The sequence below is a fragment of the Leucoraja erinacea genome, chromosome 13 (assembly GCF_028641065.1).
Source record: "Leucoraja erinacea ecotype New England chromosome 13, Leri_hhj_1, whole genome shotgun sequence".
In the NCBI taxonomy this organism is placed as follows: domain Eukaryota; kingdom Metazoa; phylum Chordata; class Chondrichthyes; order Rajiformes; family Rajidae; genus Leucoraja; species Leucoraja erinaceus.
In genome coordinates, this window is record NC_073389.1 from 40,585,150 (window position 1) to 40,657,238 (window position 72,089).

General features: G+C 41.7%; 2 protein-coding genes and 1 long non-coding RNA gene across 5 annotated transcripts in view; 2 read left to right on the forward strand and 1 right to left on the reverse strand.

Annotated features, from left to right (window-relative positions):
• Positions 1-1,593: 1,593 nt before the first annotated feature.
• Positions 1,594-32,406, forward strand: nit2 (nitrilase family, member 2). 3 transcript variants are annotated; one of them, XM_055645017.1, is made up of 10 exons: positions 1,594-1,764; positions 12,213-12,331; positions 14,252-14,372; positions 15,731-15,819; positions 19,354-19,447; positions 23,127-23,201; positions 25,641-25,719; positions 29,364-29,462; positions 30,236-30,291; positions 31,878-32,406. In XM_055645017.1, the coding sequence occupies exons 1-10, from the start codon at positions 1,734-1,736 to the stop codon at positions 31,976-31,978; spliced, it is 864 nt and encodes a 287-aa protein (XP_055500992.1). In that variant the 5' UTR covers positions 1,594-1,733; the 3' UTR covers positions 31,979-32,406. The 3 variants fall into 3 exon arrangements, with proteins under 3 accessions (XP_055500992.1, XP_055500991.1, XP_055500990.1); XM_055645016.1 differs by lacking the exon at positions 1,594-1,764 and adding an exon at positions 8,330-8,484; XM_055645015.1 differs by lacking the exon at positions 1,594-1,764 and adding an exon at positions 8,545-8,665.
• Positions 32,407-35,781: 3,375 nt separating this feature from the next.
• Positions 35,782-59,686, reverse strand: tomm70a (translocase of outer mitochondrial membrane 70 homolog A (S. cerevisiae)). The gene is made up of 12 exons (XM_055645020.1): positions 59,419-59,686; positions 54,134-54,307; positions 52,465-52,591; positions 50,548-50,657; positions 49,123-49,277; positions 46,432-46,639; positions 45,289-45,423; positions 44,764-44,871; positions 43,509-43,625; positions 42,079-42,176; positions 40,355-40,477; positions 35,782-36,513 (listed from the first exon to the last, which is right to left on the reverse strand). The coding sequence occupies exons 1-12, from the start codon at positions 59,638-59,640 to the stop codon at positions 36,360-36,362; spliced, it is 1,731 nt and encodes a 576-aa protein (XP_055500995.1). The 5' UTR covers positions 59,641-59,686; the 3' UTR covers positions 35,782-36,359.
• A 119-nt stretch (positions 59,687-59,805) lies between these two features.
• Positions 59,806-72,089, forward strand: part of LOC129702921 (uncharacterized) — a 15,050-nt gene continuing 2,766 nt past the window's right edge. The window contains exons 1-2 of the long non-coding RNA XR_008724477.1: positions 59,806-60,403; positions 70,426-70,534. This is a non-coding gene — a long non-coding RNA (uncharacterized LOC129702921). The remainder of the gene's footprint in view (positions 60,404-70,425; positions 70,535-72,089) is intronic.

Consider the following 72,089-nt stretch of genomic DNA (forward strand, 5'->3'; position numbering starts at 1 on the left):
AGCGAGTGACTCGTCAGCCCGGAAAACACTCACCAGCCCCTGCTCCCCATCCGCATCTGCCCCCGCCGCTGCTTCTGCTTCTATCCCTCCCTCCGCCCCGGCTCTCCAACACCCGCGGCCCATGCAAATGATATTAGTTTTGAAATTCTCATTGATCACAGAATTTCTCATGAAAGCGTGAGAAATTCTGTGAGAGCGTGAGAATTTGGCGAAATGCGTGAGTCTCACGCTCAATGCATGAGAGTTGCCAGCTCCGAATCAGTCATGCAACACCTGTCCCTATACTTCCTTCCTTGACTCCATCCAAGGACCCCAACAGTCCTTTCAGGTGAGGCAGAGGTTCACCTGCACCTCCTCCAAACCTCATCTATTGTATCCAATGTTGCAAGTGTTGATTCCAATACTCCTGCGAGACCAGGCACAGGCTCAGTGATTGTTTCGCTGAACACCTCTGCTCAGTCCAATTAGATGAACTCCTGGTTGCTAAACACTTTAACATCCCCTCCCATTCCCATACTGACATTTCTGTCCTGGGCATCCTCCACCGTCAGAGTGAAGCTCAACGTAATTTGGAGGACGGCACCTCATATTTCACTTGGGCAGCTTACACCCCACAGGCATGAATATTAACCTCTAATTTCAAGTAACCCTTGCTTTTCCTTTCGCTCCATCCCTTCCGCATCCTAGTTCTCCAACTAGTTTGACTGTCCTCCTGACTACATTTTACTTTGTCTGCCTCGTTGTTGAAGCTTCCCCTAGCTAACAATGGTCTATTTTTACATTTTGTTTGACCTTTGTCCCCTTTGATCTCTTGTTTTCATACCTTATCCTTCCATATCTCTCATTTCTCTCTTGCCTGACTTTGGGTCTGAAGAAGAGACATGACCCGAAACGTCACACATTCAGGGATGCTGTCTGTCCTGCTGACTTACTCCAGCATTTTGTGTCTATCTTCCTGTTTTTAATATTCATCTGTATACTTTTACACTTGGAAGACCAGAACTGTTCAAAACATTTATGATCCAAGGTATCGTGAACAGCTTCTTCCCTTTTTGTTATAAGACCGCTGAACAGTCTTTCCATAAGCGAGGGTACTGTCTTATTCATCTCAACCTCATTGCGGCATGGACCTTGTCTATGGAACTGATGTGCTGCAATCACCAACTTTTGTGCAAAGGTGAATCATGAAAAAGTTTCACGGGGACCGTCAAGCCTTATAAAGGCACACAAAAAAGCTGGAGAAACTCAGCGGGTGCAGCAAGCAGCATCTATGGAGCGAAGGAAATATGAAACGTTTCGGGTTCGCAGTGACTTCCAGGTCCCTCAAAGGATTCACAAGGATCTTCACCCTCACACAGCACAAGAAGTTAATTGGGATCCACCCACTCTACAAAGGGGTTACTGGAATCGGCACACGTCCTACCACGGATTCACTGGGGTCCTCACGCCCTCCAAAGGGTTTAAAAATAGTTGCTAATCATTATCTGGTCAACTTTCTGGTTTAAGGCACAATGCACTTTGCTTCAGGTTGGCTCGCAGTTGCTGAAGGTAGTTGTAGTCCCAACTAACAGAGCTGGACTACAAGTCCCGAGCAGCGCACTGTTGCCTTCCGGGGAGTGACAAGCCCAGGGAGACTGAGAAAAGGTCGAGTTGGTCACTCAGTTGTTCCCTCTGGAAGCCTTTGACCAAAGATCTTATAGCAGAGCTCCGCTATAGGATCTTTGCTTTTGACCATGTCTGACAACATTTCAGGATCGAATACGAGTAAGTTATTGGAAAACCTCAGAATCGATGCCGTCGGTTGCTTTTATTTTGCTTTATTTCACAGAAGCTGGGAGCCATTCTGTACGTTTTGCATTTGTTGTGGACCTTCAAATCCACCAGATTCACCAGTGTTCAAATAAAGATAACACGGCAATCATTTGGATTAAAGGTCGATGTGGATACAGGTCCATCTGAGTAGTTACAAAGAGTAATTGTACTTTAAAGTATTTAAATGTGATGGATGTTTATGTAAAATGTAAATTATGTTGTGTCTGGGGTCTATTTGTTTGTAATGTATGGCTGCAGAAACGGCATTTCGTTTGGACCTCAAGGGGTCCAAATGACAATTAAATTGACTCTTGACTTGACTTAATGGCAGGATTTGGTAGTTGCATTCGAGTGCATATTTCTGTTGTACTGTGGCGTGGTTAGCCTGCTCTGCTGTTGTGAATCATTCTGGGTATCATGTCTTTCTGGGGATAGTCGCTGTAATATCTGTGCAAGTCTAACGTCTTTTGTAATTTTCAAAAAGTTCTGATTTTACGAGGTTGGCAATCCATGAAGGCCCCCTCCCCCATTGGTACTGTATACAAGTTCTAGAAGTGGGCTATTTGATACCTCCCCGGATCTGCCCAAACACCATTTGGTGTCACGTTTGCATCTGCATTCGATTTTAGGCTGTCGGAATCTTCCCCTCCTGCTTGGTTCACTTAAAAATGAGATGCTGTTCCTCAGAGTGAAGCAAAACGCAAATGGGAGAAACAGCATCTCATATGTCGCTTGTGCAGCTTTCAATCTAGTGGTATTTCTCTAATTTTAAGTGACCCCTGCATTCCCTCTCTCTTCATCCCTGCCCCACCCATGTCACACCAGCGTCAAATTTGTCATGTTCTCATATTGCCTATGCTCGTTGTCACCGAGCAAACAGCTAACAACGGCTTATTTTCTTTATCCGTTACTTTTTTGCATATCTTTCATTCATTTGTTCTATATCTCTCCACATCACTATCTATATCTCTCGTTTCCCATTCCGCTGACTCTAGTCTGAAGAATGGTCAAGACCCGAAACGTCCCCTATTCCTATTCTCCAGAAATGCTGTCTGATCCACCGAGTTACTCCAGCTTTTTGTCTATCTTCGGTTTAAGCCAGCATCTGCAGCTACTTCCTACATTGGACATGCTGATAGAAGACCTTTGATTTATTTTATAATTCTATGTTAGCAACACAGGTTGCATTGTTTAAACACTATAAAGTAGCTATCCTTATCTTATCTTTCTTATCTAGTAACTGTTAAAATTCTGATCTCGGATGTGTGTGTATTTATGTGTGTGTGTATGTGTAATTATTTGTGTGCTCCCCCTCTCTCTCCCCCATCTCTCTCCCCCATCTCTCTCCCCCATCTCTCTCCCCCCTCTCTCTTCCCCCCCTCCCCGCCCCTCTCCTTCCCCCCCTCCCTCCCTCCTATGCGTCAGTGGATAGGGTGGGGATGGGGTATTTTGTGTTCTTTTTCTAGGTCTGCACAAAAAAACTTGAGAGTCTTCAATTTACACCAGGTCTTTAATATATGACTCCATGCTGGCAGCAAGACAACTCAAAATAGCTACACACACACACACCAGGCACGTGCTGTCAGGGTAGGCAAGGTAGGCACTGACTACTCTGACTAAAATTATAAAATGGTGATTAATGAATATAAATAGTAAAAGCATGGGAGAATTATGCTCAGCTAAGAGATTAATCTCCTGGGTAGGCATAATTCTCCGTGCCTTTCATGCTCAGTACATGTAATACACAGAAGTCTGTGCAGCTGACGTGCCGTCGACGCTGCTTCAAGCCTTCAATGACAAGGGGAGCTGAAGGCAGCTGAAATTCTACCTTTGCACCGTGGACCTTATACAGCACATGCGCAATAGCCTACTGCGCATGTGCAGCAAAAGTTTCTTGGCGGGTATTTATAACCATATAACAATTACAGCACGGAAACAGGCCATCTCGACCCTTCTAGTCCGTGCCGAACACATAATCTCCCCTAGTCCCATATACCTGCGCTCAGACCATAACCCTCCATTCCCTTCCTGTCCATATAACTATCCAATTTATTTTTAAATGATAAAAATAACCTGCCTCCACCACCTTCACTGGTAGCTCATTCCACACAGCTACCACTCTCTGAGTAAAGAAGTTCCCCCACATGTTACCCCTAAACTTCAGTCCCTTAATTCTCAAGTCATGTCCCCTTGTTTGAATCTTCCCTACTCTCAGTGGGAAAAGCTTTTCCACGTCAACTCTGTCTATCCCTCTCATCATTTTAAAAACCTCTATCAAGTCCCCCCTTAACCTTCTGCGCTCCAAAGAATAAAGCCCTAACTTGTTCAACCTTTCTCTGTAACTTAGTTGCTGAAACCCAGGCAACATTCTAGTAAATCTCCTCTGTACTCTCTCTATTTTGTTGACATCCTTCCTATAATTAGGCGACCAAAATTGTACACCATACTCCAGAATTGGCCTCACCAATGCCTTGTACAGTTTTAACATTACATCCCAACTTCTATACTCAATGCTCTGATTTCAAACATGGATTGTCATTATCCTAAGAATATCTTAGGAAACAAAGAGAGAAGAATGGAGTTTGTGTACAAATAATGTGGTAAGTAGATTTCTTTGAGCTATATGTTTTTAAATACCATATATCCCGGCAATGAAGAAGCTATTTTTAAATAAAAATAAAAATAAGGCAAAAATAAATTTACATGCGTCTTGTAGGCCGAGGGTTAGGTTGTTAGCCAAGAAAGATAGACTTGGCTAACCTTTGTTCCAGATGTTGCTGTACTAAGGGACAGCCAAGTCGATCCCTCATTGCTCGTGGCTGATGGGAAGCGGCTGTAAAAGGACATCGCTGCGGGGGTGGGGAGAGTTCCTTTCACAGCGTGTGGGGAGTCTGGCCAGGGGTAAAGTTGCGGGGAGGGCAGGAGCGTTGAGAATGATGCTGTTTCGCCGGCCATTTTGTGCAGTTCTTTACTTAGCAGCTCGGCCATCTTAGCACACTGCAGCACATTCTTCAATGTGGCGTCCGACTCCTTGAGAATCGCCTGCTGGATGAATGCGTGCCTGCATTCTATTTTAGTCTGTCGAAATCTTCCCCTTGTACTTGGTTCACTTAAACATGAGATGCTGTTCCTCAGAGTGAAGCTGAACGCAAATGGGAGAAACAGCATCTCATATGTCGCTTAGGCAGCTTACAACCCAGTGGTATTAATATTGATTTCTCTAATTTTAAGTAACCTTTGCATTCCCTCTCTCTTCATCCCTGCCCCACCCAGGTCACACCAGCGTCAAATTTGTCATGTTCTCATATTGCCTATGCTCGTTGTCACCGAGCAAACAGCTAACAACGGCTTATTTTCTTTATCCGTTACTTTTTTGCATATCTTTCATTCATTTGTTCTATATCTCTCCACATCACTATCTATATCTCTCGTTTTCCATTCCGTTGACTCTCAGTCTGAAGAATGGTCAAGACCCAAAACATCACCTATTCCTTTTCTCCAGAAATGCTGTCTGACCTGCTGGAGTTACTCCAGCGTTTTGTCTATCTTCGGTTTAAACCAGCATCTGCAGTTACTTCCTACACTGGACACGCTGATAGAATACATTTGGTTTAGTTTATAATTCTCTGCTAGCAACACAGATTGCATTGTTTAAACACTATAAAGTAACTATCACTCTTAAAATGGACCTTGCATCAAAGTTTGAACACTGTAGACCCCATCATAATGCAACCAACAATCCTCAGGGTGCTGAATTTTGCTTTTAAATAGTACATTCTGGATCATTTAAAACCAAGTGTTAACAATTGCATACTTTTGTGTAAAGGCGAATCATGAAAAGGTTTCACGGGGACCGTAATGTCTTACAAAGGGTTCGCAGTGACTTCCAGGCCCCTCAAAGGTTTCACAAGGATCTTCACACTCTCCAGAGGGTTCACTGAGTAACCTCCAAATATTCAATGAGTTCGCGGCGACCCTCACACAGCACAAGGAGTTAATTGGGATCCACAAACTCTGCCAAGGGGTTACAGGAATCTTCACACATCCTACAACGGATTCACTGGGATCCTCACACCCTCAACGTCTTCACCGTCACGGATCGCAATATCAGGACAAAACAAAAGGTAAGTCGTCTTTTTCACATATAATCTTGCTTCTTGTGGTGCCTTTAGTCTAATCTTACGATGCAAACATTTTATTTAGGCCCCATACAAATCGGCCGTGTCTTGCCTGCCGATATGGGCTTAAAATTTACGGCAATGACAACGTTCCAATCAATCACATTCCAGAAACACCCACTCTCAATATGATTAAAATTCTCTCTTTTTTTGGACAATTATGTCATAAGAGCATCTAAATTGTCTATATTTTGTGTTATTGTCTATCCATAATCAATATTTTTATACTAAATATCGACAACAGTCACATGTATTGTGCAAAAATATTAATTTTGATTATATTGAGAGTGGATGTTTCTAGATTAATTTATGGGAATTAAACATTAAATTCCTTCCATTTTAATGACAGTGAAATTCAAAAATCATGTTATTGTGAATTATTGTGTGAATGGGATCAGTTTGTTATTTGGACACTTAGGCTATTTAAAAATGTTAGCCTTTTCTTAAAAAATGGATAGATGTTTAGATCTAGTAATTGAATTTAGATTAATTTAATTGATTTGATGAAATTAATGAATATGCATTTTTTGTTGGGTATTTACTATTTGTTTTAGCTTTTATCATTTCTACCTTTTTTTCTAAAACTGCAAATAATAACTTGTTTCTGTTAACGTTGTTCAGCGGATTTTTTTTCCTTTACATTTTAAACAGATGTCGTCAAAGAAGAAATGCAAAATTGTCAATCCAAATGCCCAGCAAAAGAGATTGATTTAGACAGCATTCGCAGAGATTACCTGAATTTGGACTACTCCAAATGTGATGATCTACAGGACATTCTTAATGGGAAAGTAGTGGGCAGAAAGGCATGTCATGCATGGTTTGAAGAGCAAAAACCTGTAGTTTACAATGCCAAAATTGAAAAGTTGAGGAAAAACAAGGTGTACAGGGTTGCTTATTGGTTACAATCTGAGGAGTATGATGATGCTACTGATTATGATATGCGAATGTACCAGCTAGCAACTGATCCTCTCCATAAAGACTTGGTCTATTGCTAGAAATTGTAATTTATTTACCTATCTGTTACGGACTTACTGTATATAATACAATAATAAAGTTCTGATCTTGAGAATATCACATTTTTGAATTTTCAAGGCAGTCTGGGTGTTTATTACTATTTCCGTCACAACGGTCAATTTTGTATTTAGCTACAATTAGGTAACTAACTAATTATATGCTTTAATTTTAGGTCATCCAAGTAAGATGTTTTATATTTGTTTCAGAATACTTCAATCTATAATAACTGAAAATGTCATTCATTTCTCTTAATTTTTAAGAAAGTTATGGGCTTTTGACTGTCCTCAATCACAGCTTTTGTGTTAAGTCAATGGAAAAGCAATACGGAACAAGATGCTAATTTCTGAGTATGAAAATGGCCATAACCTTTTTAATACTGAACATATGAAAGTGGATTAGGTATCAAATTAAAGTTATTTTTATGCGTTATCTGATGGGATAAATTACAGGCTTGATTTTTTAAATCTCAAAATTCTGTAACGTTCCTAGTACATGCTGAATCATTTAAAACCAAGTCTTAACTATTGCATACTTTTGTGCAAGGGTGAATCATGCAACGGTTTCACGGGGACCGTAATGTCTTATAAAGGGTTTGCAGTGACTTCCAGGTCCTTCAAAGGGTTCACAAGGATCTTCACGCTCTCCCTCATGAGAGAATGGAGCAGCTGGGCTTTTACACTCTGGAGTTTAGAAGGATGAGAGGGGATCTCATTGAAACATATAAGATTGTTAAGGGCTTGGACACGCTAGAGGCAGGAAACATGTTCCCGATGTTGGGGGAGTCCAGAACCAGGGGGCACAGTTTAAGAATAAGGAGTAAGCCATTTAGAACGAAGACGAGGAAACATTTTTTCTCACTGAGAGTGGTGAGTCTGTGGAATTCTCTGCCTCAGGGGGTGGTTGAGGCAGGTTCTCTGGATGCTTACAAGAGAGAGCTAGATAGGGCTCTTAAAAATAGCGGAGTCGGGGGATATGGGGAGAAGGCAGGAGGTACTGATTGGGGATGATCAGCCATGATCACATTGAATTGTGGTGCTGGCTCGAAAGGCCAAATGCCCTACTCCTGCACCTATTGTCTATTGTCTCTCACGGAGTCACTGGGATCCTCACTCCCTCCAAAGGGTACACCGAAGAACCCCAAGACCACTTGAAAGTTTCAGTAGGTCACTCCACCATTTGGCTGTAAGAATTGAATGCAGCTGGAAATAAGTTACTTTTTAAAAATAGTTGCTGATCACAAACACCTGTTTTAAAGCAGTTTTAAAGCACTTTGCACTTTGCTTCAGGCCAGGTTAGCTCGCAGTTGCTGGCGGTAGTTGTAGTCATCATTAACAGTGGTGGACTACAAGTCCCGAGCAGCGCACCGTTGCCTTCCGGGGAATGACAAGCCCAGGGAGACTGAGAAAAGGTCGATGTTCTCTTTAGTTGTTCACTCTGCAAGCTTTCTCCATGCGCAACAACATGCTAGGCACGATGACGAGTAAGTTATTGGAAAACCGCCACAATAGGTGTCGTCAGTTGCTTTTATTTTGCTTTTCACAGAAGCTGGGATTCTATGCGTTTTACATTTGCTGTGGACCTTCAAATCCACCAGATTCGCCAGTGTTTAAAGGTCGATGTGGAAACAGGATCATCTGATGTCGGCCAGTGTCTTACAATGAGTAATTGTACTTTACAGTATTTCATGGCAGGATTTGGTAGTTGCATTCGAGAGCACATTTATGTTGTACTGTGGCGTGGTTAAACTGCTCTGCTGCTGTTAATCATTCTGAGTATCATGTCGTTCTGGGGACAGTCGCTGTAATCTCTGTGCAAGTCTAACGTCTTTTGCATTTTCCATTTTAAAGAAAAGTGCTGATTTCACGAGATTTGCAATCCATGAAGCCCCACACTCCCTACCCCAAAGTGTTTGATATCTCCCCGGATCTGCCCATCTCGTGTCACGTCTACCTCTGGATTTGATTTTAGGCTGTCAAAATCTTCCTCGTCTACTTGGTGAACTTTTGTGGGGCCGGGTGACCAGAAGCCATACCCTTCCAACAACCCTCGAAGCCCCTGTAAACTCAATGCCTTCTCAGCCTGCTTGATCAACAGCTAATCTGGGTTCGAGTTTACATTCAGGGAGACTGAAGGCACGATCTCAGTCCCGAACATCACGCCCCTCATTGTCATTCTACACCTTCACCCACCATTGCATGTTAAAGCTGACTCTGCATAATCACCTTCTGTAAGTATATGAAGAACAAGAGGGAGACCGAGGAAAGAATGTGACCTGTCATGGACTCTGGGATAATGAATATACTGAGCCATTAGCTCATAGTCAAGCTAAATGCAAATTGGAGGAACAGTATCTTGTATTTCGCCTGGGCAGTGGTAAGAATATTGATTTAAAATAACCCATCCTAACTTCAAGTAAGTTCAATCATTCCCTCTCTCTCCATCCCTCCCCCACCAGTCGCACCAGCTTCTTGATCTCACCTAACAAACAGGCCTGTTTCTTTTATCATAGTTACTGTTTTTGCATATCTTTAATTTATTTGTTCTATATCTCTCTACATCACTGTCTATACCCCTAGTTTCCCCCCCCCCCCCCCCCCCCCCCCCCCCCCCCCCCCCGCCTACTGTCAGTCTGAATAAGGGTCTCGACCCGAACCAACATCCATTCCTTTTCTCCAGAGATGCTGCCTGATTTACTCCAGCACTTTGTGTCTATCTTTGATATACTGCAGAGAATGCTCTTTATAATCTATATAAATGACTGGGATAAGAATGTAGGTGGTTTGATTAGTAAATACACAGATGATATGAAGGTTAAAATGAGTTAATCAAAGATAATGATGAAGGTTGTCAATGGATAGAATGGGAACATGGCTCTGCTGATAGGTTTGGTGGAGTGGTGGCGAATGGAATTTAATACAGACAAGTGTGAAGCCTGGGAAGTCGGGTTCTGGTATAACATATAGAGCAAATGGCAAGGACCTTAGGACCATTGATGTACTGTAGGACCTCGAGGTGCATGTCTACAGCTGCCTTGGTTACTACATTGGTTAGAACAAGAGAGCACAGGTTTAAGGTAAGAGGGGAGATATCTAAAGAAGAACTAGTGGGTACGTTATACACGCAGAGGGTGGTAGTTAACTGGAATGAACTACAGGGGAGTGGTAAAGACAGATACAATTTAAATGTTATGAAGGCATTTGGACATTATTTAGAAAGAAAAGGTGGTGTGGGGCCGTGGGGAGACCACTGTGAGGGGGCGGGGGAGAACAAGGGTGGACCTGGCTTTTTCGGAGCCCTTTATGTGGCAACTATTGGCAAGCAAATAATTTCACTGTGACTTTTCACATGTGACAATAAAGTATTCTATTCAATTCATTATGGGCCTAATGCAGGCAAATGGAACTAAAGTTGGCACAGGAGGCAGCATGGAAAAGGTGGGCCTTTTATGTAGAGTATAACTATGTCTGAAATGTCATGTTCCCTGTCTACAGAACTTGATATTGCACTTAAACAAATATCAATGCTAACATGCAATATTTGAAAGAAAAATTGTATAAAATCAGAACAATTAATAAGAAGCAGATACTGGAAATCTGAAATAAAAGCAGAAAAATCTAGAAATACTCAGCAGATCATGTAGCATCTGAGAGAAAAACAGTTTGTTTTTTAGACCAATTACCTTTCTTTAGAACTAGAACTTGTTGCAAATTATATCACCAGTTTGAATGGCTATTTATCATTGAATGACCTTATTACATTTTATGGCATTAAGAAATTACACAGTTTAACATCTGAGTTAAGAGCTTGGTGTTTATATGATTTTACAATGCAGCATATTCATTGACAGTGTGACCAGCAGCATCATAAATTTGCTGGTAATGTACCAAAGAAAGTGTGCCCGACTTGCAGTTATGTTGTAATTTGTTAAAATGTTGTTGTCCTCCGAATTGGTGTCTCCGACTAAAAGCTATACCTTAATCTCTCCAGTTCCCAAACTAAGCAGCAACTGAACTCTAATTGAAGGAAACCTTTGTTTATTTGGAAAGAAGTTAACCCTGCCTGAGCAAGATATTGTGCACATTAGAATATTGCTATCATTATAGAACACCCTATCTGAAATAAGGGCAATTTTTCAGGTTGGAAAACTTGCAACCTTTACTGGTGGAAGAATGGATTTTCAGGCTTTCACTCGGGTTCCAAAAAGCAAGTTAATCAACAAAGATAAAATACATGTAAAATTGCAGTTGAGACTCTCAATTATTAAATAGAAAGCAAAGAGTGGAAAAAGTCAAATTGTTCTCAAGTCTGCAGGATAGGACTGGTGAAGTCATTGTAATGGCCCCAACTATTCACTATCTTTATTGACTATTTGGCTAAAGGGACCAAATGTAATCTTTCCAATGTTGCTGATTATAATGTAGGTAGGATTATATGCATGGAGGTGATGTACAGAAGTGTATTCGGACAGGCTGAGTGAATGGGTGAGAAAATACATACACGGGAACAATTATATTATCCATTTTGCCGCACAAAGCAGAAAACAGGATTTTTGTTAAATGGTGAGAGAGTGGGTAGTGTTAATCTTCAAAGGGACCAAAGGTGTGTTTGTTACAAAGTCACAGATGCAGCAAGAAAATAAAAGGGCAGATTAAGTTAGCTATTATGACAGGTTTTGAAATCTGGAGTAAGAAAGCTATATTACAATTGCATAGGGCTTTGCCACTCAGTCCTCAACGGGAAGGTAGTTTCAAAATAAAGGCCAAACTGCTTAGATTGCAGCAATCCACTGTGGAATTCTCTACTTCAGTGAACTGTGAAAGCTCAATTGTTATGTTCGCTCAAAAAAAAAAGATATGCGGTGATGTTACATTTGTTAAAATCTGGTGTTCTCCGAATTTTATTGTTGTAACTTAATGGTGATACCTTAAGGTGATACCTTAATCGCCTCAATTTCCGAACAAGTATACAAGGGTGTAAAAGGAATCAAGAGAGATGGGTATATTGCTGGAAAAGGACACTGACGTGGAAGATCAGACACAATCCTGATTAATGGCAGAGGAGGCCCAAAGGGCATTTGATCTATTCCTGCTCATCTCTAAAATTTGTCTGTTGCAAGTTTGAGACAAAGTTGGCAATATTTGTGAAACAGGTTTGGCATTGACCCGTTATCTATTAACAGATGTTTGTTGTCTGGCTTTTTGTTCCTAGAATTTCGTTTGGCACTTATTCAGCTCATGGTGTCACCTCTGAAAGCCAATAACCTCAATAGAATTGGAACATTAGTAAAAGAAGCAGCTTCGAGGGGTGCAAAGATTGTCTCACTGCCTGTAAGTACTGGAAATAAAAGAAATAACTGTTTCCATTCTACCTGTTGCATAAAGTGACCCTTCCATGGTGAAGCTTCCATCAGGCATACAACAACATTGCCAACAGAACATCGATTGGTGTGGACTGAAAGTCAGAATCACAGAGTCAGACAGCACAAAAACACTCAATTTGTATCAGCCATTCTGTCCATCTAAACTAGTCCTATTTGCCCACCTTCGGCCCATATCCCTCTAAACCTTTCCTATCCAAGTACCAATCCAAATGTCCTTTAAATGTTGTTATTGTACTTGCCACAACTACTTCCTCTGGCAGCTCTTTGCATACACTCACCACTCTCTATAAAAATGATGCTCTTCAAGTTCCTATTACATCTTTCCTCTCTCACCTTCAACCTATGCCCTCTAGTTCTTGATTCTTCTACCGTCAGCAAAAGTCTGTGTGCACCTCATGATTTTATATACCTCCATAAGATCACCTCTCTGTCACCTACATTTCATGGAATAAAGTTCTAGCCTGCTTAACCTCTCCCTATAGCTCAGTCCCCCAAGTCCTGGCAATATCCTTGGGAATCTTTTCTGCGCTCCTTTCAGCTTAATGCCATCTTTCCTATGGAAAGGTAACCAAAACTGAATGCTAAACTCCAAGAACAGCCTCACCAATCTTCTACAACTGCAACATAACATCCCGACTTCCAAACTTAATGCCCTTACTAATAAAGGCTTTCTTCACCACCCTGTCCCACTTGTGGTACCACCTTGATGGAAAAATGTACTTGTATTGCTGGAATCCTCGGTTCAACCATATTCCACATACCCCTACTTTTCACTGTGGAAGTCTTAGCTTGGTTCGCTTCCCAAAATTCAACACCTTACTGCAATCTCCTGGAATATTTGTTCCTTTCATTCCCATTGATAATTTGGTGGCCAATATACAATCCCAACAAAGTGGTTGGCCCCTTCTTATTTCTCAGCTCTACCCAGAAAGTCTCATTGAATGATCCCTCAGTAATTTCATCTCAGACGACTACCATGATGTTCTTCTTAAGCAAAAATGTAAATCCCCCTCCTCTCTTTCCTCCACCTCTTTCCCACCTGCAGCCCCATGTACTCTGGAACATGAATCTCACAGTCCTGTCCCTCTCCCAGGCGTGTCTCTGTAATGGCTATAATATCCCAGTCACAGGAACCTATCCATGTCCTGAGTTCATCCACCTTACGTGTCAGACCTCTTGCATTGAAATTAATGCAATTTAATCCAACTGTCTTCCTCACGCGCTGCCTTGCTCCTGCCTGTTATGTGTACTGTAGTTAACTTCTGTACAAACTAACAGCCTCACATCTGCTTTGCATCCCCTTTCTATTCAAGTTTAGAACCTCCCTAGTAGCACTAGCAAATCTTCCTGCTACACTACTGGTTCCCATCAGTTCCGGTGTAATCAGTACCTATTGTTCAGCTGACCTCCAGCCAAGAAAAATAATCCCATGGATGATTGTTTTCAGAAACCTACATGGCAGATTGTGTGAGGTCATGTCATCAGAGATTCTCAGAATGTAGCAGTATTGAGGAGTTATGATCTTAAATTTGATGGGCCAGGTGTCTTTTTCTTACTTTTGACTTTTCGGGTATACATATGCGAAGGGTAGATAAAATGAAGAATCAAATCTTTGTGATGGAAATGACATTGAATAGTAATTCAGTCCAAGATTTCAAATCATTCACAGACTAAGGTTTTCTTTTGTGCACAATGGAATCATTCAGACTCTTCCATTGTGAAGCACCTTTGTTACATGGGCCTTTTGCAGGAGTCCATTGCTGTAGCTTTGGTCAACATTTTGATAATAATTCTTGGAGTGTTGCCCATCTTATGTTTTTTTTCCCCAATGCCTGAATTTAGAGATTCTCTGTCTCTTAAATTGTAGGAATGTTTCAATTCTCCCTATGGAACAAAGTACTTCCGTGAGAATGCAGAGAGAATCCCAGGAGAATCGACCAAAGTGTTATCTGAAACAGCAAAGGAGTTTGGGGTTTATCTTATTGGAGGTAAGTCTGGGATCGCTGTTGGAAAGTTTGATTCATATTGATGAAGAACCAAGCTGTTTAAATTGCTGTATTCCATCTTGCCTAATAAGACAAGAGCTTGGAAGCACATTATTATTTCTAAGGTTCAAAGGTGTTTGTTTACCATGTGCACTGGTTATGAACTAGAATAATGAGATACTTACTTGTTACAGCAACTACAACAAAAACAAGCAAAAAGTTATTGGTTATTCTCAGTAAACCAGGCCACGATAATGCATAAAGTATGTAAAGTGACATTAATAGTAAAAAGTCCACAGTGGTTCATTGCTGAGATAGCGTTGTGGGTGGGGATGTGTCGAGTGGTTCCAGAACCTGATAGTTGATGGGAACAGGCTGCTCTTGAACTTGAAAGTATTCGGTCTTAGGCTCTTGTACCTTCTTCCAACTGGTAGTGTCGAGAAGAGAGCGTGGCCAGGGTGATGTTGGTCTTTGATGATATTAGCTATCTACTAGAGGCACCACTTCCTGTAGATACCTTTTGACACCGGACAGGTCAGTACTCATGATGAACCAGGCAATGGTAAATCATTGGGGAAAACCTAACCATTTATGGAAAGTACAATCGGATTTGGTGTAATGCAGACTCTCCGTGGTTCCCAGTGGTAGGAATGAGGGAAGGGAGCAACTGTGGAGCAATGCTATGTGAAAATTATCTTGCATCTTCTTAGTACATTTGTTAAAATGTGCAGAATCAGAAATTGCATTGAATGATATTGATATTAAGCTGCCGTATTCCCACAATATTTAGACCACAAGTGGGTGCCATCTTCATGGTAGCATGAATTATTTTACTCCCTTTCCCCCACTCCACCTTGTGATGCATGCATACGGTATCATATTATAACAATAGTATTATACACCATGTTTCCATACGCATCATCTCCCCAGTTTGCCAAATTGTCCAACTTACAACTAATTAGAGGAAATAATGTGATTAATGTTATCCTCTGCTGGAGCACTGTGGAAATGCTGTCTTTAGATAATGTTCATGGTAGTTTAACATGGAAATATACAAATATATGCCTCATCTGAACGAGATCAAGGAATTTTCCAAGTGACTAACACCAGCAAATGATTGTGGAATATATCCTCCCATTTCCATTTGATGTGTGTGGGACAATTGTTGATAAAACGTCAGTATGCACTTGTACAGTCTAGCATATTTTTAACCAGTCAACTGATTATGTATTTTATATCAGAGGAAAAGATTGGACAGCTTGTTATTTTGATTTAGGTTTGTAGAACTGTCTGGTAGAAGTGAAACAATGCGTTATTGCTACCGAGCCACGTGGTATCAACATATTTTGTTACTTTTGCAGGCTCTATCCCAGAGGAAGATAATGGCAAGGTTTACAACTCATGCACAGTGTTTGCACCCGACGGATCCATGTTGCTGAAATACCGCAAGGTCTACTTTTTATAACAGTTGACTGTGACTGAATGGTGTAGTGGTGTAAAAGACTTTGCATTAGACACTAGTCAAAGCTGATGAGAGGACGTTTTCTTTTCTGTGCAAAGTTCCAAAATAAAATGTAGAAAACAAGGAACTGCAGATGCTGGCTTATTTTTTAAAAAAAGGACACAAAATACTGGAGTAAGGCTGCTGTTCAGGCAGTATCTCTAGAGAACATGCATAGGTGACCCTTCTTCAGATCAATCTGAAAAGTGTCCTAACCCAAAACATTGCCTATCGACGTTCTTCAGAGATGCTGCCTGACCCAATGAGTCACTCCGCCACTTTGTCTTTTTTTTTCCAAAATGAAGTGATATTAAACAGTTTCCATCCATGTTAGGTCCCATGACTTACACAAAAATGCATCTAGAATCATTGGCTGTTGTTGATTTAATTAAGCAGCTTTTCTCTCCTTGATTGCTAATTTGTAATTCACTGGGCCTTGAAACATGCTCTCAGGCAGCATTAGCAGCTGTTAGGGGTTAGAAACATTATTGCCTTAGTCTGTCTGTTCATTTATCAAGGCAAAAGTCATCCAGAGAGTTGTGAATCTGTGGAATTCTCTGCCTCAGCAGGCAGTGGAGGCCAATTCTCTGGATGGTTTCAAGAGAGAGTTAGATACAGCTTTTAAAGATAGCAGTCACGGGATATGGGGAGAAGGCAGGAACGGGGTACTGATTGGCGAGGATCAGCCATGATCACAGTGAATGGCGGTGCTGGCTCGAATGGCCTAATCCTGCACCTATTGTCTATTGTCTATCACTGCATATCTGTATAAACTTATGGGAGGCCCAAATTTGGGTATAAATTGTGACAATTTCATACTTTCTGCTGGCTTGTCCCTTCACTTGAATCTGCAGTGTAGCTAAAGGCATCCTTTGTTGCTGTTGAAAATGTCAATGCAGCAGCAGGGGCTATGTAACATGGGTGATATTGATTAGGAAAACATTTTCAGCAAACAGAACCTATCTGTTCTAGTCCAAAATCAATCCAGTGACCATGCAGATTTTGGCCTTGGAGTTCACTCATCTGGGTGCCAATGCGTTATTTTCCAGTGCTGTATCTAGAAAGAATCGGGGTATAAAAGACATTTCACCCTGGTGAGACCGCACCGAGTATTGTGTGCAATTTTGGTCTCCTAATTTGAGGAAGAATATTATTGCTATTGAGGGGGTACAGTGTAGTTTCACCAGGTTAATTCCCGGGATGGCGGGACTGACATGTATGTAAGAATGGGTTGACTGGGCTTGTGTTCATTGGAATTTAAAAGGATGTGATGGGATCTTATAGACCATGTAAAATTCTTAAAGGATTTGGCAGGCTTGATGCAGGAAAAATGTTGCCAATGTTGGGGGAGTCCAGAACCAGGGGTCACAGTTTAAGAATAAGGAATAGGGCATTTAGGACTGAGATGTAGAAAAACTTCTTCACCCAGAGAGTTGTGAATCTGTGGCATTCTCTGCCACAGAAGGCAGTGGAGGCCAATTCACTGGATGTGTTCAAGAGAGAGCTAGATTTAGCTTTTAGGGCTAAAGGGATATGGGGGGGAAAGCAGGAACGGGGTACTGTTTTTCGATGATCAGCCATGATCATATTAAATGGTGGTGCTGGCTCGAAGGGCTGAATGGCCTTCTCCTGAATCTGTTTTTCATTGTTTCTATGTAGCTGTGATACTGATTTATCAAAGATAAAAAGAAAGGATTGTACAGCAACTGTTATATTTGTTCCCTGTGATTGTGTAATAAGTGTCTTGCTTTCACTTCTGTGAGCCACATCTTGAATTGTTGAGAACTGTGATACAGCTGCACAAACCTGTACATAAACCTCATTAAACATACATAGGCTACATAGCAGTTGGCAGACGGAACCAGACAATTCATGCTGGCAGTAGTGATCCATTTGTGGCACTCCCCTTATTTCCTGATCTAAATCAACCAGCGTAATCATCTATTCCCTTTGCCCATATCATGTACAAACATGATAAGTTCCACATTCTCAATGCTCTTTGGGTAAAGATGTTTCTCCTGAATTACCTGTGGGAATTCCTGGTGTTGTAGTTTAATGAAACTGCAGCAAGCATAATTGTGCTGGAATGGTGGCCATGGGCCATGTAAGTAGCCCTTTTGGGTTATTATTGAGCTTAGTTATAACAGCTATTATCTCTTTGGTTTATTGGGATTTAGCATTGTTTCTGATGATAGGCGATGGTCAACATTTTATTTCTAAATCCCCATGTTTTGGTGTCCAGGTCATTCTACTCATTTTGTTTTTTCTTTTTATCTTTGTTCTATAAATCAGCAATACAAAAGTTTAATGAGTCTGGCATACTAGTTAGAGAATCCATACATCATCTTCAGAATTTAAAAAAAACGCTTGTGTTGTGACATGCACTGTTGGACACAACATTGTTAATACAGCTTCAATGTCAAACGTATTTAGTTCCATTGAAAACTGTTTTATATGAGAATCAAAATTATTCCAGCAAGAAATCACTTTCAACAGGCAAAAATAGTACATTGATTTTAGTTTTTGCTGAGTTAGAAAATTGTTATTTTAAATAGGGTTTTTTCCCCTCAAAATGTTAGAATCATTTAAAATGTTTGCATTAATGTGGCGGAGATGTCAGTTCAATATAGATTCTTGGAAACAGAAGAGACACCTTCTTTCTGTAAGATTTAGATTAAAGGTTCTCAAACGTGGTGTATGTACCCCTGCGGATTTGCAAAATACGACTGGAGTAAATGTGGGAGAAACCATTAACAGAGTTTTGTAAGCCACCATGTATGAATGATGAATTGCGGAGGTTGGGTAGATAATGAGCTGTGGCAGTGGAGTGAATTAGAGTGGTGGGTAGGAAGAAGGTCGTTGTGAACTGGGGAGGAGTTGGGCAGATAATTCATTGGGTTGGGAGTGTAGGCCAGATGGTCAGTGATGTTTGGAACACATGCTAATAACAGACACTCAGAATATTAGAATATAAAACATGATGGTTAGGCATACAGGGAATTGGTAAACCTGAAAGAACAGTTTAAACACTTCTTGCTAAGATTAACAGGAGCTCTACTTTGCCTATTAAAGTCACAACATTGGTCAAGATAGAGGTTTGCTACCCTCTAGTCCTTGACCAGATGGACTTGGTCAATCTTTGACCCAAAAGTATAAAGAAAGAAAGCTTGTGTACGACACTGCTTTATTAGAGAACTTTAGGCTCCAGAACTTAGAATTTATTTAAAAAGAGCAGCACCCATGTTCTGGCAGCCTGCATTTGAATAGCATTCGCATGACTCCCTTATATTGATGTCGGAATTAATGACATGATATTTGGATATTGTTTTCATATAAGAGTAGTTACAGAATGCTAGTGTGGAACTATGAGATTGAGCAAAATAAACACAAAAAGATAGAAAGTGATTAACCATTCAAAGTATTAACATAAGTTCAAAGGCATGTCAAGGATCACTAACCTTTGCTGCTGTTTATTTGAACCAGATTCATTTGTTTGATATTGATGTTCCCGGGAAAATCACTTTCCAGGAATCTGAGACGCTTTCTCCTGGTAACCAATTATGCACCTTTGATACACGTAAGTAAAAAGACACGTTCAATTCCTTACAAAAATATAACATTGTTTTGTGCATTCCTTTTTTTTTAATGGAAACTATTACATGCTGCCTTCAACTAATGTAAAATGTAGGTTAATAGCGACTTTTTTTCAATCAGTTTTTGAATTACATTGTTATGGCCAAGGGTGTCAAACTCACGGCCCGCGGGCCGCATCCGGCCTGAGAAGGCGTCCGATCTGGCCGGATGCGGGATGATTTCCCCGGTGCAGTTGTCCGCGGTGCCAGATCGGACTGCATGTGCACGCCGCAATCCGGCGCGCATGAAATCGCATTTTGCCCGTGACCTAAAATGAGTTAAAATTAGTTTGACACCCCTGGTTAGGGTAGAACTTTCTGTAAACAGGACTGTCTGCAGTAAGGAGAAGGAGATATGGCTGGCAGGTAAATCAATGTCCAAGGTAATTGTAAATTTCCACACTGTATAACTCTTTGACCCCATGAGATGGCCATGGTGGATAGCCAAAATCAATCAATAACTTCCCTAATAAATATAAACTTAAATTGTGGTGATAGGAACAGAATTGGGCCATTCGGCCCATCAAGCATACTATGCCATTAAATCATGGCTGATCTATCTTTCCCTCTTAACCCCATTCTCCTAACTTTCCCCATAACCCCTGGTACCCATACTAATCAAGAATTATCTATTTCTGCCTTAAAAATATCAATTGACGGCCTCCACAGCCTTGTGTGGCAATTAATTCCACAGATTCATCACCCTCTGACTAAAGAAATTCCTCCTCATCTCCTTCCTAAATGAACGTCCTTTTATTCCGGAGGCTATGACCTATGTTCCTAGACTTGCCCACTAGTGGGAACATCCTCTCCACATGCACTCTATCCAGGTTTTTCACTATTCGGTAAGTTTAAATGAGGTTGCCTCCACCCCTCCCTCCCCCCTCCTCCCCATCATCTTTCTAAACTACACGGAGCAGAGGCCCAGCGCTGTTGAATGCTCATCATATGTTAACCCACTCATTCCTGGGATCAATCTCGTAATCCTCCTCTGGACCCTGTCCATCCCCAGCACATCCTACCTCAGATATGCGGCACAAAATTGCTCACAATAGCCCAAATGTGGTCTGACCAGCGCCTCAGCATTGCATCCCTGATGCATGGAACTCATACGTTCTAACCAACACAGAATACTTCAAGGCTGGTGATAGACACCAGGCCTGAATGTACCTTCAGTTAAGGGGAAGGCAATCAGGTTAAATGTACCTTTCAACAGACCACTTATACTTACACCCTGACAGTCAAGCAATCATACAGGATATGTAGGGGATTTAAGTAATTATTTTAAAAGCAAAGATACATGTGTAATTAAATGCTTATTCCAAACCACCTCTAAACATTACAATGGAATATTTCATAATTGCTTTAACTGTCCAGTTTTCAGCTAAAAATTGCAAATGTTGCCAGATTTTGTTGTAATTTAAAATATATCGACTTCTAACACCGTGGCAGTTGCACTGTCTGTTCCCTATTCCATTTCCCCCGTTGCAAAAATAGCAATGTGATGTTCACTGAAGACCAGATGGCATTAGAGAGCAGGGTTTCAAAAACATTCAAATATCACTACAAAAAGTTCAAGTTCAAGTTACATTTATTGTCACATGCACCAGTTGGTACAGTGAGATTTGATTTTGCATACAGCCATACGAATAAAAAGAACACAGTACACGATAGAATTTAACATGAACATCTCCACACAGCGGAATCAACGTTTCCCACTGTGAGGGAAGGCAATAAAGGTCAGTCATTTTCCTCTTTGTTCACCCACGGTCGGGGCCTTTGAGCCCTCCGCAGTCGCCGCTACGGCGGCCCGATTGTCAGGCCCTCTCGCCGGGATGATCGGAGGAGCTCCGGCGTCGGAACGGAAGAACACTCTCAGCGGCTTGGAGTTTCTGAATCGGCCACTTCTTACCGGAGACCGCGGCTCCCGTAGTCCACAGGCCGAGCTAGGCGGAGATTCAACACTGGCGACCCTCGGCAAAAGATCCCAGGATTCCGCGATGTTAAACTCAGCACCGCCCGCGGCTAGAAGCTCCGCAAACCACAGCTACATGGTGTTCAAGTCAGCAGGTCCAACACTTCAGAACTCCAACACGACGATCTGATAAGGCATCGCCCCGCTCCGCGATGGAATTCAGTGCTGCCCCGCTGCTGAAGCTTTGGTCGATCTCCGGCAGGAAAGGCTGCGCCAATCCAGATGGTAGGCCGCGAGGGGGGGTGAAGATGCTACTCTGAGAAAAGACTCGTCTTCGACCAGGAAGTGACTGCGAAACGGTTTCCCTTCTTCGATGGAGCCACCCTGATGGATGATCATGGCTAAGTTAAAATGAGCCTTTAACACTCCCACATCCAGTTCTGTTTTCATTTCCTGAAAAGCTGTAACATAGAAACATAGAAATTAGGTGCAGGAGTAGGCCATTCGGCCCTTCGAGCCTGCACCGCCATTCAATATGATCATGGCTGATCATCCAACTCAGTATCCCGTACCTGCCTTCTCTCCATACCCCCTGATCCCCTTAGCCACAAGGGCCACATCTAACTCCCTCTTAAATATAGCCAATGAACTGGCCTCAACTACCCTCTGTGGCAGAGAGTTCCAGAGATTCACCACTCTCTGTGTGAAAAAAAGTTCTTCTCATCTCGGTTTTAAAAGGATTTCCCCTTTATCCTTAAGCTGTGACCCCTTGTCCTGGACTTCCCTAACATCGGGAACAATCTTCCTGCATCTAGCCTGTCCAACCCCTTAAGAATTTTGTAAGTTTCTATAAGATCCCCTCTCAATCTTCTAAATTCTAGAGAGTATAAACCAAGTCTATCCAGTCTTTCTTCATAAGACAGTCCTGACATCCCAGGAATCAGTCTGGTGAACCGTCTCTGCACTCCCTCTATGGCAATAATGTCCTTCCTCAGATTTGGAGACCAAAACTGTACGCAATACTCCAGGTGTGGTCTCACCAAGACCCTGTACAACTGCAGTAGAACCTCTCTGCTCCTATACTCAAATCCTTTTGCAATGAAAGCTAACATACCATTCGCTTTCTTTACTGCCTGCTGCACCTGCATGCCTACCTTCAATGACTGGTGTACCATGACACCCAGGTCTCGCTGCATCTCCCCTTCCCAATCGGCCACCATTTAGATAATAGTCTGCTTTCCTGTTTTTGCCACCAAAATGGATAACCTCACATTTATCCACATTATACTGCATCCGCCAAACATTTGCCCACTCACCCAGCCTATCCAAGTCACCCTGCAGTCTCCTAGCATCCTCCTCACAGCTAACACTGCCCCCCAACTTAGTGTCATCCGCAAACTTGGAGATATTGCCTTCAATTCCCTCATCCAGATCATTAATAGTAACAGTGGTCACAGGTTATTTTTCCACTGATGTCTTTGGGCCTTCTCCACACTTTTACTTCTGGTGAAATAGGTAAGGTGCTTTGTACAGTTACCCTCAGTTTCGGAAGAAACAGCAGAGGCCAGTTGCAAGGACAATTGTACGTGAAAACCTATGCTCTCCTACATCTTATAATGATATATTTATATAAACATAGACTTGATATGAATTTATAAATGAATGCCCAGTCACACTTTACACCATATTCTAATTTATTTTCTGTACAGCTTACTGCAAAGTGGGGATTGGGATCTGTTATGATTTGAGGTTTGCAGAACTTGCTCAGATTTACACCCAAAAAGGTGAGTAATCAATGATATTGTGGTAAATCGTTTTATTTGCTGTTCAGATGCTCACTATTTTCAGTATAGTGCTGGTGTCACCATCATTTAGATGGGGTGTTAGATTGATGATCCTTCTGCCCCTGCAGGTAAAGGATACATGGTTCCATGCATAGAGCAGAAATACCATGTTGATTGACCAACATTTATTTTCAACACACATAGCAAATGTGATCATTTAGTTCTGTTCTTGAATGCTTGCTGTGTGAAGCCTGGCTACAGGTGTTTCTTATACTTCTACACTTTTCTACACTTCAAGAGTACGTCATTTGGCCGTTCGGCCATTTGTGATCACTTGAAGACTCAATGGACAAAATTAACGCAAGTTGTGGAAAAAGAGTGTTTATGTAAACTCTGAGCTTGTGATGTTGTATTCTGCCCTCTTGGCTGTGCTCTTGCCACCTTTCCATTTACTGATGCCAGATGGCGAACGTAAAACAGTGCAGCGCATGAACAGGCCCTTAGGCCCATCATTTCTGTGCTATGATGCCAATTTAAACTAATTCCAGCTGACTGCATGAAGTACATAAACCTCTATTCCGAGATGTCCTCATTCTTTCGGGAACGGGGATTCCCCTCTCCCATCATAGATGAGGCCCTCACTCGTGTCTCCTCGGTACCCTGCAGCTCCGCCCTTGCTCCCTCTCACCCTAGTTGCATTAGAAACAGAGTCTCCCCTAGACCTTACCTTCCACCCCATCAACCTTCGCATCCAACACATTCTGAAATTTCCATCATCTGCAACGGGATCTGACCACTAGCCACATTTTCCCATCTTCACTCCTTTCCGCCTTCCGCAGAGACCGTTCTCTCCGCAACTCCCTGGTTAACTCATCCCTTCCCACCCAAACCACCCCCTCCCCAGGTACCTTCCCCTGCAACTGCAGAAGATCCAACTTGTTGCTATACTTCCTCCCACGACTCTGTCCAGGGACCCTGACAGTCCTTACAGGTTAGGCAGAGGTTCACTTGCACCTCCTCCAACCTCATCTACTGTATCCGTTGTTCAAGATGTGGACTCTTATACATCGCTAAACCAAACGCAGACTGGGCGATCGTTTCACGGAACACCTTCGCTCAACCTGCTTGAACCAACCTGATCTCCCGGTTGCCGGACACTTTAATTCTCCTTCCTATTCCTACACAGACCTTCCTGTCCTCCATCTCCTCCATTATCAGAGTGAGGCTAAACGTAAATTGGAGGAACAGCATCTCATATTTTGCTTGGGCAGCTTACAGCCCAAGTGGTATGAATATTGATTTATCTCACTTCAGGTAACCCCAGCTTTCCCTCTCTATCCCTCCCCCACCCAAGTCGCACTAGCTTCTCATTTTCACCCTACAAACAGCTTGCAATGGCCAGTTTCCTTTATCATTGTTACTTTTTTGCATTTCATTCATTCATTGTTCTTGATCTCTCCACATCACCATCTATATCTCTCATCAATATCGTTTCCCTTATAATGAACCAGTCTGAAGAAGGGTCTCGACCCGAAACATCACCCATTCCTTCTCTCCAGAGATGCTGCCTGTCCTGCTGAGCTTTTTGTGTCTATCTTCTATCACTAACCTCTCTTCTATGACCAAGACAATTTTGGATCCAATTACCATGGTTATCATGTTCCTTGATCTTCTGGACCAGCGTACCAGGTAGCGTCTTGTCAAGTACAATCGGAACATTTAGACGTGTACAAGGATAGAACAGGTTTAGAGGGATATGGGCCAAACGCAGGCAGATGGGACTAGTGTGGATGGGACATGTTGGTCGGTGTTGGCAAGTTGAGCCGAAGGGCCTGTTTCCATCTGTCTGACTATGATTCTATGACTTTGTGCTTTACTGAAGTCTAAATAAACAACATCCATAGCCCTACCATCACGTATCATCTTTGACACTTCCTCAAAAATGTCAAATCAAATTTGTACGGTTGACGGCTACTGTACCCATTTTGTGTATTTGGAAACTATTCAACTTCTAAACTTGAACTCTGACTTATTTCTGATTACTGCACCTCCCTGTGTGTTTGCCCTTTTGACCCTATTAAGTAAAAATTGCTCAACTACTCAGCTTAAAAACTAAGGGCCGGTATAATCAGAAGAACAATATTTGTTTTGCCATTTTATGGCAGCATGGGCACCTGCAGTGTTGCTGCCTCATGAGGTGAAAGTGAGCAAAAGTTGCTTGTTTCCGACTGGAGCCGGGATAGATTGGGGTATTGATCTGAGAAAGAAGTGGTGGACAAAGTTCCTGCATCACTGTTATTGTTTCTTATCTCACTTGAGAGTTGTCAAATTTTTTTGATAAGGTTCAGGTGTTAAAATCAGATTTGCTTTTAATCTAAGATGGGCTGGATGTGCTTTTAAAAACAAATGGAAAAATAATCTTTAATATGTTATCTGCAGGCTGCCAGCTTCTGATCTATCCAGCAGCATTCAACATGACAACAGGCCCAGCCCATTGGGAACTCCTACAAAAGGCAAGGTTAGCACGGTTAGCTACGAGAGTAAGAAATAAAGCAGAAAATGCTGGCATATTTAGCAGGCCAGATAGCGTGTGTGGAGAGAGAAAAACAGAGTGTTTAGATCAATGAGAGATTTAAGGTCACCTGTCTGAAATATTAACTTATCCCCTCTCCATAAATACTCTCTGACCTGCTGAGTATTTCCAGCAATTTTGTTTTAATTAACATATTCAGTATCTGTACTATTTTGGTTAATAGATGAATAGATATTATTCTGCAATTGTTCAACATTAATCTTATCATCTGTTAATTCAACACTAATGTAAACATTCCATCTAAAACCACTAGAAAATAATTATTCAAACACAGTAATTTGAGTGGTAGTGATATCTTACGATATCTAGAAGTACCTTTCTTTAAATGAGAAAGAGAGATTTACTTGAGGTTCTTTTGTTCCAGGGACATTTTCAATACATTCAGCCAATTTTAAATGTCTGCATACACTGGGGAAAAAAAACTAAAATTGAAATCCGGGTCTAATATTTGGCAGTATCTGTAAAGAAAAAGGGCAAGTGTTTAGGGTTTGTCAGAATTGGAGATAAGGGAACAGCTGACTGGAGTGAAAGGAGGAAAGGGCAAAGTGAGAATACAGGATCAGGAATACTGGCCACTGCCAGAAAATGAGGTAAATAATCAACAAAGCAGCGGGACAAGCCCACATCTACCTCCATCCTGCACCTGCTAAACTTGTTTTACCCTGAGCAGTGAAGAATTCTATTAAAATGGACAATAAATTTAAGTGTCGAATGACCATTAAATGAAAGATATGTTTCTGCAATGGGAAATATTTCTATAATTGTGATATCAAAATTAAGAATGCATAATTTAAAGGTGAGGGGAAGGAGTTTTAAAGGAAGGGGATCATAAGGATAGGTTCTTTGTTTATACAGAGAGTGGTTGACATGTAGAACGAGCAGCCAGGAGATGGTGAAATCAGAAACAGGTAGTTCTACTATAACTCATGTTTCCATAACTGGATTGGATGTAATGTAATTGATGAACTAGGGTACACTATTTGCGCTATACGAAATAACAATATTTCAAACTAGAGAATGACTTAAAAGTTACTTTGGAAATTGACAAGTAGAAATAAGCTTTCTTGGGGAGGGAAACCGCTTCCAAGTAACCTTCCTGCAGTATTCAGACACCATTGCCTCTTAAGAACTGCATTGCGTTTGGCCATTGAAATCGACAAGAAATCGCTTCATTTGACATGTACGACAAAATAATTTTCTTAAATTTCTATTATTCTATTAAATAACTAGATCAGGTGCGGACCCGTTGGGGCCCGTCCCCCAAGACAATATTCCACCACTGAACCATAGCCCCCAACTGCGCAGGCGCGGCTGACGGGTTCCCGTTGTGACGCCAGAAGTCCGCGTGTGATGCGAATCACTGCAACCCTCCCCCAACTGCACAGGCACGCCGGCAAGTTGGGAGTGCGAGTGCGACTGCGACGTTTTTATAGTTCAAAATGGCAATAACTTGTAAAATATAATTTAAATGTGAACGCATCTCACTCTCCCTCTTCGGTCCCCTATTTCCCTCCTCCATTATCCTCCCGCTCCCCACCCTCCACCAACCCTCCTCTGCTTCCTCCCCTCCTCCCTCTTCCCCTTCCCTTCCTCCATTACCTCGCCATCCCTCTTCCTAGCCCTATCGTCCTCTATTCCCCCTCACCTCCCAGCACTCCCTTCTCCTCTTCATCCTTCCTCTTCTTTCCCCACTCCTCCTCCCCCACTCCCTTCCCCTACCCTCAGTCACTTCCTCCATATCCCCTCTGCCCTCCCTACCCCTCTCCTCTCCCTCTATCTCCCCCTCCCCCCTGCTCCCCCACTCCTCACCTCCCCTATCCCCACCCCCCCCCCCCTCTCCCTCCTCCTCCACCTTCCCCCCTCTGCCCTCTATCCTCTCCCGCATGATCCCTGACCTCCCCCCCCCCCCCCCCCTCCTCCCTGACTCCCCCCACCTCCCCCCCCTTTCCCCTCCCTCTACCTCCCTACCCTCATACTCTCTCTATATACCCCTGCTCCCACACTCCTCACCTCCCTCCTATCCCACCCCCCTCCCGCAATGAAAATCTCGGTTATACAGGGGGATAAAATACAACATCAATCTGAATGAAACTTGCTACAGCACATTATAGGACAATGGTGAGTAAGGTGGGCCAAAATTTGTAGCGCTATCATGTACCGTTTTGGCGATGGGTCCCTGTCACGCGGGAGGCCTAGTCCCTCAACACAACCCATTTCCCCCAACGCAATATTCCACCACTCACCCATAGCCCCCACGGGAGGACTGGTCCCCCAACGCAACCGTTCCCCAAGCAATATTCTACCACTCACCTGTTCCCCCAACGCAACCCGTTCCCCCAACGCAATATTCCACCACTCACTCATAGCTTCCAATTGCGCAGGTTATGGCTCATTTCCCCATACCCCCCATTTCCCCTCCATACCCCCTTCTCTCTCTCAATCTCCGCGCTCTCCCTCCTCACCTCCGCCCCGGATCTCGAGGGTCCCGCTCCTCTCCCTCCTTGTGGTCCCTGAGCAGCAGCACGACTGCCCCCAGCCTCAGCACCCGGGCACCCGCCCCGGGCCCAGAGAGCAGTAAAATGGAAGGAAACTTACTAGTGGGGGCGCTGTTTTAAATTTTTTAAAGTTAAAAATGTGAATAACCTGTAAAATATAACATCAATCTGAATGAAGCACAACACCACCGGACAATTGTAAGGTGGTCCAAAAATTGTAGTGCTATCGTGTACCATTTTGGCTTATTTGAGGACATCACTGAACAGACATCACAGACACACAACAGACTCACAGACATAGAAACAAACAAGATGAGTTTTAGTAATATATGGATGGATAGATATAGATGTAACATGCAGCTTTTTGTATTTTTAGCTTGCAGTAACAAAAACACATTTATAGCCGTTTGAATCCTCTATTTTTTAAATCCTCAGCTAAAAAAAAGCGTTATTATTGTGAGTCTGAACCTCTCTAGCCTGTAATCCCCATATCCCCATTTCCCCATTGACATGATGGTTTTTTATAATGTGATTTTTTGCAAGGCAGGGCAGGCTATGGACCTAATGTTGGCAAATAGAAATAGTGTAGAAAGGGTCAGCATTGTTGCGGTGGGTCGAAGGACCTGTTTCTGTGCTATCTCACTCCATGAAATGAGAGAAGTAAGTAAGTCGACAATATGTCGTTGGGAGAGCAGGGTATCAGCTGTGAACGTCTTGCCTTAATACCGGGATTATTGTCTTCCATTCAAGATGAAGAGTCACCAGCTTGAGAACCCTGTCAAGCTCCTTAATAGCCTGTTCACAGAACAGCACCACATTGCGTGATCCTTCCTCATGACTCTCCGTGAAGGACGTAGAATGAACCTACAGTGGACTTTGCTAGTGCAAAATCCCATTTCACTATTAAATCAGTCAGTTTAAGCAGAGCATGCACCTCCCCATTATTTGGACATGAGCCTGCTTCCCCTGTCAGTAGGAAATTGCTGGCTATTAATCTTCTGATTTAGCCTCATAACTAAATTTAGTTAATGTAAAAATAGCACAATGTTAAACCACTCTTTCTTCTATTTACAGGGCTGTTGATAACCAGGTGTATGTAGCAGCAGTATCCCCTGCACGAAATGACAAAAGTTCCTATGTGGCCTGGGGTCATACCACTGTAGTAAACCCATGGTATGTATCTAACAAGATGATTACATTGAACAAACACATCAGAACATCTCAGGTCATCAACCCTGAAGTTAGTTCGTATTGCAGTATCCAGTTGTTTAGTTATATTACTCCATAGTTTTGCCCACACTGATCTCTCCGGTGAAGTAGAGTAGTAAGTTCATCAAATCCAAAATCGCCTTTTAATTGCTTGTGCTTATGTCCTCTTTTTCTCATGTGGTTTAAAGTAATTTTCAGGATCTTTTAACATGCAGTTGCCCATCGTCATGTGTACTTCTACGATCAGTTCTCAAATAACTGCTTTGATGCTGTAAAGCCCAAGGCTTATCCTTGTGCCTCAGCTTTTAAACACTAGAGAACTAGTTTCTTCTCAACCCTACCTCCAGCTGTTGAGTCTCTTTAATAACAAGAACCAGTCATCAGTGTGGACTGACCAGACCGCTATATTATTCGAGCCAAATTCCTGCTGACATTTATTTGTCCACATCCCAGTTCTGACACCGATTCCTGCCAAGAGAAACATCCTCCTTGCGTCCGTCCAAACCGCCCATCTTGACCTTCCTTATCCATGTCACACATTCTACTTCCCACTCCACCGACTTGTCTGTACTTAGCCTTCTCCATTGCTGTGGAGATGCCAAACTCACATTGGAAGAACAGCATCTAATCTTCCACTTGGGTAGTTTACAACCAATATTCTGAATTTTCTGATTTCAGCCAAACCTCGCCCCTGTGTTCTCCTCCCACACATGTTTACCTGCCTCATTTATTTTCAGGGGTGAAGTTGTGGCCAAGGCTGGTTCTGAAGAGACCATCATATATGCAGATATAGGTAAGATTCAAAGCGACTGTTTGTAGTACTGTTGAGAAACATTTCTGATAAACAACGAAATATGGGAGAATTTTTACCTCTGCTTTTGCTACTTTATCTTATTTCCGCCACCTACCATACTCTGTGTAAAGAAAATTGCTACATAAATCTTTTAACCGTTCCCGATTAAGCTATGCCTACAATATTTGACATTCACCCTGGGTAAAAATCTCTGACCATCACCTTATCTCATGCCCCTCATAATTTTATGTATTTCTATCAGGTTGGCCCTTGGACTTTGATGTAAACAAGAATTTAGGTTAACTAGTAGGTTAACCTACGATGAGCGTTTGTCGGCACTCGGCCTGTACTCGCTGGAGTTAAGAAGAATGAGGGGGGGACCTCCATGAGGGAGGAAACATACAGAATAGTAAAAGGCTTGGATGTGGATGTGGAGAGGATGTTTCCACTAGTGGGAGAGTCTAGGACTAGAGGTCATAGCCTCAGAATTAAAGGATGTTCTTCTAGGAAGATAAGGAGAAATTTCTTTGCCACAGAAGGCTGTGGGGGCTGGCAGTGGATAATTTTAAAGGCAGAGATAGATAGATTATTGATTCGTACAGGTGTCGGAGGTTATGGGGAGAAGGCAGGAGAATGGGGTTAAGCAGGAGAGATCGATCAACCATGATTGAATGGTGGAGTAGACTTGATGAGCAGAATGACCTAATTCTACTCCTATTCCTTATGACCTTAAACAATCCAAGTTTGTTTAACCCCTCCTTATAGCTCATCTGTGCAACATCCAGGTGAATGTCTCCTGCATTCTCTTCAAACTCTTTATATCCTTCCTGTAATGTGACCAGTACTGCACACAATACTCCAAGTCTGGTCTAACCAAAGTTTTATCCAGCTGCAACATAATTTCCCAATTTTTACACTCAACACACCCTTCTTTACCACCCTGTCTACATGTGTCGCCACTTTCAGGGAGCTCTGACCGTCTTTGTACATAATGCTACCAAAGGTCCAGCCATTTACTGTTTAATTGATAACAGGTTTAGATTGCTGCCAGATATTTTATGGGCTTGAATTTAAAAAAAAAAAGAAAAGTTTGAAGCCACTCATTTTCTGCTTGTTCATTCTTTATTGTCCCAGTGAGATTGACATTTTGTGGTTAATTGCATTTTATTGTCTTGTAAGTTGTCCAAGTATTTTTTACGTTGTGTTATTAGAAATACCTGCCGAAGACTGCTTTAATTATTTTGATCCACATTTCTCCAAAGATTTTATATGTATTAAAAGCAAAGGATTGATTAGATATGCATTTCATAAAACCCCTTAATTTCCAGGGAACACACATGTCTTACAAGGTCATTTCTTTGGCAACCTAAACTCAATTCAACCATTTAAAAAATATGTTTACATGAATCACTGTATTGATATGAAGGGATGGCAGTAAAAACAAATCTGGATTTTTACTTTGCTGCTGCTGGTTTCCAGACAGAATAACATATACCTCACGTCTACATAAACTGTTTTTCTTTAAGGTTTATACAAAAAGTTTAGTGCACTCAATTTTATTTTGCATTCTATTTTTCTTGCCACAGATTTGAAATATCTTTCGGACATTCGGCAGCAGATACCAGTTCTCAAGCAGAAACGACATGACCTCTACAGAGTGCAGGCAGTTCAAGACTGCAAACCATGAGTCTTTGTCTAAATTAGGATTTGGAAACAATGCATCTTCCAATCAACTCAATTTGTGTGTAGGCATTAAACCCACCTTGATTTGAAATTGTACACACACTGCATATTCCACAGTTTTTCTGTGAATAGAATTTTGTATAAGGATTGGGTTGTAATGTGATCAGTTTTAATTAACATAACCTCCCCCTTCTCTCCCCCCCCCCCCCCCTGTGATTTAAAAGATGATTTTATACGAATCCCAAGTTTGTATGGTCATACATCTTGTAACTAATACATTTTGCATACAATTAGAATTATGCCATTGCAGATAGGCTGGCGTTATTACATTAATCAATGTTCCTGAGAACATAATTTGAATACTGAAGATCAATATCATTAAAAATAATTAATATTCATGCCTTCATGATAAAGTATTTTGTAATATTGTAATTTTGCATTCCTTCTGACATTCTTCTGAACTCACAAAAATGGTGTCCTGTATCAACTTGGTACTTGCAGATTACGTATTCATCATCCTGTACTTATTGTTCACATAGAGCCTGAGAGAAGCAACTGTAGCGGCAGTTTTTCATTATCTTTCGAGAAATTAACTCCCTAGTCGCTAAATGGATGAGCATGGATAAGGGGAATATCTTCTATACGCATGTGAGCTGGCTCGGAGACCTTCAGAGTTTCTTCACAGATATGGCTTCAAAACACTTTTTTGATGAATAAATGCTTTATTGTTGATAGAAAACAGTAAGATGCATCCAAATTTCTTCCGACTCATTACTACAATCTTCATCGAACTCCAGCTTATTACTTCAAACATTAGAAAACTCCTCGTATCTCCATTACAATTCGCATGATCTCCTTTATGGCTCGCCTGGTCGAAGGGTTAATCTTCTCCCTACTTGCTCCAAACTGCACTAAAAACTAAACTTCTGTGCAAGCATCTTAGCTCCAAACACGCCCCAAAACACGTCATAATATAACGGGCAGTCATCAATGACATGCAAAACAGGCCAAATGGCCACTACAGCAACAAATCTAATAGTTGTGTCCTTCGCCAAAAGGGTTGCACTTCATTCCATTCTTGATGGAATTAAGTATGTGAAGCCTCACTGGAATATGAATATTTATTTGAAATATTAAAATCTCTATATCTTCAATTAAAAATATCAAGTTTAAGTTAGCACAAAATTGAATTATCATAAGTTAAAATAATAAATTATTAAAAGTGTTTAGCATAGAATCAGAATAAAAGCTAGGTGTGGCAAATCCTGAGATCATTTTGCAGCTTCTTGTAGAAATTTCACTTATCAGCAGAAAATAATTTACAAACACGTGAAAGGTGTTACAAAAATGTGCATGTGTTGCACACTGTTTGCTTCAGTGAAGCAGAGCTGTAAAGGTTACTGTCCAAATGAGTAACAACCCATATATTGCACAGCTGAAAGTCATCTTCAACAGTATTAACCAATGTGTAACCACACATCAGTCATTTTTAATGTTCTTCATTTTGGAATTTAGACCTCAAAAAGTACCTTTAGCATGCTGCCTACAGTTTTCTGAGCTGAAATACTATTGATATCAGAAGCATTAGTCGATAGTTTATACCCAATTGGCCATCTGAGTCCACATGCAACGAAGCAGCTGAATAACAATGTTATTTTTAAACCAGCATTTGTTTTACACTTCAATAATGCAGCCCATTTGGTCCCTTGGATAGAGACTTTCCTTAGTGAGTAGTCACACACAATCACGGCTCCCATACTTGCACTTACCTGCAACAAGTTTCTCAAAATCAGCTCTGGACTTTTTTTTTTTGAGGTCAAGCACATTGCTGTAAACAGCAGTCCTCAAATTCAAATGTGACTCAATTTGGCTAAACGAAGAATGACATGGTTCCTTGTCCACTAATACATGAAAACATTTACTTCATATAGATCAATTCCTCCTTTTTTTATGTCCACACACCATCTTGTCCCCCGGTCCTCTCATCAGCACTCCTTATTCCACTCTCCCTTACTGCCCCTTCTCCATACCAGCCCTTCCTCACCCATTCATCAGAAAAAAATTAGGCCCACTATTCATCAGAAAAAAAATATTAACTGATCAATGTCACACTGCTGAAGGGAACCCTGATGAGCACTACTTGGGTCTTGTTTCCTAATTATAATAGTGACTATACTCAAAATATTTAATTAATTGGCTGTAAAATCCTTTGGAAAGTTGAGACTGAAAGGTGCTCTGCAAGTCCAACATTTATTGTTTTCCTTTGCCTTTCCAACAGAATTTTAAAAACAATATGTACTCATGGCTGTAGATACTAAACCAGATCTAAGATTCCTATAATACATCAATTATTAGTAGATTATTTTATTTGCTTGTCTGGGCAGCAGAGTGGCCCAACAGTAGAGTTGCTGCCTTACAGCATCAGAGACCCTGGTTCCATCGCGATTACGGTTACTGTCTATACAGCTTGTACGTTCTTGCCATGACTGCTTGGGGTTTCTCTGGGTGCTCCAGTTTCCTCACCACTATAAAGACATACAGGTTAGTAGAAATTGTAAATTGTCTGGACTGGACATGCTAGACGCAGGAAAACATTTCCTTGTTCAATGTTGGGTGAGTCTTAGAATAAAGGGGTAGCAGCCATTTAAGACTGAGGTGAGAAAAAACTTTTTCACCCAGAGAGTTGTGAATTTGTGGAATTCCCTGCCACAGAGGGCAGTGGAGGCCAAATCACTGGATGGATTTAAGAGAGTTAGATAGAGCTCTATGGGCTAGTGGAATCAAGGGATATGGGGAGAAGGCAGGCACGGGTTATTGATTGGGGAGGATCAGCCATGATCACAATGAATGGTGGTGCTGGCTCGAAGGGCCGAATAGACAATAGGTGGAGTAGGCCATTCGGCCCTTCGAGCCAGCATTCAATGTGATCATGGCTGATCATCCCCAATCAGTACCCCGTTCCTGCCTTTCCCCATATCCCCCGACTGCTATTTTTAAGCCCTATCTAGCTCTCTCTTGAAAGCTCCCAGAAAAACTGCCTCTACCACCCTCTGAGGCAGAGAATTCCACAGAAAGGCCTCCTCCCTCACCTATTTTCTATGTCTCTAGTGTGTAGGATCAAGTTAGTGAATGGGGATCGCTGGTCGGACCAGAATTGGTGGGCCGAAGGACCTGTTTCCACTGTATCTTTACACTAAATTTACAAATTAGATCATTGTAGTGTAGTGGCATTAAGTTTACTGTTGCTTTTTTACTTTGAAGATTGCTCACACTAACCATTTTCATTCCGAATTTAATATTTATTGGGTAATTTTACACTGTATTTCATTTACAAAAAAACTTAGTTCAATAACTTTTCCAGTGCAGTTTCCAACATACATAACAGCCATTTGATTCTTGGTAACACGGAATGCTTTTACTGCGGAGCACATGCTTCCATTGGGAGTCTTTTCCGAAGAAAATGGGTTGGGCCAGACAGGAAGAACCTTTAGCAAGATCAAAATCTAATTCACCCTGTGACACCTGCAAGTAAATATACATTAAAATGGAAATTTAAAAGCTTCTGTTTCAAGGCCAAACTAGCTGGCTAGCGATAATAGCATACCCACTGGAAAAGATTTGGGTCATGTGTCAACAGAAAAACAAACTGCAAAATATAGGAAAAAATTCCACATTGGCATATTTATCCACTAAAAAAAGACCCCAAACCATATATTATTACTCAGTAACCTATCACTGGACACATCAATTTAATAAGGGGTTTGTTGTACAACATATGAACATATGTTTTTAAATGGACATTTTGTAAAAGGCTTTTTCAGCATATTATAACTGAATTAGTTATTGATGAATGCAGGCAGTATCAAAACTACCAATTCAAGTTGGACACTATCTACTGCATGCTCAATCTTTTAAATATGACCACCAGAATCAGCCTTAGATATTTGATGCAGTCAAAAAGGAAAGATTTAACAACGCCAACAGGATTGCAAACTTACTTTTGCCCATTGCCTTCAAACGGTAGACAATATGAAAATCACAATTTTGATGATTTTATTTATTTATTTGTCTGTATATCACAACATACTTTTTAAAGGGGAGCTCCAAACCTGTACTGTACATCAGTCTCCTTTTAAAAAAAAATATCATGAAAATTATTATAGGACGTTTGTGGCCTGATTGTGTAAAACAAATATTTTGCTTGGTGCCAGTTTATAGGCCAGCTTGAGTGCAATTTATTTTGCACACATTCATCATCAACCGCTGACGCACCTATACAGAAGACATTACCAAATATCACAAACATCACGGTGGCATTCAGCAGTTTGGAAAATGACTCAGAGGCTTAACAGAAGAATGGGAATCATGCTGTAATTTCTTTAAAATCACAGTGTTGGGGGCTTCAATCCATATTTTTTAGCAACTTCTGTCTGTGCATATGCAGCATCACAAAGGGAATAAAGATGGCCCATCTCCATTTCTGACTTGGCCAGGTTGATGGCCTTGTTGAACATTTCGATAGCCTTTGTCAGATTTCCTCTGTAAATAAATGTGAAAAAAGAAACGCAGAGTGAAAATTCGAAGAGACAAAATAAAATTGGCAATCTAAGAACAAAACATAGATTGACAATCTGCAGATGCTGAGAAATCTACAACAGAAATGTTGGTGATATGCAACAGGTCAGGCAAAGTCTGTGAGGAGACATGAGTTAATGCTTCAGATTGAAGATTCTGGAGTTCTATTGAATGCTCTTCAGTCTCAAGCACTATTTCTCTTTCCACACATGCAGCCTGACTTGCTGTGTATTTCCTTCGTTTTCTGTTTTTTTTTTTTTAAATTTAGAAATGATATACAACTTCCTGAGGTACTACATAAAGACCATATGAAACGTAGACATTTGACTTTTCATACAGATGAGGAATCCCAGCCAGGAATCTTTGCCCTACTTCCATGAATACAGGGCACTAAGTTATAGACGGACTTATAGACCTGAACTAACTTTCATTGAATAATATGAGGTAATATATTAATTAATTGATGATGATGATGAATTATTGATCATTAAAAGCAAGAAACACTAGGTTTGGAACAAGGAAATACAAATGTAAAATTATATAGCCAAAAATAGGACGAATAATAGCTTTGTATCCTACTCTCAACATATATGGAACTATTATCATTAACAAGGAGAACAAGTAGAAATAAGGAGACAAAGAATCAGTCCCGACCCAAAACCTATCCATGGTCTCCAGAGATACTGCTTAACCCACTGACTTACTCCAGCACTTTGTGTCCTTTATCATTAACAAGTTGGTGCTAAGAGATTCTGTTGAGAATACAGTATGGACAACTAATGAGGAATGAGGAGAGAATAGACGATAGACAATAGGTGCAGGCGTAGGCCATTCGGCCCTTCGAGTCATTCAAATATGATCATAGCTAATCATAGAATTAGTTATTGATGAATGCAGGGAGTATCAAAACTACCAATTCAAGTTGGACACTATATACTGCATGCGCAATATTTTAAATATGACCACCAGAATCAGCCTTAAATATTTGATATATCCTTGCACAATCAAAACAGGCAAAATTTAACAATGCCAACAGGATTGCAAACTTACTTTTGCCTTTTGCCGTCAAACGTTAGACAATATGAAAATCATAATTTTGATGATTTTGTTCATTTATTTGCCTGTATATCACAACATACTTTTAAAGGATACTTTTAAAAGGTCACAGAATAAAATGCATTAGGGTAAGATTAGGATAAAATGACAGGATGGCCAATGAGAACTTGATGAGTTGACAGCCTGCTCCTGTGACATTTCTCTCTATGCTTCTGAAATTGCAATAACATGTCCCCCAAAACGCAATGGATAGATAAGCATACAATAAAAAGTTGCCAATAAGAGTGGATTATTTTTGTTTGCCGGCTTGTTTTCCCTACAGCAAAGAAGGCCAAGGGATGATCTGATAGAGGAATTTAAAATATGAGACATGATAGAGTAGATAGTTAGAATCTTTTTCCCCCATGGGATCAAAAAATAGAGGGCACAAGTTTGCAGTGAGAGGAAGGAGGGATTTGACCGAAAAGTTTTTTATTATACAATGACTGGTTGATATCTGGAACTTCTTGCCAGAGGTAAACCACCAAGTGGCGCCAGCAATGGCTGCCTTGCCAACAGTCTGTCCTTTCCTTCTTTGTGTCTGTTTTAAATGTGTTAAATGTATGATTTTTAGTGTTCTTTAGTTTGTTTCATGTGGGGGAAGGGGGGGGTGTTGGGGGAAACTTTTTCCAATGTCTTACCTCGACTGAGATGCAATTTGTTTCAGTATCGCATCTCCATCTGCACTGCAGCCTAACATCGAGGAGTTGGGGGCCTTTGCTGGAGATCAACCGGGAGCTCCATTGCGGGAGCCTGTGGACTTACCATCACGGAGTTCGTGATCCCTGTCGGGGGTCATCTTTGGGGCTTCAACTGCGGGACTTTAACATAGTGGAGCCCGCGGTCTCTGGTCAGAGACAGACATCGGGGACTCCAAACCCTAAGAGTTTCGACCGCCCCAACGCGGAACTTCGATCGCCCCAAAGCGGTGCTTCGACCGCCAGCTGCGGGAGCTTTGATCATCGCGACTGCGGATGGTTCGACTGACCCGACCGTGGAAGAATAAAGAGGAAGGAGATTGAACCTTATTGGCTTCCATCACAGTGAGTAACATGGGGAATCCGCTGTGGTGGATGTTTATGTTAACTTTGATGTAGTTGTGTGTCTTGTTGCTTGTTTTTAGTATGGCTGTATGGTAATTCAAATTTCACTGTACCTTAATGTGAAATAAACTGACGAAACCTTGAAAGGTGGTGAGGGAATCAGATCCAATCACTACATTCAAGAGACATTTAGATTTGCACTTGAATAGATAATGCATGGAATGACATGGATTTAATATTGCAAATGGGCAAACATTTAAACTTTGTGCCCAGCAGTTCATTTCTATGCTGTATAACTTAAAGTACTTTGCGGAGAACTGCTGAGTGTTGTTCAACAATGAATATGGATAAATATGATGCATTTTTAAAGTTACTTTTAGATTCCAGGTCACAATTACCCAGCACGTTACCAAATAAAGTTAACTGATGGGACATAACTTATAATAGGATAAGTCCCATGGCAGCCGACCAAATCTAATGGAAAGCAAAAATTATAATTTCACCGAGAAAAATTCTAACTTTTCTAGCTTTCCCCTTCAACAGTACCACACCTGCATGTTGTCCCTCTCCTATGCCACAACACAATGCGTGAGTGTAATTAAGTGCTCAACTGTCCAATGGATATGTACAGCTGCACCAGCATCATTCAATAATACAATTTAGCTAATGCCCCTTTTACTGAAGTCAATATACTCAACTCCATATTATAGCTACAGGTTTTAAATTTATAAAATGCACTTCAGAAATTCACTCCTACAACGTCTTTGCTGATTGGGACCACAACAATAAAGACAAGGGATCATCAAATTGATTCTTGTCACAAACAATCTAATAATGTTTATAAATAACTTTTATTCATTGTTGTACCAAAATTCTTCATTATAGCCACAGAATTGTTACTAACGTAAAAACTGTAGCAGCTCATGGAAGTATTAAACTAACAAGAAATGGTCAATAAATGTCACATATAACACAAGGACATTTTTTTCTTTTATGAAAGCAGCAATTCTTGTATATTTTGAACCAATGAGCTGTGCATAAAATGATTGATAGTTATAACCCACAGGAAGTTGTGGCTGTGCTCTTGTCTATTCTGTCCACTGAACTTTCCTTCACCACCTTCCATGCCGACTTCCGGCCTCTCACCTGCTTCAGTCCTACATTGGATCCCACTCCCCCAGATAATCTAGTTTAAACCCATCTGTGTAGCACGAGCAAACCTGCCTGCCAGGATATTGGTTCCCCTTCAGCTCAGGTGTAATGCATTCCTCTTGTACAGGTCACTTCTGCCCCAGTAGAGATTCCAATGGTCCAAAATTCCAACTTCCTGCCCTGTGCACCGGCTCCTGAGCCACACATTCATCTGTCCTATCTACCTGCTCCTTCCCTCACGAGCACGTGGCACCAGGAGTAAACTATTGGCAATTCAATTAGCCAACTTTGATCACTCAACCAATCCAACTGCTGCCTTCTGAATTCTCCTGTTAGTGCTCCAATGCTGAAATAGACTGACTCAATCAATTCAACTGCTGCTTTTTGACAACTGCTGCTGTTGCTCCAACACTGAAATAAACATATTGTGTCAATCTAGAATGTGAGTAATCGACACAATCCAATATCCAAGCTAGAATCTTTTTTGGAAAACAAATTTAAATCAAGTGAATTACCTCTGGACTTCAATAGTACCCATGGTCTCGTATGCAAAATCACATTTATTGTCGATCTCGATGGCTTTGCTGATTAGTTCCAAGCCTTTATCCAAATCCTGCTTCCACTGCAGCTGAAGCAAGCTAAAATGAAGTAAATGTATTTGAATAATTTTATACAAAGTATTTACAATAAACAAAGATGAAGCAATAGGGCACAGTGACTTCCCTCAATGCAAGACAACACTCAGTCTAAATTTTTTTAAAAAGCAGTATGAAAAAAACAGAGAATTCTCAAAAGTAACTAGACCAAGGAGGACCTGTTGGGTCCCGTCCCCTCAACGCACGGATGGGCATGCGGCGAGAGGGAGAGGGAGAGGGAGAGGGAGAGGGAGAGGGAGAGGGAGGCGGCAGCTCGCTGGGGGTAGCAGCCTCCCCACCAGGCGCCGGGCCCGAGCGAGGCCCGGAGCGATCGGAGGAATGTCAAAAGCAGCGGAGGGCTGGCCGATTGTGGCTTCCGTGAGGGGAAGCCCACCCACCAGCGTGACGGACTATTGGGCGGGGGAGACGGAGAGGAGGTCATCCCCTGTGACGGCAGCCACGGCCAATTTTCTCCACACCGCGATAACGACCGCCGCCGCCATGTGTAGAACTTCAAGGAGCCCAGCGGAGCACGCAGCACCACTTGAGCATGTGTTTAGCGTTTTCAATCCAGAGCCCTGGGGGTGGGGGGGGGGCAGCTGGGCCACGCAACTCGCAGGTCATGGAAACCAGCGACCAGCAGTCTGCGCGTTGAAAATTCTGCGCAGCTGGCCGCGAGGAGCAGAGCCATTGTGACGTCATCAGCTCGCTTCAGCTCGTTAGATTTTTTTAATATCTCAGATTGGTGAACAATTTTAGGAAAAGAAAACTGGGAAATAACGAATCAAAATTTCAGATGAGGTGATTTTCGAGATCATGAGGTAAATCTCTACCGGAATATGTAAAAATTTCACCAATTAGCACGTCGGGTTTTCGAGGAGATGTGAATCAAAGAAAAAGACTCAAGTAAACAAACAAATAAGTAAATATCCAAGATAAGAGTTTTATAGTGCAATAGGCTAATTAAAGTTCAGATTTTTGTTTGAGTTGAGTTTAATAGTCTGATGGCTGTGAGGAAGAGCCATTCCTGAACCTGGTTGTTGCAGATTTCAGGCTCCTGTACCTCCGACCTGAAGGCAGCAGAGAGATGAGTGTATGGCCAGGATGGTGTGGGTCCTTGATGATGCTGCCAGCCTTTTTGTGGCAACGACTGTGGTAGATCCCCTCGATGGTAGGGAGGTCAGGGCCGATGATGGACTGGGCAGTGTTTACAACTTTTTGCAGTTTTTCCCGCTCCTGGGCGCACAAGTTGCCGAACCAAGCCACAATGCAACCGATCAGCATGCTCTCCACTATGCATCAGTAGAAGTTCGAGAGAGTCCTCCTCAACATACCGACTCTGCGTAATCACCGTAATTATGAATAGAGTCAGCACAAAGACTCAGCCATTAGTCAAAGCGTTCCTAAGGCAGGGAGAGGACCCACATTCTTACTAATTTTATGTAATGATCTCGACCCAGAATGCTTATGCATAAATTGTGTATGAGGACAGGAATACTCTCAGTTGAACGGTGCTCCAGCACAACATGCAACTCTTGATTTGTTAAATGAAAAAGCTGAAATGACCTGGCTATTTAAATTCTTATAAATCACAGAATACTTACCCTTTGTGAACATACGTTGTTGCATTGTCTGGTTCCAGTTCAATGCATTTATCGTACATTTCGTCCGCCTTACTAAAATGTTGCTGGTCAGTTAAAGCCTAGAACAAATATTTTTTTAGTCAAATATTGCATTTTTATCTAATAAATGACCAAATACAAGACTGCATAATTAATGTTCAGAATACCAGTGAATTAAAATTAACCCAACATCTTCCACATGTTTAGGACATAGCTAACATTTTTAAATTCCCAACTAAAATTTCTTGGGAGATATGAAATAAATGATTAAAAAATTGTATTTTGGGAATTGTAGCATTGATTAGTAGGTATATCAAAGAAATGTCCCATCCTTCAAGTAGTATAATAGGGTCCTTACTTACATTTAAGAGATAGGCCCTCAGTTTAATTTCTTTCAGACAGCTTTCTAAGTCTAGATAATTTGTGAAATTGTCTGGACTGTTAGTGCAACATACAGAATACATATTTGGAGAGCACCACTAGCTTGACTCATAAACCCTAAAAGTAACTATCATTAATTTAGTATCAGCAAATCAAAGGTGGTATGAAAAAACTGATCTCTATAAGATTATTATTGAGATAAATGAGATAGCTCCATCAAGCTGTTTAAAAAGGAATGTGAAACTCCAATCACAGTCATAAATATATTTTAAGTAAAGTTATTTTAAACTGCTCCAAGGTTGTGAATGATCTGTTTTGCTCAGACTCCTGGAAGTAAAAGTGTAAAACGCAAATATTGGAGATCATGGGTATAAATAACATATCGGTAACACAAAGCAAGCTAGTCTGCGGAACAGCCAGTACACAATGATATCTTTATTATTTTGTATTGAATTATTGAGGTAGACACAAAATGATAAAGTAACTCAGCGGGCCAGGCAGTATCTGTGGAGAAAAGGAATAGGTGACGATTTGTGCCTCGATCCTTCTTCAGACACTGAAGAAGGGCTTTGACCCAAAACGTCACCTATTCCTTTTCTTCAGAGAACCTGCCTGACTTGCTGAGTTACTCTAGCATTGTGTGTCTACAGTGTAAACCAGCATCTGCAGTTCCTTCCAACACATTGGGTTAAGATACTGCAGGCCAGAGCACTAGCCCTGGAACAAGATAATTTTGACATGATTTAATAAGAGTTTGGTAAACTACAAGGATATACCGAACAGTAAAATAATTTTAAATGTCCATATATTTTGGTCTTATCAGAATCAAAACATGGTAACCTCAAAGTGATAATGAAAATCATACATTTATACAAAATATAAATTGTGTTTAGTTTAAATGAACAGTTTTGAGAATTTTGTTGGGAATTGATGTTAACATTTTGCATCTTCCAGCACCATGCTTCACTATGTTAAATTGAAGTACATAAAATAACTATCTTCATAACTATTAATGTACGTCAAAGGCTTACCTGTGCATATAATGCATAACCTTCTGCGCACTTGGGAAATTTTTTAATAACATCTTCAAAACCTTTTACAGCCACCTGGATCTGCAAAGGATTGCTTCCTGTGTAGGCTTGGCGATACTGGAAAAAAGGTGGTAAATGTCATTCAGCCAGTATACGACAATGACACATTTAAGAACATTTTTAACTATTTCATATATTTGCTGTTGCTATTTATAGAAATTAATCAATTACCAATATTAATCATGATCTTTTCATTGGTGAATACAATAGTTTCAGTTCTTTCATATTGCATAATAGAATCACTCAGTGATTCCCCCAACAACTTTCTACATTTGATTTTAGGGATTACAATGAGTTAAACGATATCCAGCTTCTCTCACTCAGGAGTGCAATGAATATAATTCCCAATTTAATTAACTTGTATTGATGTTGCAATTGTGTTACAGGATTAGTTCTATATCATTTTCCTTTGAAACAAATCACAAACCAAGGATTTTCTTTTGGCAGGACCTTGTGCGCCATAAATTAAAATTTGTGCATTCAGCTTATGTATGGAACGAGAACAAGAGGGAAGGTAGAAGAGTACGGGAGCGAGGGGGCAAATAGTCATCTGGGACATCAGTGCAGAGAATGGAAGATGGGTGGAGAACAAGATAGTGGGCAAGTAATAAAAAATAGACTGGAAGTCATAGACCTTTACAGTACATCGGGAAAGAGGCACGGGCAATGGTAAAGACAGCTCGTATGAGTGCACAAAGGAGGTTGGATCCAAATACATTGATAAGAATCGAGCTATGATATGAAAAGTTATTAGGTAACAACAACATATCCAGGTTTCACACTACCGAACTAACCAAGGTGGTTATCATGGAAGCAGAGGCATATAAGATTGAGGTCGAGTAGCATTGGTTTTACAGAAGGAAAACGTGGTACATCTTGGTGTTTCTGAGGCAAGTACTTGAAAATAGTGACAATTTGCAGAGGATGAATAGATGTTGTGGTGAGGCTGATCTGGATTTCACCAGAGTCCTGTGTAAACTGACCCTTTCAAATAACACCAGGTGTGCTAAATGTTGAAAAACAAACTAAAGCAAAGCTAAAGGCGGGGCTCACCATGTTTTTAGCAAGTAAAATCCCATTCAGTCAAGTACTATTCACGGTTTATTATTATTGATCCTTACTCAGTTAATATTCAGTAAACAGCTACAATGTATTGCTTGACATTACTGAACAGAATTAGAAATAGACTGCTTACCAAAGCAAAGCACTTCTGTGCCTGTGCTAGAGCAGAGTCTGGACGAAGTCTAATGCACTCATCAAAATCATCAACAGCTTCCTCCACGTGATCAAGTAAGATCTTCAACTACAAGCAAAATTACCACATATCAAAATGATGCAAAAATAGGAAAACCATACTCCAAAACCCATTACTCCAACAGCATACCAAGTAAAGAACACAAAGTGTGTGAAGATGCAAGTTAATCTGCCATTAATTCTTGAGGCACAAAACTGTCAATTTGGAAACTAGGATTATCAGCTATGTCATCTCCTCATGTTTGACTTTATTTCCGTCAGGCATCTCCAAAGCATCCACAATTAATAGGGATGGATAATAAATGCAGCACTTTCTCTGTCACCAGCATTGAAAACAACAAAAGAAATTTAAATTCATTAAGTTGCATGATTAGTCCACTCTCAATCCAAAATCTACTGGTTATTTTAGCTCCAAAGAAGGGGACACAATTGGCTCATAATGGTTCAAACAAACCTAGCTCCCTACCTGTCCTCGATGATGATAAACGTCAGCATTTTGAGGATCAATATCAGCAGCCATGTTGAAATCTTGCGTGGACAGCTGCGACTGTTGCTGCTGCATGTACATGCTTCCACGCTTGATCAATGCATTAGCACGCAGCTGAAGGATAATACAAATTGCAGAATGTTACATTAAAAATCCCCTTCTTGCACATAATTTTTATATATGTTGGTTGCATGCTTTGCCACTCAGCATTTACATAGGGTTAGGAGTAATTGTGTTTCAGCAACGGAAAAAAGTTAATTAAGCCTATTGTTTTAAAACCGGCAAGTTAATATTATATTAATTATAAATATTTTATTTTTCTTCAAATAAGAACACATTAGCAATTTTATTAGCGTCAGCTTGGTTTGGTGGCCACATGCGCACCCAACTCAAGACATTAACCTGCTCAGTGCCACCCCCAAGTATACTCGGGTCAGAGTATACAAGTGGAAAAAAAAACCGTGGCAGTGAACAGGTTAAGCTAAAGTCACATTTCCTCAAGCACAACCTTCAGGAAGACATTGTGCAGTATTGAGGAAGTGCTCTATTAAATAGAGGCTTCAGTGCATAATTAAATAGAGACCTAAAATATAAAGTTCTTCGAGAAAAGTGCTTTCTGTATGTTCTAGCTTATTTCCCTCAAGCATCTCCAAAACAAGCCAACTGACAACTTGTCAACGACATAAGTCTCACTTACTGACAGAAATTAATTGCTGTTACGATTTCATTTTAAAACAGTGGATTCACCTTGAAACCCCTTGATATAATAAAAAGCTATTACAAGGAAATTATATTTTTTCCCTCTATTATCCTAAAACATAGGGTTAATTTAAAGTAAATATTCTTTACTGCCACAATTGTTGCAGTGGTCAAAAAACTGATGAATTCCTTCTGTTGCAAGAATTTAATTGTTCTTCTTCGGTACATTAAACACCCTTGACTCTTGGGTGACATTGGACACACCAACATAAAAGTTCATTGGATATTATATAAAGGCTTTGTTTTAAAGATAACAGATAATTAAATAAATGATTTAACTAAAAATTGATCAGTGTCTTTTTTTTTAAATCCAAAGGGATAATATTCTTACTTCTACAATTAAAATTTGGATGAAGCTCTTACTTTCACATTTGCATCTTCCATACTAACAACCATATCAAGGTCAGGTTGAGCGGCTGCTGCATTGCCTATTAGCAGGTAGAAGGTAGCCCGAAGCAACAAGGCTTCTGCCATATATTTTCCTTTTGTCTCTATCTCTTTTGTGCATTCACTAATAATTTTATCATAGTTCTCTTCCTCCATGTACTGTTTTGCCTTCTGGTAGCCAGATCTGAAAAATACAAAAATGTTACCATAACTAAGTAGTACTATAAGAGGCATATTTTCTGCCCGATCCATTTATCAGCCATAGTGAGCTAACACAATTGCGAATTGTTCACAGAGCTGCAGCATTTACCTGGCTGGATTTCATCTGTTGCAAACTTTTCCCAAGTTTGCCATGAACGTCAAATAATAATAATAATAATAATAATAACTTTATTTATAGAGCACTTTAAAACAACCACTGTTGCCACAAAGTGCTGTACATGACTAATCATGGACAAAAAATTATTACACGACAATAAAAACATTAAAAGAGAGAGTAAAAACAATAAAATTAAAAACATTAAAAGCACTAAAACAGGAGCAAAGTCTCAAGCACGGTCAAAAGCCAAAGAATATAAATGTGTTTTAATACTGGTTTTGAAGATGGACAGTGAGGGGGCCTGTCTGATGTGCAACGGCAGAGTGTCCCATAGCGCCGGAGCAGCAACAGAGAAGGCTCTATCCCCTCTGAGCTTCTGCTTAGACCTCGGTACCTCCAGGAGCAGCTGATCAGCTGACCTGAGGCACCGGGCAGGAGCATATGGATGAAGCAGCTCAGAGAGGTAAGGCGGGGCAAAGCCAGCATGGAGTCAATCTTCTCGCCATTGTGACAACGCAAAGAGTTTAAAGGTCAAACGACAGCAAATATTGTTGAACTGCTCTTAAGGTCAATGGTCATACCGCTGGGGTGTAAACTACCCAAGCAAAATATGAGGTGCTGCTCCTCCAATTTGCTCTGGACCTCACTCTGACAATGGAGGAGGCCCAGGGCAGAAAGGTCAGAATGGGAATGGGAGGGGGAGTTGGGGTGCTGGGCAACTGGGAGATCAACTTGGTTATGACGGACTGAGCGGAAGTGTTCAGCGAAACGATTGCCGAGCATGCGCTTGGTCTCGCCGATGTAGAGAAGTTGACACCTCGAACAGCGGATGCAGTAGATGAGGTTGGAAGAGATGCAAGTGAACCTCTGCCTCACCTGGAAAGATTATTTGGGTCCTTGGATGGAGTTAAAGGGGGAGGTTTTGGGACAGGTGGTGTATCTCCTGCAGGGGAAAGTACCCGGGGATGGGGTGATTTGGGTGGGAAGGAACGAGGGAACGGTCTCTGAGGAAAGCAGAAAGGGGCGGAAATGGGAAGATATGACCAGTAGTGGGATCCCTTTGGAGGCGGCGAAAATGTTGGAGGATTATATATTGTATACGACGGTTGATGGGGTGGAAGACGAGAACAAGGGGGACTCTGTCCTTGTTACGAGAGGGGGGAGGGGGAATGAGAGCGGAGTTGCGGGATATCGTGGAGAGCCTCATCTATAATGGCAGAGTGGAACCCCCGTTCCCTACAGAATGAAGACATCTCCAATTCCCTGGTATGAAAAACCTCGTCCTGGGCGCAGATGCGGCGTAGATGGAGGAATTGGGAGTAGGGGGATAGAGTCTTTACAAGAAGAAGGGTGGGAAGAAGTGTAGTCAAGATAGCTATGGGAGACAGTAGGTTTGCAGTAGATGTCAGTCAATAGTCTGTTTACTGTGATAGAGACGGTGAGATCTAGAAACGGTAGGGAGATGTCGGAGATGGTCCACGGGAATTTGAGTGCAGGATGGCAATTAGTGGTGAAGTTGCTGAAGTCAGTGAGTTCTGCATGGGTGGAGGAGGTGGCACCAATCCAGTCGTCAATGTAGCGGAGGTGGAGTTCGGGGATAGGTTCCAGTGCCTGGAACAAGGTTGTTCGACGTACCCTACAAAGAGGCAGGCGAGTGCCCATAGCTATGCCTTGCATCTGGAGGAAATGGGAGGAGTCAAAGGAGAAGTTGTTGAGGGTAAGGACCAGCTCTGCTAGGCGGAGGAGAATATTGGTGGACGGAAATTGGCTGGTTCTGCGGTCAAAGAAGAAACGGAGGGCTTTAAGACCCTCCTGGTGGGGGATGGAGGTGTAGAGTGACTGGACATCCATAGTAAAGATGAGGGAGTGGGGGGGCTGGAAAACGAAGTCATTGAAGAGACGAAGAGCATGTGAGGTGTCTTGGACGTAGGCAGGGATGGATTGGACCAAGGTAGATAGGATGGAGTCGAGGTATGTGGAAATTAATTCAGCAGAGCATGAACAAGCAGAAACAATGGGTCTGCCAGGACAGTTCAGTTTGTGGATTTTGGGGAGAAGATAAAATCGGGCCATACGGGGCTGGGGAACGATAAGGTTGGAGGCTTTAGGGGGCAGAGAGCCGGAAGTGATGAAGTCAGTAATGGTGTATGATATTAAGGCCTGGTGCTCGTCTGTGGGGTCATGGTCCTAGGATATGTAGGAGGAGGTGTCTAAATTTCTTGTCCCGGGTGCAACACATTAATTCAATAGCGATCATGTAACTAAAAAATAGGACTTTTCTGATGTGAATCACACCATATTATTCAAAAATGTATCCGTTAGCTTGCAAAAATATACATTATACAAACCTTCCTGTTCTCGTGACATCAGCAGCTTCACCCTCTTTGTCTTTGTCTTCATCAGGCTTTTCACCTTTTAGCAAAGGCTGTGAGATGATATCATCAGTGAACGAATTAAAATATGACTTGATGAACTGTGGGGAGGGCATCAGAGGCTCTCGATTCTATAATGGAGGGGAAAAACAATAACATTATAAAATCCATGGAGTGCAAAACACTTCAACTGGAAGCATCCCATAAACTCAGCTACAGTAAAATACCCAGGTAGCCACAAAATAATTTTCTTTTTGAACGGTGTTATCAAATACCAAGTTGTTTTACATTGCTTTTTGACTCAAATGTTAAATAAATGGCCTGCATACCTCCTAAACATAATCAGTCGAATTTTAATGTTCTCGTTCCAAGGGATCCTAAGATTCCACCCCCCATCACAACTCCCCTCCCTCGCCCACACCCCCTCCCTCGCCCACACTCCTCATCCCTCGCCTATACACCTCCGCCCTTGCCCACACACCCCCTCCCCCTGCTACCACGCTCCTCCCCAACCCCCACCCCCCTCCCCAACACATACCCCCCTTCCCTGCCCATACCCCACCTCCCCTGCCTTGGTTGGGAAATTTTACTTGCGGCATGGTGCGAGGATTGTGAATCTTTGTCATTCTTTACCCCAGAGGGCCATGGCTATTGTCACCCAACGCTGGTGTAGACATATTTTTGAATCAAGGGATGACAAATATCAAGCAAAAAAGTGTGGTCGAGGCCAAATATTTGATTGGTCACGATCCCACTAAATGACAAAATAGACTTGCAAGGCCACACGATTTACTCCTGCTCCAATTTCTTTTGATGATTTTTCCTCCCCCCCCCCTTTTTTTAAAAAGCAACATTTCAACACCTCTAACGTTTACTGGGTCTAAGATCAGTAAAATTCACAACAGTCATTCAAGGCAACTCCAGGGTGTGCTGCCTTTAAACATACTAACCTCTAATGTTTCCTTGGTCGTCCTCTGGAGCATAGCCACCACTGCATATCAGACATTACCTTCTAAATATCACACTGCTTTGAATAGCTTCTCCTTTCTTGTCCAGTTATGGAACGTACCTTTGACATCCACTCCTTTGCCTACTTCCTTACCCTCCCAGCAGTACTATCCATGCAACTGCATTACCATTTTCCATGGTACTACTTTTATCGAGTTTCCCCTTTCATTGTTTGGTAACTATGATTAACCTGATTAAAACATTTTAACAGTCTGCAAGCTGAATTCTCTGAACAAGTAGTAATAGTCAGTAAAGAGGTTCACCCAAAATAAAACCACTGTGCACTTGTTTTATGCGTTCTGGCAGATGGACACACAGATTGTATTATTGCGCTGGGAAAAACAATTCAAGCCAACATTTCTAACAAGTATCTATAGCCCTTCAGCTACCAACCTTATATTTTTCTTTAGCTTTCTCCTTTCCAAGTAGCTTAAGGACTTTGTCAGCAAGCAGCATACTTTGTTGGTTTTGGAATCCTTCCAGGATACAAACAGCGGTAACATCTGAAAAATGTAAAGACAATAATTATATTTCCAACAAGAACACTTTGAAATTTATCCAGCAATGGATCAAATCTTTTTTTTAAATAAACTAACTTTCCTGGTATTGCTCTAACCAGCTTGGTTTTTCTTTCAAATTCGGCATCGAAAGGTACAAAAACAATAAATAAAGAAGTAAACAGGACAAATAATGCAGGGGATTAGAAAAAAAGACCCGCAGATTCTGGAACCTTGAGCAAAACACAAAGCGTTGGAGTAACTCAGTGGGTCAGGCATCATCTGTGGAAGACATGCATAAGAGATATTTTGGGTTGGGGCCCTACTTCAGACTCAAGTAATGCTATTAGTTAATTAGTTTAAAGAAAAAATGAGTCAACTTTTTTATTTGAAATGTTGTATCATTTGTGCTGATTTTAAGATAATTAACAAATTGGCGAATTAATCATAATTTGCATTCCTGAAGCTGAAAGAGAAATGCCACGCCTGGTTTGCAGGGAGTAGTCTAGGACTACTTATTGTGTCTGGTATAATAGCTGGGTCATCAATGCAGGTTTTTGTTTTAAGTAAAGGTTCCAAACACATTCATCCCTTCAAATAATAGGAAGATGCGTTGTAAATGTTGCAAGGCACCACTGATTGTATCACTCCACTCTGCTGCAAAACTGGTGAATAAATTATTCTGTATATGTTCTTGAAGAAAAAATAAATCAATGACTAAAGAATTTTCACTACAATTTCAAAGTGACTTTTCTTTTCTCCCATGAAGAGCACATAGAAATCCAAAAACAATAAGTTTTCAGATCTTTCACCTATGCAAATTGTTTCCTTCACCCTGGAAACAATTTTGGCAAGACGTTCCACATATCCCGTCTGGATATACAATTTGCTTAAACACATTTGTTCAACACATTTAAAGATGTATATTGTTGGCTAGATCCCTTATAACTATAAAGTGTGTGTGTGTGTGTGTGTGTTTATTTGTTTATGTTGTCTCATCTTCTCAAATAAATGACGCGCTAACGGTAAAATCTTTACATATTCGGGTAGAGATTTACCCCCCTGGAGTCCGAAATCGCCTTCTATGAAATTTGGTGCTTTATTTCTTGAGTTATTAATGAAAATGTTCACAAATCCGATAAAACTTGGAAATCAAAAAGCCTACTTTTCGCTGATGACGTCACAATGGATCTGCCTGTCTGCCGTGTGCTCGCGCTGCGAGTGACGTCACCCTCCCACCCCTCCCTCCTCCCCCTGTTCATAGCTGAAGACTGCGGCGGCCCATCGCGCAATCCTTTGCTCAACGCTGCTCTGCTTGCTGCCATCCCATTCAGGAACCAGCCCTCCCGTGGCGCCACGCCACCCCTCAAACTCTGCCCACGCTCCCTCTGCCCTCTCTCTGCCTCTGCCCTCCCTCTTCCCCTGCCCCCACTCTGCTCCGGCCCCTGCCCCCTCCCTCCCGAGCCGCATCTGCGAGTTGGGGGCTATGCGTGAGTGGAAAGGGCGGCAGATGGGGGTAAAAGGAACGTATTGAGGGAACGGGACCCAAGGGTCTCCCTTGGTCTAGTATCATCTAAAATTCATTGCTATTAAGGGCTTGTTTCTGAGATCTGCACTTTGGTTAACCCAATTCAGATGTAAAATTGTTTGAAGTCAAAAAATGATTTTCGCTACCTAGCTTTCTTTTTGGAAAATCTTAAACAATGGTTATTGAAAGACCGAACCCTGGAAAACTGCTCACCAGATTGATGTGAAGGAAACTGGTGGTTGTGTTGAAGAAAATATCAGTTGGAGGCAAAAACAGACTACAAACCTTCCAAGCACTCCTTCTTATTATCTAGTTTCTCATAAGCCTTTGCTCGCCGGTACAGTGCCTTTATGTACTTGGGGTTGAGTTCTACAGCCTTGGAGCAGTCCTGCACAACTTCTTTCCATTTTAGCTGCAATAAAAATTAGTTGCATTGTTAAAAGAAAATCTTGAATTTGTTCCAGGATCACTGACCAGACTGCAGGGTGATGACATCAATATTAATTTGTCTAACTGTACACAGGGTCTCATATGCAGTAAATTCCCATTGTAGCAAAACATTGGGGTGGGGGGTGAGAAGTGGAATCCGTTATTGGCGATTGTCCGCTGTAACAAAGTAAGGGATTATCATTGTATGTAGTAGAAATAAAGAACTGCAGATGCTGGTTAATACACAAAAGGACACAAAGTGCTAGAGTAACTCAGCAGGTCAGACAGCATATGTGAACATGGACAGGTGACGTTTCAGGTCGGGCGGGACCCTTCTTCAGACTGATTCAGTTTGCTGAGTTACTCCAGCACTTTGTGTCATTTCACCTTAAAAGTAATCCCCGATTTTGCTGATCTGCGCCAGCGAGCATTTCTTCACCAGTGCCGCATGTGTCCAGTTGACAACAGTTGTTGTTGCGGCTCATGTTGTAGCCCCTGGCCAGCTGCACTTTCTTCAGGCCACTGATAGGACGCACTCAGAGTGGGGCTCCCTCCCTCTCACCAGCTGCCGCTTCTGCCTGTCGGCCGCTGCTTTGTCCGCTCCCCCATCCATCACCACTGCCATCTCCTCCTCCCGCTCCTTCAAGGTGGAGTCTATCAGCGAATCATTTAACCGAACACTGTTTAATCAAGTGGGCTGCCATGTCCTACAATGTTAAGCTTCTTGGATGTTTTTGATGCTGCACTCACCCAGCCAAATGGAGGTTATTCCATCACAGGCCAATGAGCGCAGGGGATGGTGGACAGGCTGAGGTAGGGCGCAAGTTACTTGCTGGGATTTCCATAACTTGCTGCATTTGGATGATTCGGTTCACTACGAGTCGTCGTGAATGGAGCTTAACATTGTACCATTATCAGCGAACATCCCAACTTCTGACATTACGATTCAAGAAAGGTAATTGATGAGGCAGTTGGAAATGGTTGGACCCATCTTCAGCCGACTCACAAACACATATATATTTCACACAAAAATACCTTCAGACCAACTAAACCACATCAGAATTTATGCCCCACTAAAATCATGTCCTGCATTTCTTTATCTAAATCCATCAGTTAATTCTCTACTCCTTTCTCCCAAGTAATCAAATTAATCTATGCTATACCATTCAATCATCGTCTGTGGTATGCATTCCATATCTTCACTACTCCTTGGTGAAAATGTTTCTTCTGACTTCCACACTGGATTTTTTACTGACCATTTTATATCAGTTATGTTCTTCTGCACATGTGGAAACATTTCCGCTGTAACTAATCTATTAAAACTTTTCTCAATTAAGTTATGCCTCAGGCTTTTTCTACCAGTATTTCATTCTTTGGTGACATGTATATCCTTGCATTTTCTGTAATCACCTGGATGGAGTTGACTTGGTTATGTTGGAAATTTACTCTCCAATTTAAGATTCCACTGTTGCATTGTCTTGAAGCTAGCATTTAGGTTAACAGTTTTAATTAGCGTAAATTATACCTGCTGTTCAAATGCTGCAGCCCGATTCTGGTAAAATGTTGAAAGGTCTTGCTTCTGTTCCAAAGGGCATAGGCTTATTGCCTCAGTATAACATTGAATAGCTTGTTCATATTTTCCAGCTTTAAAATATTTGTTTCCTTTATTCTTTGCGGCTTGCGCCCGGTCCAACACACTCTAAGGAGGTAAAATTATATTTAGTAATATGGCACTGACACGTAAACAGAAAAAAAAATGTGGTATAACAACAGGCATGACCAATCTATTAGATTTGAACCTCCTCTTTATTCCTTCATCTAAATCTGAGCCTGCATATTGCCTTCTCCTTCATTAATTGCCCAGCCTTCCCTGACGTCAATCACTCCTTGTTATAATGAATTCTGTATTCTCTACACTCATGGCAAAAACGTCACCACTGAATCTCTCCCCCCCCCCATCAAAATTCCTGGTTACTATTACATTGGATATCCTGGTTACTATAAAGTAATCGTGTCCATTCCCTGCACATCTACATGCCTATGTAAAAGTCTCTCAAATGCTACCATATTGCAGATACTATCTGCAGATCCTTGTGTCTACATAATTTTAAGAACTCAGTGGGTCAGGCAATATCTGTGGAGGGAAATGTACAGTTGACATTTCAGGTCGACACTTCTTCTTGCAGCAGCATCACAGGCATAGCAACTCAGAATACACAAAAAAAACATACATAAATTCTCCAAATAGAAAAATACTATGCAAAAAATAAAAGACATTTAGTACTTGCTTTCCCCCCCCTCAATCCATTCTGCGACTTGCAAACTAACCATTCACCTATTTGTCCCTGACTCTGCCCTCTTTGACCTTTATTGAAGGCTTTTTAGATAAGTTCTATTATTACACTGCCATTATCTTTTCCCTGCTGCCTCGGGAAAAAAATCAATAAGGTATGTCAAGCAAAATTCAAACCACTTTTCCAATCCAAAGCTTTTCCATTCCACTCTTAGTTCTTATTACATTTCCTGTTTCCAGATGTTCTTCCATTCTCTTCTTCAGTGAGAATTTCAATTTATCTTACCAATGATATTAAGCTGACTGGTATGCAATTCCCTGGACATGTTGCACGTTACTTCTCAACGAATGGTATTGTGCCAATCCATTGCTCAAAAGCATTTAAAATAAAATATTATTAAATACGGACTGTAAAGCTTCTGCTATATTTTCCTTAAACATTCACATTCTTGAAAACTCAAAGACTTAGGACACAGACAATGAAGTTTCAGTAATGAGTCAAATTTTGTTTCCTCTTATCACTGGTAATAATTTCTACTTCATCTTTATTTCTGAATGCAATCACTTTGTTTCATTTCACTTGTGCCAAGAGAAAATGGACTGTTAGCTTCATAGCTCTAGGCTCTGATTCCCTGCAGCAATTTGTATTAATGGTCCTGTTTCCAGCTATTCAGCACTGAAGCTGAAACTGAAGAGCCCATCAATGTGGAAAAACTGAATTTGCAGCCATCACATACATTCTTAATTCATTATGGCTCTTCAACACAATATGTCACATATTCCTGTAATTACACATTTTTCTAATAATGTAAAATACTGAGATTTCATATCATAGAAAGCATTGGAAAGAAGGAAGACAAGTTGATCTAATATATGCATTTTGTGTACTCAGTTATACCACCAGAAATGCTCTGTGGTGTATAATGAAAAATACTCGTTATTGAACTTTGTTGCTAAACCACATATGACAGGAAAACAATATGATATAAACAACAGACACAAAATGCTGGAGTAACTCAGCGGGTCAGGCAGCATCTCTGGAGAAAGGGAATTGGTGACGTGGGTTGAGACACTTCTTCAGGCAAGATTCAGGCCATTCCATGAGAATGGTGCAAATGTAAAACAATTGTTTTCTTTTCAAAATGTTCTTAAATAACTGAGATCAACTTGCCCATTTGGAAGTCACAATCAATTCAGGATGAAATGATTACACACACAAGAGACTGGTAGATGCTGGAATCTTGAACAAAAACAGACTGCTGGGGGAACTCAGAGGGTCAGGTAGCAGCTCTGGAGGGAAATGGACAGATGACTTTTTGGGTAGGAACCCTTCTTCTGAATCAAAGAAGGGACTCGACTCTAAACGTCATCTGAAAAAGAGATTAGTTATAGCGTTAACAATGGTGAAGTGACCAGAATTTCAACTTCATTCATTCCATTCTACATCATTCTACAAGCATATACGTTTCCAATGCCAAAATGAATTAATTAACGGGTGTATTTTCTTCTTGTGATATGCTGCGTAATAAACTCCCGATAAAGGGTTTTGGCACTGTTTGGTAATGCTTGTAAGTCAAGAAGTGTGTTCTAATAATGCCACAAGCACAATGTTTGTTGCACATTTCAGAGATAATTGACCAAAAACTGAACAACCTCTGACACGGGGGTTTTAATCTGAATATCTTTCCACAGATGCTCCGTGAATATCAGGTGTTTCCAATATTTTATGGGTTTTTTCTAATTCAAGAATTCTTGGGACACTGGGTTGAGGGTCCAAAAGTTTTTGCAATCAAACCACTTATGTTAACATGAAAAATGCAGCAGGCAACAAATCAAACAGTCTGACGAAGGGACCCAACATAAAAAGTCACCCATTCATGATCCCAGAGATGCTGCCCGACCTGCTGAGTTACTCCATGACTTTGTGCCTTTAAATGAAACCGTGTATTGGTCTTCATGACACAAGGATTGGACTTGAGAGACATCTTGCCATAATTATGTTGGGCAACTGGAATAATGTAGGCATGTTTCCCTGTCCGAGGGGGATGCACTGGAAGTTCACCGGTTTGATCCCTGGATTGGATTAAATGGACTGGATCTACAGCATCTCCAGAGTTTGAAAGAATGATCGGTGATCTCATTTAAATATACAGAATTCTTCTGGAGATTGATTGAGTGAATGCAGAGTTGCTGCTTCACCTAGCGACGCAAGAGAATGGAAGTGCATCGAGACTGAACCTCCATGTTGAAGATGAAGTGATAGGACCGGGTAATGGAAGTTGTAGAAATGTTGATGACCATGCAAGGTGTTCTGAATATAGGTGTGAAAGCACTGGACAAGATAGACAAAATCTACAGGCAGGGTTTTGACCATAAACATCCATTATTCATCGCACTCCACAGATACTGCATAACGAGTTTCTCCAGCAGTTTGTTCCTTTGAGTTGAGTATAGGAGCAAAGAGGTGAGTTGAGTATAAGAGCAAAGAGGTCCTTCTGCAGTTGTTTAGGGCCCTAGTGAGACCACACCTGGAGTATTGTGTGCAGTTTTGGTCCCCTAATTTGAGGAAGGACATTCTTGCTATTGAGGGAAATCCCGGGATGGCGGGACTGTCATATGCGGAGAATGGAGTGGCTGGGCTTATATACTCTGTAATTCAGAAGGATGAGAGGGAATCTTAGTGAAACATATAAGATTATTAAGGGTTTGGACACGCTAGAGGCAGGAAACATGTTCCTAAGCTAGATAGGGCTCTTAAAGATAGTGGAGTCAGGGGATATGGGGAGAACGGGGTACTGATTGGGGATGATCAGCCATGATCACAGTGAATGGCAATGCTGCTTGAAGGGCCAAAGGACCGACTCCTGCACCTATTGTCCATTGATGTTGGGGGAGTCCAGAACCAGGGGCCACAGTTTCAAGAATAAGGAGTAAGCCATTTAGAACAGAGACGAGGAAACACTTTTTCTCACAGAGATTTGTGAGTCTGTGGAATTCTCTGCCTCAGAGGGCGGTGGAGGCCGGTTCTCTGGATACTTTTAAGAGAAGCTAGATAGGGCTCTTAAAGATAGCGGAGTCAGGGGATTTGTGGAGAAGGCAGGAACGGGTTGCTGATTGGGGATGATCAGCCATGATCACATTAAATGGTGGTGGTGGCTCGAAGGGCCGATTGGCCTACTCTTGCACCTAATGTCTATCGTCTATTTACTAGTTCACCTGGCTGGAATGTTAAAACAAGCAGTCACTGAGTCGAAATTAATGGTTAGCCATTCAGCACAGATAAGAAGAAATGTTTTCACTCAGAAGGTAGACTTTCTACCCAAGTGGAGACCATGGGGAAATTTATAGATTTTTAAATCTTCTGGATCCATGGGAATCACTGCAGGAAAGTGGGACTCGGCCACGACCTTATTTAATGGTCAAGCGGACACATGGAACTGAGTGGCCAACTCATGCTTCTATTTCTGATACCATTATGTTTTATTCCACAATCACAGTGGAAGCAGAATTGATTGGAGCTTTCAAGCATCAAATGCATGAATATTTTAAATATTACAGGTGTATCAGGCTACGGGGAGAGAGGGGAGTTTATTTACTTTAACATTCAGAGTACAGAGCAAGTATTAACAATTCTTCGAGTGCCATGACAAGTTTGCATTATAATCTGATTCTGGTGTCATTCAAATGCAATGTTAATCTAGTGATTATAATGCAGTTACACTGTTGATAGGGTAATATAAACGAAAGAAAAGGGGTATCTAGAGCAGATAGCTTTATTTCAATAGTTAGCCGAAAAAGCATAATTCCTACAACTCAGGCCTACGTCATGTCCACACTATATGACTTTCATTCAATCACTCCTCTTCCACTTGATCCTCCAATAACTGACCTAGTTTGGAACCAACTCCCCCTTGTTACTGAAATAAAACAAGTATTGCTGGTAACAACAGGTCAGACAGGGTCCCCAGAGAGGTAACTTTGCAGATTAACAAATCTTTACTAGAATCTGCCCCCTTTCATCTCGTTAAAGGTCGCCAACCTGCAATGGTTACTCTGCTAAAGATAGACACACAATGCTGGAGTAACTCAGCGGGACAGGCAGCATCTCTGGAGAGAAAGGTCACCCATTCCTTCTCTCGAGAGATGCTGCCTGTCCCGCTGAGTTACTCCAGCATTTTGCGTCTACTCCAGCATCTGCACTTCCTTCTTACACAAGGTTACTCTGCGTCTATCTGGCGCTGACTGAGCTGCTGAATACATCCAGCATTTTCTGTTTCATTTTGTCTACCATTTTCTGTACGATTTTTTATGTACCTTCGATTTTCCAGCATCTGCAGTTCCTTCTTGGACATTTTCTGTTTCAGTTGCGATTTCAAGCACCTGCAGCTTACTGTTTTCTCTTGTTTCTATCTTTTTCAGCCACTCTCCTCCTTCCTACCTGCTCTCCCCTTTCCTCCCTACGGTCTGGTCTGCCCTGCCCTCCCCTCTCACCCCCTCCCCACTATCACCCCCCGTACCAGACTGTCCGTCGGATTCTCCACACGATCGCCTCCCTCCTTCGGCACGGGGCTGGAGCTGCCCTCTGGCGCTTTCCTCTCGCTCCGCTTCGCCACCGACCTCTTATTCCAGAGGTAGATGGCACCGGCCCCCAGCAGGACGGGGGCGCCGATGGCGAGCGCCAGCTGCCACCGGGACAGGCCGGTACCGGCCTGCGCGTCCACGGGCTTGGAGGCCGCCATCGGTGCGCTCGCTGCAGGGAGGGAGACGGGGGTCAAGGAGAAGGTAAACACTTCCGGGGCCAGACCTCGAGCTGCAGCGCCACCGCTCGCCTGGAGGACCGAAGTGACGTCTCATCAAATTATCTCCATCATTTCTCACATTCAAAGATAGACACACAATACAATACAATACAATACAATACAAATTTATTATCATTTGAGCCCCAGTGAGACTCAAACGAAATGTTGTTTCCACAGCCATACAAACAAAGACACTGTCTTACAGACATACACATAATTAAATTCACACAAACATCCATCACAGTGAAGCCACTGTGATGGAAGGCAAGTCTTTTCTCTCCCCTGTTCTCCGTGTCTCTCCCGATGTCCAAGCCCCAGGCGGGCGATGATGAGTCCCACGGCCATTTTAGGCCGCGCGGGGCGATTTACGGCCCCGCTCCCGGTCTGAAAGTCCAAGGTTGGAACCCCCACGGGCGATGGTGAGTCCCACGGCCATGAAGCCGCGCCAGGTGATGTACGGTCCCGGTCCGGGTTGTTCCAACCCCGTGACACCGGCTGGAGAAGTCGCGTTGCGGGAGCTCCGGGAAGCGGTCTCTCTCTCTCCTCCCAGACCCGCGAGCTCCCGATGTCACAGTCCACCACAATGCTGGAGTAACTTACTCAGCGGGACAAGCAGCATCTCTGGAGAGAAGGAATTGGTGACGTTTCGGGTCGAGACCTTTCTTCAATAAAGTCAGTTTTGTATATTGTCACATGTACCAAGGTACAGTGAAAAGCTTTTGTTGTGTGCTATCCAGTCAGCAGAAAGACAAGACATGATTACAATCGAACCATATACAGTGTATAGATACATGATAAAGGAATAATGTTTAGTGCAAGGTAAAGCCAGCAAAGTCCGATCGAGGACAGTCCTCTGGTCACCAATCTGGTTGAGAATAGTTCAGGGTACACAAAAATGCTGGAGAAACTCAGCGGGTGCAGCAGCATCTATGGAGCAAAGGAAATAGGCAACGTTTCGGGCAGAAACCCTTCTTCAGTCCTTCCATATCTCCAAATCTCCCTCTCCCCTGACTCAGTCTGAAGAATTGACTATTACCTTCGCTCCATAGATGCTGCTGCACCAACTGAGTTTCTCCAGCATTTTTGTGTACCTTCGATTTTCCAGCATCTGCAGTTCCTTCTTAAACAGTTCAACACTGATCTCTGGTTGTGCTAGGATGATTCAGTTGCAAAATAACAGCTGGGAAGAAACTGTCCCTGAATCTGGTGGTGTGCACTTTCACACTTCTATTCCTTTTGCTATCATGCTATCAACATTCAAACATTTAGTTCATTATTGGAGACAAGGAATGGGTGATGTTTTGGGTCGAGACCCTTCTTCTGGCTGAGAGTTAGGGGAGAGGGAGATTTGGAGATATGGAAGGACAAGTGTGAAAATGACAGATCAAAGCGGACGATGGTCAAGGAAAATGTAGAATTGTATATTGTTAGCAGAGGGGAAGATGACAACGAGGCATACAATCAGTAAACGTTAATCAGGAGGACAGTGAAAATTGTCGGAGAACTAGGATGGGGAGGGACGGAGAGAGAGGGTGATCATCGTCCCCTTTGATCTGTCGTTTATATTCCATATCTCTATGTCTCCCTCTCACTGCCTCTCAGGATGACGAAGGGTCTCGACCCGAAACGTCACCCATTCCTTCTCTCCAGAGATGCTGCCTGTCCCGCTGACTTACTCCAGCATTTTGTGTCTACACTGGTCGTTCTCCTCCGCCGGGAATCTCCAGTTTCCGTTTGGGGACATTGGCGCCATCTCCGACTCCACCACCGCTCCACCCGCTCCGGACTCGGCCAGCTGGGATGGGAAGAGTCATCCAGAACCGCTCCCCATTGCAGCCCCAACCGTGCAGGGAGAGATTTAAAAGTTACCCCTCCCTCCCCCACCCCCCCCCCCACAAACACACACACCCCAACAAAAAAATAACAAAAACTACATAAAAACATAGTCACGGGCTGGGGCCGAGAGGGGGGGGACGAAGGGGGTCACCCATTCCTTCTCTCCAGAGTGCTCGAGGTGTGTGTGGGCAGGGGGTGGCGCCATCTCAGAGCTCGGAGGGAAAAGAACCTCCCGCAGCTGCAGTAAAGTCACGTGGGGGGGGGTAGAGGGGTGGGTTCAGAGCTCGGAGAAAAGACGAGGGTAGAGCCATGGGGGAGTGTGCGGTATTACGGCGGAGGGGGGCAGGAGCCAGCGAGGGAGACCAGAAGGGGAGGGGTTGAGGGTGCGATGGGGACTCACAGCGGGCTCTGGTCGCTTCGCTGGTCGTTCTCCTCTGCACAGCTCCAGACTCAATGAGCACGGCTTGTGGACTCAGCCCCGCCTCCGGGACTTTATTCTCCTCGCCCCACCCGATGAATAACAGAGGGTGCCGGAAGGGGCATTACCTTCATGATGATTGACAGGCTAGAAGACCAATCTGCTGATCGCATGATTTTTTAAAGCTTCATAACTTTTGTAATCTTATACCGATCGGAACAAAACTTGGTGCGCTTGGAGCAGAGGAGAATGGTAAGTGAGGTGGCGAACAAATCCTAGCGATATAGCGTACCGTTTTTGTGCAAATTAAAAAAAACGCAAACCGAAAGAGGACAAGATGATAGTTTTAGTAATAGCATAGATTTTATTAGTTTAGAAGACTGAAGTAATCTCATTGATATGTTCAAAGGTTTTGGAGAGCTGGATTTGATAGATAAGAGGAGGTTGTTTCCACTGGATGAGGAGCCCAAAATCAGTGTTTACAGCCTCAAAATTAGGAATAGAATCTGTCAGAAATGAAAAAATGTCTTCAGTGAAAGATGAGTAAATCTTTAGAACTCTCTTCCCCTGTGAGCTATAAAGACTACATCATGATTTCGTTCAAATAGGGAGTCAATAGATTTTAGGATTAGATGAATCGAGGGATATGTGTGTAGGGCGTGTTGAATGATGGAACAGGCTTGAGAGACTGAATAGCTTATTTTCCTTATTTCTTGTGTCCTATGGTTGAAGTACTTACTAGATATACTTGCGTGACTGAAATTGCAGTCTTAAACTCTTGTTCTCAGAAGTCTGGACTCCAAGTTCATCTCAAATTTCTATATTTATTGATCTACAGTTAGGAAATTCATAAGGGCAGCCATCGGTGTTTAATGCTGATGATCACAATTTCAAACAGCAAGTCAGCATGTTGACATTTCTTGCCAAAATTCAGTGAGAGGCCTTATGTTGCCTTTGCAGTTTCTTCTCTCTATAAAGTAGCAGTGAATATATGAAATATGTACACTGCTTTCTCTCTTACTGTTCCCTGGGCTAATGTTTACTCTCCCTCTGTGCACCATAGGTAGAACAACAGCAATAACAATTGTATTTATATTGTTCCTTAACTGAACAAAATGTTCTAATTAAAAAAGCACATTTAACAAAGAAAGATGTTAAGAGTGAATACTGAGTCATTGGATTGACCTAACATTCCTAAAAAAATGAGATTAATGGAGAGATGGCAAACATGTTTAGGAAAATAACTTCAGAGTTTTAGTACATAGTACATAGTTTTAGAACAGTTTCAGTACAGCGCAGGATCAAGCCCTTCAGCCCACAGTGTGTGTGCCGAAGTGACGGCAAGACTAACTTTTATCTGCCTGAACGTAACCCATTTCTCTCCGTTGCCTGCTTGTCCACGTGTCAATCCAAAATCCCCTTAAATGTTGCAATTGTATCTGCCTGGCAGTGTGTTCCAGGCTCCCAATGTTCTCAGTGAAAAAAACTTGCCCTGTATATTTCTTTTAACTTTTGGCTTCCAGATCAACATTATTGTGTACTGCTTGATAGTTTAATTATCGGAAAACTGATTGTGGTTCAATATCCAGATGAGACTTTCAGCAAAAGACAAAAAATGCTGGTGCAACTCAACGGTCAGACATGGAGAACATGGATAGGTGACATTTTGGGTTGGGGTGCTTCTTCAGTTGAGTTACTCCAGCATGTGGAATTCCTTGTTGCTACATTGAGACATTCAATGTAGCAGAATCATCAATCAATGTGCAACTCCTTATTGAAGTTTCTGTTATGATATTCTAATATGAACACACGTTTTCCAAATGGCATGGGGCTCACTTAAGGCTAAAGGACAGCTTAATTAATCAGCATACTGCCAAAGTGAAATAATTCCCAGAATCTTCAGGGATCTTTAGCCTGAACTCTTCCATCAGCAAGATCTCTTCCATCAGCAAGGTAAATCCTACTTTCTTTGTGGGGCAGGGATGAATGGTGATGGGACTACCCCACTTCCAGGCCCCATGGTGACAGTCCCTGTCCAGATGCCTCCTTCAATGAGTGTGATGTTTCATCAGAGAGGTATGGTGTTCATTCAATCATTCATCCAATACTTGAAGGCAAATCTGAGCTGAGAGAAGGATTTTGACCCAAAACTTCAATTATTCCTTTTCCCCCGCTGAGTTACTCCAGCTTTTTGTGTCTATCTAAGATAATCTCGCTGATTTTTTTAAGAGTTTGCAGCCAGGCAGGGCAAGGGCAGCAAAGGTCATGGTTCTCGTACAACATTGAAGCTGAAGCATAGTCTCTTCGATAAAACCTCACAGAAGGCATGAGTTTCACAATTCAAACACATATTAATGGTTGCACAATGTCGCTCTCCTGTGGCCTTTTATCAAAATGGCACACATGCCGATATCATTTTTAATGGAGACACAAAAGCCTACAGATGATGATATCTTGAGTGAAAAACAAAGTGCTGAAAGAAGGCAGCGGGTCAAATTCATAAGCCATTGTGGCAGAATTAGGCCATTTGGCTCATCAAATCTACTCCGTTATTCAATCATGGCTGATCTATCTTTCTCTCACAAACCCATTCTTCTGCCTTCTCCCCTTCCCCTGCCTGCAACTATGGAAGCATCTGAGGGAAATACATAGACCACAATTCGGGTTAGGACCCTTCTTCAGACATGGAGTGGGAGGAGAGAGTGAGAAATGGGCGGGTCAAAGCCTGGCAAATGATAGGTGGATACAGGTGTGGAGGGGTGATTGGCAGATGGGTGCAAATAGTCACAAAGGCTAGAAGTGAAATGGAGAGAAAAGTATGTCAGAAAGGGAAGGACGAGGAGCAGTGTAATGTAAAGCTGTAGGTTAGGATATGAAGGAAGTCAGAGACATTGAATAAAGGTGGGATAAAAAGGAAATAAGGGCCTTGGAAGTGTGGGGTGAGGGGTGCGAGATAAGCAGAAGGAGGAGGGGAAAGGAACAGAATGATGGGCTGGTTGGAGAAAGGAGTGTGCAAAGGGGTGAGGAATGAGAAGGCTGATCGGGGGTTTACTTGAAGTTTGGATGATTTAATGTTCATGCCATTTGGTTGTAGGCTACTTAAGCGAGCTATGAGGTGCTGCTATTCCAGTTTGTATGTGGCCTCACTTTGGCAGTAGAGGAAGCTGAGAACAGAAAGATCAGTATGGAAGTGGGAAGGAGAGTTAAAATGGTAGCATCTGGAAGTTTCAGCAGGCCTTGGCAGACAGAACTCCCTGTTGATAGCCATATTAACTGCTATTTTGGGGTCAAAATTGGGGTACAGGAAATGGAAGATAAATAAAATGGGCATCAGTGGTGCATCTGGTAGTGCTGCTGCCTCACAGCACCTGAGACTTGGGTTCAATCCTGACCTCGAGTGCTGTCTGTGTTTGCATGTTCACCTAGTAACTGTGTGGGTTTCTTCAGGGTTCTCCGGTTTCATCCCACATTCCAAAGATGTACAGGTATTTGGGTTAATTGGCTTCTGTAAAAATTGTCTCTAGTGTATAGGGAGTTGATGAGAAAGTGGGATAGCATAGAACTAATGTGAACGGGTCGGCATGGACGGTGGGCCGAAAGGCCTGTTTCCATGCATACCTCTAAACCGAACAAATGTGGCTCCAGAGTCGCTTTCTCAGTTCTCAAATATCACAAAACTCTCAGACCCCTTGTGTGTAAGGTTATTCTTCCTAGTGGAGTGCAAATTTGATCTAATCACACAAAGGGATTGTAATGTTTGCAGTCAAAAGTGGCACAATTGTAGCATTAGAGTTCAGTGATATCATGGTTACAATTTGCTCACATTTGCTTACTTTGTTTGCTTTCAGTAACCATATAATAACCATATAACAATTACAGCACGGAAACAGGCCATCTCGACCCTTCTAGTCCGTGCCGAACACGTATTCTCCCCTAGTCCCATATACCTGCGCTCAGACCATAACCCTCCATTCCTTTCTCGTCCATATAACTATCCAATTTATTTTAAATGATAAAAACGAACCTGCCTCCACCACCTTCACTGGAAGCTCATTCCACACAGCCACCACTCTCTGAGTAGCAGGAGAAATCAATTTTCATAACAACTGCATTTCTTACTTTCAGAAATATCTTGTTCGGGACTGATAAATATTGTAGACTGATGAATTCTACAGGTACAAACAAAGTGTAGCAACAACTATTTTAGCATGTTATCATCCACAAGACCTGATCTGCCCAGGATCCTGAGTCATTGGTCATGACCTTTTTAGATGACCCCTGCTTCTGGACTGGTGGCTACCTACAAGGCTTCACCATCCCAGCCATGGTCTTAATTCCAGATTGAGAACTGATGGATATAATGGATGGTATGGATATCAGATCGCAACAAACATAGAAAGCCTTATGTTAGAGCATAGTGATACCTCTTATCCAATTTTTACAATCATAATTTTTCTTTAACTGATAATGCATTGTATGCAAGCTACGAGGCCTTTGTTGAAACATCAGAGACCTCTTGTTTCATTACTTAAGATTTAACATCAAATGCCAAATGAACTCAACTGGTCAGGTGGCATCTGTGGACAGAGAAACTGCTAACATTTCACATCACTGAAGTCTCAAAGTTCTTCCGCTCTAATGAAAGGGCATGTACCAATATTTTCTCTTTTATCTTTGATTTACAGCATTTTGTTTTGAGCTGAAATAGTTATCTGTTCATCTAGTTATCTGACTTGGCTAAAGATGGGACTTTTATCTTCTGTTTGAAGTCATTTTTCTCCCTGTGAGGGCTGCTGGTATAGTTCAGCGCCCTGCAGTTTAGAATCCTTAAATATTTCAGCAGTAAAATTAATCTTGTTTACACTGGTATGTGCCAAGTAGACATAATACTGATGCTGAGAACCAAGTGTTTTTATCTTGGCGCAACGGCAGAGTTGCTGCCTTACAGTGCTTGCAGCGCTGGAGACCGGGGTCGTCCCAACTACGGGTGCTGTCTGTACGGAGTTTGTACTTTCTCTCCGTGACCGGGTGGGTTTTCTCCGAGATCTTCGGTTTTCTCCCACATTCCAGACGTACAGGTTTGTAGGCTAATTGGCTTGGATTTGTATACTTGGTATAAATGTAAATTGTCCCTAGTATGTGTAGGATAGTGTTAATGTACGGAGATCGCTGTTCGGCACGGGCACGGTGAGCCGAATGACCTGTTTCTGCCCTGTATGTCTAAAACTAAAACTAAAAACTATCTGTGTGATATGCAATAAATTAGATGCGTATAAATGTAAATGCCTTGCATTGAATGCAGTTGGACATAATAACCCACAGGTTCCTATTGTGAGTGAGTGCCAATTCCAATTTTCATTCAAGTTTATTGTGCAGCACTTGCAACATTTGCTGATGGACGGAATTTCTTACCCCCTACTTTATGTCTCATCAGGCGTGAAAATTAAATTTGTACTCTTGCTACTGATCAAACTGTAACCTCATTCACCTGCACACGTGGATATCGAGAAAATGGAAAGCTGATGCTACCTGATTGTAAGCATTTTGCATGTGAGAACAAATCGTTACATGGGCTTTGTAACACAATCTGCAGGTATACTTGGTATCACTTCACCTGTGCTCAAGTGGAAAAAAACATGAGTGCATGAAATTTGAAGATGAAATACCTAATTTGAAGATGCAGTGGCTTAAAAATTCAATTTCACAAAATTTATTTTTCGTAATAATGCAAATGAAAATCTTTTTTTGTGGAATCAAATTCAACAAAGATAATTTTGCTCCAGAGGTTTGCCTATCACGTGTCACCCATGTACCCTGACACAATTTCTGCATCAGAGCATTCAGTTGTTTTATTCCACATGCAATTCCCCTTGGAGAATTGAAGGAAAATTTGAATAATATTGTCCTGGGAGCAATGATTTATAGATGCCACCTTGTCAACTAGATCAATGCTTCACCGAATTAACGCAGCTGACAGGGGACTCGTATGAATGTTGTTTATTTTGGCCTTCCATTATCCTGCATTAATTCATTCTTGACAGCAAAACTCAGAGACAATAGAAGGTTTCCCTCTTCTGGTTTTGCTTTTCCAGAAGTGGGTGTACTTCTTGTTTTGTTTTTTTTTTAGAATGCCACATCTGGCTCTTTGTCTCACTCAGAGTGGTGATTTCAATGGTAGAATGTGGAACTCTGAGACAATGGTAGGAAAGAGGCACTTAGACTGTCTATGTGTGACATTACAGGTCCCGGTATTCTTACTGGGGAGTCCATGTTACCCGTGCATGGTTATTTTCACACTATTTCACACCAACCACTCTCATAGCGTGACAGAGTGAGTTGTTCCACTGACAAGGTGACTTGAGTCTAGGATCTGCAGCCTGGACATATTCATATACACACATATGTGGACACATGCATAGGTGCCTGTTGATGTAGAAGCTTTCACATACAAAAGCAGATCCATTTCACTTGTACTATATGTGCAATGTGACGAATAAAACTGATTGTATTGTAACTGATTGTATTGTATTGATTGTAGATCTCATACACCTCAGGTACTCCTGCACATTGCCTCTTCATCAATATACCACATCCTCCTCCCAACCCACTCCAACCCCACTCACCTTGCATTCTTCCTCTGCCTTTATTCACATTTAGTCTTTCATCTCTGAATCACCTCTGATTCAGTTTCACTTTGACCATACATCTCCTCACATCTTCACCCAATCAGTTCTACTCCCTCCAGTCCTGATGTCCCCTAACCCTCACACCCTTTCTTCCTTCCACTATCTCGCCACTCAACCCCTTTTTTTCTTCCCTACTATCTTTACTCTCTGCTCTTCCCAGTCCATGCCTCCTCTCCCATAACAACGCTACTCCCCTCCCCCCTTCCGATGCTCTTCTTCAGTCTTCCAGCCTTGAGATAAAAATCTTGAAAGGGTTTCCAGAGGTCATGGTAGAGATAAGTCATTTTCTCTGGACAGAACAAATCTGCCCCCATCAATTTGTAAAGGGTGACGCAGAACTCAACAAAATACGAAGCCTGCCGAGAATACATAGGACCAGCTTCGGGCAGTATAACGAGTGGCCACATGCTTACTCGAGTTTTCATAAGAGGGCACACCTGAAAAGAAGAGGACATGCCAGGGCACCTCAGCGTTGTTGTAACTACGACCCTCTGCAAGGATGGAACACAATCTGATAGTGGTAACCTTAGAAGAACCTCTTTGTTGTCTGCCTTTGGGGACGGCTCTCAACAGCAGCTTCCTTTCAGTGGTTGGATTCTTGGATTGCAATGTGGATTCCAACCTTCTGGAGGCGCAGTAGGCACGGTTTTCACCATGCAACATCTCCAACAGATTTCGAGCAGAAAGCACTAAACATGACTTCATTGAAGCCTTTTAACTATCAATGGAAAGAGCATTCTTCTCAAGTTTTTCTCATCTCAGCCATTAGTCTCAATCTTATATTTCTAATGATGGCAACCAAGCGATGATATTATACAATAGGTCTCAATAGAAGACTCTATCTCAATTGTCAAGCAAGGTTGCATCATTATCACAATACTTTCATCAAAAGTTCGCTGCAGTATTGCATTCCCCTATTAGAATTGCATATACTGTATAACTAGGGACTTTAACCATCAATGCTATTTAGACAGAGCATCAGTCAGTTAATAGTTAATTCATTCTGGCTGGCAAATGTGTGGTGCTATCCCCATTCATTAAGGTGAAAGGGGATAGATTTAATAGGAACCTGACAGGCATCTTAAATGGAACGAGCTGCAGGAGGAGATGGTTGATGCAAGTACATTAACAACATTTAAGGGACAACTGGACAGGTACGAGGATAGGAAAGGTTTAGAAGGATATGTGTCAAATGTGGGCAGATAGCGAAGCACTGAGCGTATCCTTGAATATCTTTCTCTATTTGCCAGACAATCTCCTCCTACTACACTCCTTGAATTGAGTGCTTATTTGAGAAGTCTGCTGTCAAGATGCAATTGATATGGAATGCCCAAACCAGCTGACCAAAATTAACCGAGCCTCAATGTTAGGGGGATGTTGGTCTCAAAAAATAAATCATTTTTTACTCGTGGACATTTTTTTATCAGGCTAGAAAAAACGGCGCGACCTACTTGATGCCACGAGTACATACAACTAGCATCACGACCTACTACGACCTACCTACGAACTCCTACGACCTCGTGGCGACCATGCTGCGAGTATGAGTCAAGGGCAAACTCGGCAGAGGTTGTGAATTAGGTCATGAAAGTGGGACAGGGGCTTTATGCAGTACAGGATTAATTTTGAGCAAATATTGTACTGATAAATGTGTACAACCAGAATTTTTGGGGAGCCTACATACTGTACATATAATAAGGATGTTCACAGAGGTAGCTGAGCATGCATGGTGACGTCAAGTGTCATGCATATATGTTTTGACATAATTTGCACCAAATTCCTTTGCAGTTACGAGGCCTAAAGCTGAAGTATTGCAGAAGTTGGACGGAACCTGTTAGACATGGTGCAGGAACAAATTCATTCATGCACACAGAGAGGAACAGTTTCAAGGAACAAGGTGAAGTGTATGGTCACTCACTGTTTTTACAAATACTTTAGTGGTGTGTGGAACTTTAAAATGTTTTAAACAGATTAGATGGTTTACTTATTTAAATTTTTTACATTTTTTAATTTTATTGACTTACAATTTTTAATTATTTTTTGATGCTCCTTAATGACTCTGATACTGTTAGTACTCTATAGTTGACATAAAACATAAAGGGATGATGCCTTGTTTACAGTAATCTGATGCCTTGGTTCCAGCTAATTATGAATTTAAGAACCTGATAGGAAATAATTTAAAAATTGCCAAATGGACACTACGTCTTCATTAAGTTGATTGCATATGCATTGTTATTGTTGCTTCAAATGATGAAGTATTGCTAAAATTATCTTCTGAAAATAAATTATGATCTTTTTTTGAAGATGCTCATATATTAGGTATGTTACAAAACCTACCTGAATCATGGCTGAGCATCTGCCCCCACCCCGTGTGTGTGATTTTGGCGCTGTTTAGAGGGGGCGGGTTTAAAACGCGATTTTTACTAGGCTGTTCCAATCGAAAATGTTCAGCCTAGTAAATCATTAACGGAAAATCGCTGAAAGACCCCGTCGCAAAAGGTATTATTAGTTTTTATGGCCTTGTATAATATTTATAGTAGTTTAAAAATCACTCTCTCACTCCGCAACCTCTCGCAGCCCCAGGGTTTTATAAAGCAAACAATTAAAGGTATGTACCTTATTTTTACATTAAATGGGGCTTGTTTATAACCCTGTATATAAAGTTTTCTATAGCGAGTAGTTCATTTTGGGCTCTTTATATCCCGCAGTATTTTTCTGGGCACTTGAGGGCACAAATCCAGCGCAATGTGAACGTTCTAAACCAGCGCGTTCACAGGAACCCACTAGAAAGCCGATTTAAATTGACTTTAATTTACAGCAAATGAACACTAAATTCCTTCCATTTGGCCTATAAATTGATGCAAATGAGATTTAAAAATCATGTTTTATTGTGAATTATTTGTGAATATTATTTGGACACTTGGGCTATTTAAAAATGTTAATCATTTATTAAGAAATGGATAGATGTTTAGATCTAGTGATTGAAGTTTGAAATTAGCTACAATTGGGTAACTAACTAATTATATGCTTTAATTTCAGGTCATCCAAGTAAGATTATTTTATATTTGTTTCAGAATGCTTCAATCTATGATAACTGAAAATTTCATTCAGTTCTCTTAATTTTTAAGAAGGTTATGGGCTTTTGACTGTCCACGATCACAGCTTTTTTGTTATGTCCATAGAAAATCAATAGGGAACAAGATGCTAATTTCCGAGTATGAAAATGGCCATAGCTTTTTTATTACTTGAGATATGAAAGTGAATTAAGTGTCAAATTAAACTTATTGTTATGCTTTATCTGATGGGATAAATTGCAAACTTGATTTTTTAAATCTCAAAATTTTGTAACATTGCTACATATATGATTAATCATTCCCATCTTGTCCAATGCAAAATCAATTAATATTTGTAATGAGTCGAGTCGTACACACGTCAAGGTACAACATATTTAT

Bases quoted from the DNA above. Each gene is read 5' to 3' on its own strand.
- tomm70a (XM_055645020.1), bottom strand. From the start codon at position 59,640: ATGGCGGCCTCCAAGCCCGTGGACGCGCAGGCCGGTACCGGCCTGTCC. The intron at 46,640-49,122 runs GTTTGTATAATG...TGTATTTTTCAG, and splicing joins GATGTCACGAGAACAGGAAG to ATCTGGCTACCAGAAGGCAA. The intron at 45,424-46,431 runs GTAAGAGCTTCA...ATTATCCTTCAG, and splicing joins TGGAAGATGCAAATGTGAAA to CTGCGTGCTAATGCATTGAT.
- nit2 (XM_055645015.1), top strand. From the start codon at position 8,560: ATGCGTTTTACATTTGCTGTGGACCTTCAAATCCACCAGATTCGCCAG. The intron at 19,448-23,126 runs GTAAGTAAAAAG...TTTTCTGTACAG, and splicing joins ATTATGCACCTTTGATACAC to CTTACTGCAAAGTGGGGATT. The intron at 25,720-29,363 runs GTTAGCACGGTT...TTCTATTTACAG, and splicing joins GAACTCCTACAAAAGGCAAG to GGCTGTTGATAACCAGGTGT.